Source organism: Solanum lycopersicum, chromosome 12 (assembly GCF_036512215.1).
Source record: "Solanum lycopersicum chromosome 12, SLM_r2.1".
Classification (NCBI taxonomy): Eukaryota; Viridiplantae; Streptophyta; class Magnoliopsida; order Solanales; family Solanaceae; genus Solanum; species Solanum lycopersicum.
In genome coordinates, this window is record NC_090811.1 from 11,749,289 (window position 1) to 11,821,377 (window position 72,089).

Consider the following 72,089-nt stretch of genomic DNA (forward strand, 5'->3'; position numbering starts at 1 on the left):
ATTAAGTTTTGATGTATGATTTTACTTAGATCAACTACAAACAACCATGTGTGTTAGAATACAAAGTGTTATGTGTCCCATAACCTATCACATTAAAGGTATTTGAATTTTCTTTCCGACGCCACCAATTTCACAATAATCTAAGGTTCAAGTAAAAGGTTAAGGTCATTTAAGTAATGTGATACAGTGTTGTTACGAATTAGCCGATGGGAAAAATTAAAAGGGTCGCTTTTATCTTTTTAACTCTAAGTAAACCCTAGACAAATTCCAAAAATAATCATATATTCTCTCTTAATCCATCGTTATGTTCTCTCTAAAACATGATTAGTATGAAAATCGAGTATACCATCAATGTATGAGTAGTATGTTATATAGATTTACCATCAATATTTATGTAGTATGACTTCCTGAGTCATCAGTGATCATATTGAAATATGATTTTTTATATGTTTTTTAGAAAGATATTCAAAGTATGAATTGAGTTAAATTAAAAGGGGCTATGTATTCCCAGAGTTATCAATCTTCACATTGATAAAAAAGAAACTAAGATTTCTAAATGAGTTATGAATTCAAAAGACATTTCAAGAACAGTTACTTCTTTTAAGAGGGTAGTTTAAGCAATTATCGCAAACCATAGAAAGAGTTATGTTTTATAAGCATATCGGAATGAGCATACAGTATTGAGAGTAGTATTGAGAACCGATATAGGGGAGAGTTCAGACAACTCACAACTCCCATAAACCATGAATACTAACATGGGTAAAGCGTCATACTTTTTAGATGATTCCTTATTGTTTTTTAGCATAGTTTAGTGGATCCACTTAGTTGAGGAGTTATATATTCCAGCAAGGAATAAGACATTTTGGACAATCTGGGCGAGACATTGTATAATAACGTAGCTCATAGTAATAGTTGTCGGTTAGAGAATCTCTCTATAAAGTTAAAGTGTGTTGTTATTTATCACTTATTATGTTGAGTTCATAGATAAGAAAGTACTTTGTAAAGCTTCAAATGATTTAACTCTTTTATTTTTTTGCATTCAGTTTGAGTATATTGTTATCTATTTCAGTCCTTTCTTTCAGTTATTTGTTTTTCAACTATATTGCATACTCGTACATCCAATTTACATGTTATTAAGATCTTCAACAAGAGACTGTTGAGATTACTCCATCCACTCGTCTTCTTATGGGTGACACCTTCTTATTTTTGGAGTACTCAAGTTTTATGAGTTGTCAGTTGTAGTTCTTTTGTGTAGTCATGGGTCTTGTCCCACATCTTTGGATAGTAGAGATTCATAGATATAGAGTTTTAGAGAGTCTTTTGGTTTCAGATATATTATTTAAAATTTATGTTTCATACTATGTACATACAACAAAGTTTGAGATTTAATAAACTAATTTTAAACGCTTCTTTCAATTTGATGCATATGTATTCTAAAGTTAGTCTTCAGCTTGTAGTTATCCAGGATGAGGGTTCGATTAGAGACCAATAATGGTTCTCGCGTTTGGGCCACGTCCACGATGTAATCCTAGGTCGTGACACTTTTGCCTAAATCAATGTTGGATTTCTGAGGAATGGGGTACAAATTCATTATCATATATGATTGTGTCCTTGGAAAAGGACGCAATAATTCTGCAAGGACAGAGCTTATGGACTGATTGAAAAGGGCGTGGAGAAGTTGAAAAGGTTCGACAATGATAAAGGCCAACATTTGAGGTTAAAATCTGGATTTGATTATGCCAATATGATACCCTTAAAGAACTCCAACTGTCTCAATTGTTGGCATAAGCAAACGAGTTGAATTTGGCACATTAGTCAAGATTTCATTCCCAATAGATATTTTTATAATGAGAGTTATATTTATAGAAAGATCTAATAGTGCAATCTCTAAAAAAATATATATTATCTACTACTTAACTTCTCACAAAAAAGAAGCTAGAATAGAATACGATGAAATACAAACTAAAGCTTATAATCGTGCATCAATTTTCTCTATCATTTTTAAGTTTTATTTAGTACATATGTATTTAGTGTCTTGTACATATTACAATCAATTTTTTGGGTTTTTAAAAGAATAAGTTTTCTTCTTTATCTTGTTGTCATTTTTGTTGTTGTTCTATTTTTCTTTCATTTTTGTTGGATTTAGGGTGACTTGTATTGGTTTGTAAAGACGAGTGTCATCACCTAGATTTTTTTTATTGTGACATGCCTCCATGATAGTTTTGTGTATTAAACTACATCTATTATTTTTCTATATATAGTAATGAAATTTGTGTTAACACACGAGACCTAGTAAATTTATTTTCATTTAAGTCCAATCTCCAAGATTATTTTAATATAAGAATCTAGTCTTGACTTCACTTATGGTAAATTTGGAGCATGTTAATTATTATTTATACACATTTTTATTAGTCCATTGTATTCTCTACCACAAATAGCAATCACAACATTCAACTCATCTGCTCATGAATTGCACAAAATATTTAATTAAATTTAAACATTTTCATAATAATCATCTTCTATAATAATTATATTTTAACAATCATGTTTAATTATCCTCTACTACATGTCAGATACACCATAACTCAAATTTGTTGATTTTTTTGTCAATATTAAAACTATATTCCTAAATTTGCATAATCTAGATAATTATCGTCTTTGCACCTTCGAGTTTTAGAGGTTCATTCATATAAATGACCTTATTTTGGGATGACATTTTATTTTTCTTCCAATTGATGGTTGTGAATCCCAATGAGTCATCTAGCGAATCGTTGCAATTGATGCTCGATTTTGAAGAGATAATATGTCTTTCTTTACATCAAGTTATATTTTCATATCATAATCTAACATATGTTGTCTTATAATGCATTACAAGTTATGCCACTTGTTTTTATAAAACTTGTGTGTTAGACACATTCGTTCAATTCACAACCCATCTGGTAAAAGTTGTCTAAACTTATGGCAAGTGAATTAAATACTACACATTTATGTCGAACAATTAATTCCTACAAAATATATGATGGAAAAGGAAAAACTGCTCGAACTTAAAATTTTGCATAATTTGGTCATAGATAAAGATACTTTGATCTGTAAGTTTTCATTAAATGAGTGAAGAATAAAAAATTAAAAATTGAAAACTAGTCAAAAATAGTAAGTTCGTGTGCAAGAACTAGCATCCCAAAATTCTTGAGGAAAAAGAATCTTAATCTCTCTCTCTCATTATATATATACAAAATAATATGAATGTTGTTTTGTATTGTAATGGAAAGTAAAAATAATGTTCAAATTCATTGTTAGGTAGAGTGTGGTATATTGATATACGAATTCAAAATAAAAGCAATTATTTAATGATAATAACAAAAATCTAATATAAAGTTAGATTTCATAAGTTCGACCTTATTATCATTATTTTTTTTGTTCAATCATATTTATATCCGTACAATAACAACAATCATGTCATAATTAAAATAGTCAGAATCTGATATAAGAGAAATATTTTGAATCCATATGAATAATTAAATAAAAACTCATTATTTATAGATCTTAGTTATCCCAATCAAATAAAACAAATTTCCTGGTCGAACTGATTGAGCATATCTTCTGTTGAAGACAACTTGTAGACATCTTTACTTAAGTTGCTTATATCTTCAAGGATTTCAAGTTTTGCGGTTGTAATTGCAAGTTCTCTCAACCTCTTAGATTGTTCTTGATTTCAACTATTGACATAAGACACTTTTTCCTTCAATCGTTGATGATTCTTTTGAAATCCATCGCTATCACAAATATTCAATGATGCTTGTTTAGCAGCCACTGCATCTTCAAATCTACTAGTGTCACTTGCTCTTTATTCGATGATAAAACATCAACATAACTGATTTATTGTGAATTAATTTAAAGATGATTGGTCTTAGAAGCGGGATTAGATATTTTGTCGAATAACACCTCACCTGTCTTCTTATCCCTAACAGCTTCTAAAGGGGCCTCCATGACAAGTTTGTGTTACTAACCTAGATCTACTTTGTGTGCCTTTATATACTACAAAAATTTGTATTAAAACAATAAAACTATGAAACTTATTTTTATTCAAGTCAAAGCTCCAAGATTATTGTAATATAAGAATCTAGTTTTGATTTCACTTATGGTAAATTAGGAGCATGTTAATAATTATTTGTTCATTTGATCATCTTATTATCCAATATTATTGTATTTTCAAAATAATTTAATATAAAGTTTAAGTACTTCAATTGGATAAAAGAAAATTAATTTTTACATTATTTATATATATACTAGATTGGCATAAGTCGTGTTCAGCACGACCGCAACATGCATGGTTTCACTATTGCTTTTTCACTTTAAGCATTACAACTTAAATAATTCAATTAAAATTTTTCAAATGTATTTATACTAGCAAGAATGAAACATTTGCATTTTTGGGACAAAGAGAAGCTCTCATGTACTTGTGAAAAAGAGAAGCTTCGATCTTACATCAAATATAGAAAAAATCATACATTCGTTAATGCTAAAGTTTAAATAGACAACTAATAGGCTACGTACAACACGTGCATAATTGGGTAGTACTATTTATTATAAGAAAACCGACGTAAGACCACCCCAAGTCTGAATTAAGTTTTAAAAGAAAGTTAATTTAGGAGCGACGGCACTGTGTTATGAGAAGTTAAGGGGAATGAGGATGTCGGGTGGTTGCGTGGGTGGGGTATTGTGTTAAAATGAAATTGGGGATGGATGATGTTTTTCTTTTCCTTTTTTTTGGGACTAAAATCATAGTCCTTTTTTTTCTTGAATCGTTATTTTATAGGTTTATGCCACATGTCTTTTCTTATTGGGTATATGTCGCATCATCCTATGACACACTCTCTTTATGTTTTGTTGATTGTCATAAAATGTTCAATAAGAATAGTTTTTACTAACAAAGGTGTTCATTGGAATAAGCCTTAGATAAGGTGTCTAAATAAATCATGCGGATAACTTTAAGAGGCTATCGATGACTTAAGCCTTTAAAAACATAACTCTTTATGTGGTTTGAGATTATTACTCAAAATATTTCTCTTAAACGAGATGATACTCAGACTTTCTCATGATAACTCATTTTCAAACCAGTGTTTCCTCTCATCTTAAAAGTGAAAACATTTACTCTTTGGAAATACTTAGTTTCCATTTATATTTTAAGTCAACCTCTGATCTATTATAAGCCAACTCATAAATGGGGATCCAACTACATTCATTCTCACCCCGACTAATTGTCCATCTAAAAAACACATTATATTTATTAATATAAAAGTTTCTGTCTAATAAAAATTCCTTGTTCAATTGCTCTTTTTATTCTTTTTCTTAATTTCTTGTTCTTAATTAGGATATTCGGGACTCAAAATTGAAATGATCTCACATGTTTATATTCTTTTAATTTGTATTATTTTCATGGTGGAATGAGAGTGGGATAGGAGAAAAGATTACTTTTATTCTTTATTTGAATTTTGGGTACAAAAAAAAGAAAAAAATTGTATTAGTACTATTTTACGAAAATATATAAGTGAAGTAAAAAATGACTAAGTTTCGAAATATAGATTAATCTTATAATTTAAAAGAAATCGACTTTCCAAATTAACAGAGTCGCCACTTGATTAATTGTAAAAAACAAGAAAAAATTCAAATTGTTTTTTCAAAAGATTTAAACATATAAAAATCAATTGAAAAAATGGGTTCGAAATTCAATGTACATTCCGAGAAGGTGTTAAGCCCTCGGAATACCCGCTAACTCTCGATTAACCGACAATTTGATTAGAAGACCTTTTGAAAAAATTTGGGTTTTAATTAATTAAAGGAATCTTTTATTATTATTATTTACTTATAATTATCTAATTTGATTTTATCTATTTTTTTCTTTCTATAATCATTTTGCTAAGGTGAAATAACTAGAGGAAATCATTCTTCAGGTAATATATTCAAGTATTAAATAATATAAGACCAATTAAAAGATGATATATATATATATATATATATATATATATATATATATATATATATACACATTAAATTTTGGACATATAAAGTAAATAAAAATAGCTATCACTGGGAATTAATTAAATTAAAACCGAAATTCAATAACGTAAGTCAATCAATATAGCAAAAATATATAGAGAGAAAGTAGTTAAACTTGGACTTTGGCCCATGTTTTCCTTCATTTTTTTTGCTTTTATCTTTTGGGGCTTGGCCCATTTCTCACAAAATTCCGCAGGGAACTCAAATGGGCTTCGGCCCCATTTCTTTTTAAAAATATGGTGTAGACTTAATGTATACCGCTGTATATGACGCGTATCCAGTATATTTTGAACCTTCTGAAACCGGTATTATATCTAATTTTGTATGCTGTATTTTCTGGTCTGCATTTCCACATTTGCACCTGTTTTTGGTATATTCCAGCTGTATGCCAGTGTATATAGCTGGTATATCAACGTGTTTTAGGCTTTTTGTGGGGCTGGAAAATTGATTCACAGCAATATATTGTTGTCTTCAACCTATCCAGCTATATCCTAAAGTTGCCAAGATGGCTGAATCGACGGGAAAATTTGAACTTTCACAGCTCAATTAAAGGATGCAAGAGGAAACGAGGATTCCCGAGGGACTCGTCAATGCCATAAAAGAAAGGCAAAACATTAGCTAGAGAAAAATGACATGGAACAAAATAAACGAATTAACGAGAGAAAATATATAATGATAAGCTAAGAATTATTCAAACACTTGCAAAACCAAAGCAAAGAGGTTCCTGAATAAGGCACATATGTATGTATGGATAACACAGAAGTTATGGCAAAGTTGACTCCAAACATACAATAACTTCTAAAAATCAAAAGCATGATGGACATTTTCCTTAAGAGCAAAAATAAGAATTCCGAATGAAGATATTTAATTAAGATAACAGTGAGCAATCAACTAGATATTCTTATTGAACATTTATCTCAAATGCAGCTATTTGAAATCCTTTTCTAGATAGCAAAAAAAAAGGGTAAAAATTTTCATTTATGAACCCCTTTATACTCAGACCAAAACTATCACAAGACCAAGCATATATTAATGACATGATTAACGGAGAGCAGACAGAGGAAAAAGCCTGCTTCTCGTAACAGCGGACACAAAAACCGGTACATAAACGTGATAGGAGACCCGAAAATAAAACCATAATTAAACCAAACAAGTACTATCAACTCGAGGATGAAAGACGGGACAAACAGAGACACTACCTAAAGCAATTTCATGCTAAACTAATACCTTGTTGAATAGATAGGTATTAGATCATTTCAAATCAAGAAAGCTTGAGACAAACTTAAGCAAACAGAACAATGATCTGTCGTACAAAGACACATTAGTTAACAACAAACTCTTCCAATTCATGGCAAAACATTAAACTATCTAGGATGAAAGGATGAGTTACGAGAATATATAATAACCAAACATTGAACGAGTATAATGATATCATACTACAAAATGACCTGAAGACGAACGAGTCATATGAATGTGAACTAAACTAATATATGCTCAAGATTATGCGACGAAATAACTTCCCTGGCGCTTGAGGACATTATGGAGCGCATAACAGCCATGAACTTGATGAAACCTCAAAAATGTAGGCTCAAACGAACACCAAGTCATCCTCGAAAACAGAAACAAGTAAGAAAAATATAAAAAACGATAGTAATATATTATCAGACCAACCTTTACCCCCTAATTCGCAGGCAGCAACGAGTCAAAAGAAAATTTCATTCTATCATGTAAGCTACTTCACGCTATCATGAACAACACAGTGAAAACAAGGGATGCTTGAAGAGAGACGGACGTTACCTTTAGAGGGGCAGTGGAACTGGGACGTTAGCAATTTACGGAGTACTTCACCACAGACTCCGAACTTTGGGAGTTTTTTATTCTCTAAAAATTCCTCCCCCGGCCATTAACAGAGAAGAAAATCGGTTTATATAGGTGAAATTAGGTAGAATTTTTTGGGTGGGAAGATGAGGAAAATTCCAAAAAATAGTGGGTCCATTCAAAATTTGAACCATTAAAACTTTCACAATTAAGGGGAGACACCCTTTTTCTGAGCCTTCAAACTATTCTGAAAGGGGAAAGGACGAATGGACGCCCTCGATCAATCTTCCGTCCTAGAGACTCTACGTGGATCAATCTTGAGCTGCCAAGGACGGAGACGCAGGTATGCTACAGCAGTAGCTTTGTCGCGTTGGATCAGACTGGATGAGAGAGAGAAGACGACGAAGAACAGCTGTCCTTGGCTGCCATTCCGTGTAGACGGAAAAGGGAATCGCTTGGAGCCCTTGCTGATGCTTTCGTGCACTGTCCTTCGCGTGAGGTTGATTGGAGCGCGTATAGGAGTTCATTGGCTATTCACGCATCGTTGCCATTTGATTTCACTTTTACGCTGTGTAAGCATCGTTGGATTGTGATGCTGGGCCTCTTCGTAAAGGGAAAGGAAGGATTTGGGCCGGGTTTAAGGGGAATTAGGTGGTGGGCCTAGGGGAATTGGGATTAATAATGGAAAAATAATTTAAATACATAACTATAAGTTTTATATTCTCTAATTTTCTCCTCTTTTTTTAAATATTACATAATTTCCTTTTTTTTTTTAATTTTAGTATAAGTTTATAGATACATAATATTCTCTGTCCTATAATACACAATTACCCATTTTAATGCCTATTTTTTTTTTCATTAAAACACTCAACCTTTTAAATCAGTTTTTGGATTTTGAATTTTCTCCATTAAAACACTCAACCTTTTAAATCAGTTTTTGGATTTTGAATTATTAATTTTAATTAATTTTAATTAAAACAACCAATTTTAAAATTTTGAATTTCAAAATTCAAAATATTTGAAATTTCAAAAATTTAGACAATTTCTCTCCTGTTCAGTTCTTACTCCATCACATTTTCAGTTCTTCTTTCTCCATAATCGTCTTTCTTCTTCTTAACCCAACATATTTTATTGGTTTCTTCTTTTTCTTCTTAATCCATCATCGTCTTTTTCTTCTTAATCCATCATCGTTTTAACCCAGCATCTTTTTCTTCTTAATCCATCATCATGTCTTCTTTTCTTCCCTTTTTTGTTTTTGTTAATTGTTCTATTACATCATAGTAATGGATCCGTTAATTAATAGAAGGATATATGATTTTGACGATGAAAATTTGAAAGAAAATAGAAAAAAGTCTTTGCATGATCCTATGAATCCTCAGAAGGATTCAAACAAAGACTCAGGCGAAACATCAAAATCAAAGGTTGTCAAAATACAACAAAAAAAAGAAAAAAAAAGCAGCAAACATTGTTGTTAGGCCTACATTGTCTCGGGTTAGTATTTTGGTACTTAAAACTGTTGTTGAAATTAGTAAAAATTTTAAGGAATCCAATATGTATCAAAAAATCATGAAAATTATTATCATGTATCATGAAGTTCTGAAAATTTGTTACAATGTATCATTCAATAAGTTTAATAACTGAGTCATCAACTGTGCTTGATGATACATATAGAATCAGTGTGTATAGTGTTTAGTGGATGTACTGATACATGTATTAGATATGTACCACATATTATAATGTTTAGTCAATGCACTGATCCATGTAGTATATATGTATCACATGTTTTTTATGTAGTATGAATTTTCTGAAAACTGATATCATGTATCAGTAATGTATTAGTTGTTTAGTTGATGTACTGATACATGTTTTGAAAATTGTTATAATGTATCATTCACTAAGTTTAATAACTGCGTCATCAACTGTGCTTGATGATACATATAGAATCTCCAACAACGATTCCGTCGATTTTGTAACTTTCATACTGCAATTCATTCACCCAAATTCTGGAATATCTCATCAAAATTGAAGTATTCATCTTGAAAAATCCACAGTAACAACAATAAAATTACTATAGTTCGAAATTTAACAGATTGTTCATAAAAAATGTATTCAAACTAGATGATATAATCTTTAATTTTCAAAATTTGAAATTAATATCCAATTACATGTTGAATTTATGCTGATTAATGATCTGTTACCGTAAAATAAGCTGTTTTAGTAACAACATTAAATTTACCATTTTTTCCCCATTTTTTTCTCAACAGTTTAAACTTAACATATATCATTTACCATGTATCACTAGAGTCTAAAGTATCACGGCACAACAAATTTAAGGGATGTAAATACTAAATAATAATGTAAAAATTTAAGGAATCCATAGTGTAATTCAATAATTACACTCTGTCCCGACAAATTTAGTAATTACAAAAAATCCCTTAAATTTGTTGTGTCGTGATACTTTAGACTCTAGTGATACATGGTAAATGATACATGGTAAGATTAAACTGTTGAGAAAAAAATGGGCAAAAAACGCTACATTTAATGTTGTTACTAAAACAGCTTAATTTACGGTAACAAATCATTAATCATCATAAATTAAAGCACGTAATTGGATATTAATTTCAAATTTTGAAAATCAAAGATTATATCATCTATTTTGAATACATTTTTTATGAACAATCTGTTAAATTTCGAACTACAATAATTTTATTGTTGTTACTGTGGATTTTTCAAGATGAATACTTCAATTTTGATGAGACATTCTGGAATTTGGGTGAACGAATTGCATTATAAAAGTTACAAAATCGACGGAATCGTTGTTGGAGATTCAATTTCGTTTTCTTATCTCAAAGCAGCAATTGTAGCCGAGTTGGATATTGATGTATCAAGGAAAGAAATTGAAATTCGAGACATTATAGAAGGTATTAGTTGTTTAGTTGATGTACTGATACATTGTGGTACATATCTAATACATGTATCATCAAACATGTATCAGTACATCAACTAAACAACTAATACCTTACTGATACATGATATCAGTTTTCAGAAAATTCATACTACATGAAAAAACATGTGATATATATCTACTACATGCATCAGTGCATTGACTAAACATTATAACATGTGGTACATATCTAATACATGTATCAGTACATCGACTAAATACTATACACACTGATTCTATATGTATCATCAAGCACAGTTGATAATGCAGTTATTAAACTTAGTGAATGATACATTATAACAATTTTCAAAACTTCATGATACATGATAATAATTTTCATGATTTTTTGATACATATTGGATTCCTTAAAATTTTTACTAATTTCAACAACAGTTTTAAGTACCAAAATACTAACCCGAGACAATGTAGGCCTAACAACAATGTTTGCTGCTTCTTTTTCTTTTTTTGTTGTATTTTGACAACCTTTGATTTTGATGTTTCGCCTGAGTCTTTGTTTGAATCCTTCTGAAGATTCATAGGATCATGCAAAGACTTTTTTCTATTTTCTTTCCAATTTTCATCGTCGGAATCATATATCCTTTTATTAATTAACGGATCCATTACTATGATGTAATAGAACAATTAACAAAAACAAAAAAGGGAAGAAAAGAAAAACTGATGATGGATTAAGAAGAAAAAGATGCTGGGTTAAAACGATGATGGATTAAGAAGAAAAAGAAGAAACTAATAAAATATGTTGGGTTAAGAAGAAGAAAGACGATTATGGAGAAGGAAGAACTGAAAACGTGATGGAGTAAGAACTGAACGGGAGAAAAATTGTCCAAATTTTTGAAATTTCAAATATTTTGAATTTTGAAATTCAAAATTTCAAAATTGGGTGTTTCAATTAAAATTAATAATTCAAAATCCAAAAACTGATTTAAAAGGTTGAGTGTTTCAATGGAGAAAATTCAAAATCCAAAAATCGATTTAAAAGGTTGAGTGTTTTAATGGAGAAAAAATAGGCATTAAAATGGGTAATTGTGTATTATAGGACAGAGAATGTTATGTATCTATAAACTTATACTAAAATTAAAAAAAAAGAATTATGTAATATTTAAAAAAAGAAGGGAAAATTAGAGAATATAAAACTTATAGTTGTGTATTTAAGTTATTTTTCCATTAATTTAGGTAAATTAGGCAAATGACATACTGTAAATGATAACTTACATTTTATCCCTATAATATCAATATTTACCAAAAATCCCTTATAAGAAAATTCGGATACTTTATAAAACAGAAATGATACTTAAATATAAATGAATATAAATGCCTGAATTTTTTTTATGTAACTGTTATAGCTAAAATCAAGGGTTACTAATTTCCCTTCAATTTATTTATGTTAATCTTGTAACTAATTGACCGTGTTAATTGCTTCATAAATTACTACATTAAATAATCATTTAATTTAATGATTTTCCTTCCCTTTATTTATGTTAATTTTGAAACCAAATAACCGTGAAAACTGCTTCCAAATTACTACATTCAATTTTATTCAATTTAAAATTTTTAAAATAGTCTTTCAAAATCTGGAAAAAAATACTATTCTGCCTCAAAAAAACTCTGAAAGGCCAATTCTGATTTTTCAAATATGAATATTTCGATCTTGTTGCGACATTCAGGAATATGGAAAAGTGATGTTATGTACGAGCGATACAAAAGTGATGGAATAGTGGTTGGTGAAATATTTCGTTCATGAATCTTATTTCAACAATCGCGGCTGAGTTGGGTATTGACGATTCGGAAAAAAATATAGATATTAGATATGTTGTTAAATCCCGTTCCACGGCCCCAAGCATACTACAGAGGTTATGATAACACAGCAGACTTGGATGGGCCACTTGTCTTGCCTCCTCTACCCACAGGCCACACCTTTGTGGTAACTAGTAGCCTGATGCAAATGCTCACTGCCAGAGGTTTTTTTTCAGGGCTACCTTCTGAGGATCCACATGCCCATATAGCTAAGGTAAGGGCAGTGTGTAAAAGGTATGTAGGGAGGCCTGATTTGAATTTAGATGTAATAGGTCTCAGAGTGTTTCCTCTCTCACTGACGGGAGAGGCTGCTATATGGTTCACTGAGCTCCCATACAACTCAATCTTCACTTGGAACCAACTAATGGATGTCTTCTTAGCACGCTACTATCCGGTCTCCAAGAAACTAAACCACAAAAACAGAGTGAACAAATTGTGGTACTACCAGGAGAGTCAGTTAGTAGTTCTTGGGATAGATTCACCTCATTATTGAGAAGTGTTCCAAATCACCGTATAGATGATGAGTCACTGAAGGAATACTTCTATCGGGGACAGGATGATAATAATAAAGCGGTATTGGCCACTATATTAGATGGATCTTATGGGAGATGTCCTTATGCTGAAATTGCCAAAAAATTAGAGAAAATCTCCCGGAATAATAAAGCTTGGAGTACTAGGAAGTCTGATACAGGGAGAAACACCTTCGCAGTGCAGTCCACTCACAACCCAGCCACAGATGAGATTCGTGAAGAAATGGCTCAGATGAGAACTGAGCTTGGTGGTACTAAAACATGTCACTGGGGGTGCAGAAAAGATAAATGCAGTCAACTACTTGGCTAAACCACCACCTCCTAATGATGAATGCTATTATGCGGAGTACACTTATGCAATAAATGAGCAGACGAGGGGTTTCCGACCAAGCGCCCAAGGCTCAAATCATGATAATTGGCGCCAAGGTCAAGGGAACCAAGGTCGGAACTATGGTAACTATAACCGTGAGGGTCATTATGTCCGAGATGGAAACTACAACCGCGACAACAACTTCAACAGGGGTAACTACGGTAACAGAAATGATAGGAATGGGCCCTATGTCCCTCCTCAAAATCGTGAAGTTACTCCTAGGGATGGTGGAGATAGTATGGCGCGAGTTGAGGATATGTTGCACAAAATGATGAGGAGGTTCGATGCTAGTGATGAGCACATTAAAGAGTTAAGGTGTGATTTTGCTAGTATTGGACAAAAAGTTGATACATTAGCAATATCGATTAAACAGATCGAGTTGCAAATGGCCCAATTATCTGCGACAGTGAACACACGGCAACCGGACACTCTTCCTAGCAACACTGTCCAAAATCCAAAAAATAATGCGCATTGTATGGCGATCACTACTCGGGGTGGTAAGCAAACCATTGACCCACCTATGCCGTCTGATGAGGAAAATGTGAGAAAGGATGATGATAAGGTGGTAAAGGGTAGTGTTGAGGAAGAAGAGAGCAATGGAAAAGATGCAGAAGTCCATATGAAGGTAATTCCCATGCCTAGAACACCACCACCCTTCCCTCAGAGATCAGTGAAAAAGACCGAGGATGGTAAATATCGGCATTTTATAACAATGCTAAAGCAGCTCTCAATCAATGTCCCTTTAGTATAAGCTCTAGAACAAATGCCCAGTTATGCCAAGTTTATGAAAGATCTGGTCACAAAGAAAAGATCGGTCACTTTTGAGGATGATGACATACTGCAACATTGTAGTGCTATTGCTACAAGATCCCTCGTACAAAAGAAAGAAGATCCGGGTGCGTTCACTATTCCTTGTACAGTTGGGTCAATACATTTTGCAAAAGCATTATGTGATCTGGGGGCAAGCATAAATCTCATGCCCCTCTCAATATACAAAAAGTTGGGCTTGGGTGACCCAAAACCCACTGTGATGCGGCTACTGATGGTTGATCGGACAGTGAAACGGCCTATAGGGATACTCCATGATGTGCTAGTAAAAGTGGAGTCATTCATCTTTTCGGCTGATTTTGTTATTCTTGATTGTGAATTCGATTTTGAAGTGTCCGTTATTCTTGGAAGACCATTCCTTGCTACAGGTAGAGCCTTAGTTGATATGAAAAGGGGCAGATGAAATTTCGGTTGAACAATGAAGAAGCGACCTTCAACGTGTGTAGGACTATGAGGCAGAGTGGTGCGCTCCACTCAGTATCCGCCATATCCCACAAAGAAAAGATGAAGAAGGAGAATGAACAAAAAAGTGCAAAACAAGAGTTTAGGGTTGGGGATTTGGTGCTTGTAGACAGTTCTGGGTCGCCTTGTCTTCCGGGCAAGCTCAAGTCCAAATGGACTGACCCTTACTTAATTACCCAAGTATTCCCTCATGGAGCAGTTGAGTTAAAATCCAAGGAGGGAGTGTTGTTTAAGATGAATAGAGATCGAATAAAACTCTATGTTGGGCATAAAGCATCGGGGAATGAAGTGATAGAGGCATACAATCTTGATGAAGTCTGAGTAATCAAGTGTCCCCAGTGGTGCCGCGACATTAAATCAAGCGCTTGTTGGGAAGCAACCCAATACTTATAGTCTTTTTAGTAATGGTAGCATTTTTCTACTAATGGGTTTTTAAATTTGCAGGCATATCACCAGGAAATTCTGTAGAAAATTACTCTGCAACATTCACTGACGGATACATCGACGGACCGTTGCGCCTGCGACGGACCGTCGTATGCCTCCGTCGTACCACGTACATCTTTCTATTATTTTCAAACTAGGGCACACACGACGAAACCAACAACGGGTCGTCACAACTACGACGGACCGTCGTCGGGGAATCGTCGTGTGATTAATGAGGCGTACCCGACCCGACCCGATTGGAGTTTATTATAAAATTTCACCATTTAAACTCCCCAACCCCTCATTTCACCCCCATTCCTTCATTATTCCTCCAATTACCCTCTCTTTTCAACTTCCACAATCTCTCCCTCTATCAACCGATCATCCCCCCCCCCAATTCTCCAAAGCCCTAAAAGTGATAATCTACTAGTCAGAGTTGCTGCTGTGAGTGTCTTCCTGGTCACCGAGTACTTTTCCTTTTTGTTTTCCCCAATTCTAAGGTATGTGTCTCTAATTTCTACTCATTTATCTTGCATTTTGGTTTATTAATTAGTATTAGCTTAGTTGTTCGTGATATATTCGTTTCTTTTATATAAGATTCTGTCTAACCTAGGTTAAAAATGTTCGAAATTGCCATGTTTAAAACCCTAGACATAGGTGCTTTCGCATTATTAGTTTCGTAGGTAGTTGGGTTAGACAAATGTAGGTCCAAAACACTACAAGTTCGATTTGGATTCATCGGGGATGAATGGGGTACACCAGTTCTGTCACTGATCTACAAAACGAGACCCGATGACGGACCGTCGTGCCCACAACAGACCGTCGTAGGGTCCGATCCAAAAGCTCTAATACCCCACTGCCCATTTTTTTCCAAGTGTCCCCCAACGGACACATGTGACGGACTGTCGTACCCACGATGGTCCGTCCTGCATGACCGTTATGACGGTCAGAGACCCCTCTCCTAAGGGTCTCTCACTTTTTCTATGTGTCCTTCAACGGACACATGTGACGGATAGTCGTACCCACGATGTTCTGTCCTGCATGACTGTTATGACGGTCAGAGACCCCTGTCCTAAGGGTCTCTCATTTTTTTCTAAGTGTCCTCTGACGGACACCTACGACGGACCGTCGTACCTGTGACGATCCATCCTGCACATACCGTCATACTAGTCAGAGACTCTCCTTCAGGGTTCTCCATATATACATAGTCTAAGTAAGACACGACGGACCCCATGATGGTCCGTCATAGTCACGACGAGTCGTCACCAGGCCCGTCGTGTGTCACTGTTACCATAGAAATGACATATTGTTTTAATTTTTTTTTGTGTGGTTTTGCTTGTCTTGTTTGCCACTTCTCGTACTAATATTGATCCTTTAAAGGTACTATCTACTATGGCACCCAAGCAAGATCGAATCTATGCACGCGGGCGATCGAAGTCTGTTGCCCCGTCTGCCCGCATGGTCATTAACTCTGATGATGAGCGTGACCCCGAGTATGTGCCCCCAGGCATTTCCACCCCTTCCCATGCTGCATGTGCTCCCACAGCCACACCCAAAAAGGTGGCGTTCGGCGTAGTCACTGCCTCCCAGTCTGATGAGGAGCGCACACTGACCGGCACACCCTCTGGGTCAGCCACAAATGAAGAAGGAGCGTTTGTCTCCTTAGGAGTATCCTGGTCAGAGGAAGCCTCCGGCTCTGCTGAGGTTCCCGCACCCGCCACCGCTACAGCGTCGGCATCGTCTGATGAGGCTGACAATTTAGAATCCACATCAGATTCACCAGCTCAGGCCCCCACCCCAGCCACTGACCAGCTCAACCGGTGGTGTGTCGACGGGCAATTTCAAGTCTACTCCGACGCCAAGTTCCTGACTGATAAAGGAGTGATGACTCAAACACTCACCTTGGAGTGGCGGGTCCTTACAGGGAGTCTTCCGACGATGCCTGAGATCCACAATCTCTTCACGAGGCATCGCCTGGACTAGACAGCACGTCCGTTGGGACGTTATAGTGAAGAAATGGTCTGAGAGTTCTATGCATCCTACGTAGCGACTCTCCGATCACAGATAGATAGGCGGGCTGCCCCTGCCAAACAGGTCCCACTCGAGCAGGTCCGAGTACGGGGCGTGCAGGTCGACATTTCCCTGCCTGCCATCTGCCAGTTTCTATACGGCGAGGGTGTTGATGCTACTCGGACCCCTCTCACTGCCGAGTTTGACTATCGCTGGCAGATTGTTAAAGATGTCCAGTTCCTGCGCGAGCCATCGCTGAGAAAGACCACCAAGAGGTGGATGGCCCTGCACCTGTCAGTTGGTGGAGAGGGTGCCGACTGGGTGACTGAGCCAAAGGGGGCCATCAAGAAGGCCAACCTCACTTTCACGGCGAAGCTCTTGTGGCTGATTGTTCGCCACTGCCTTTCCCCAATAGTCGCTGATAATATCGTTACATGGGATCGAGCAGTGTTGATGGCGGCAATGATAGCCGGGTTCGAGGTGGATTTTGCGTGGCTTCTACAGGCAGTCATGCACGAGAGGGCTTTCATGGTCACTACTACTTACCCTTTCCCGTGCATGATCTTTTCTCTCTGCCGGTCCGTAGGTGTGCCTTTATGGCACGTAGATCAGCTCAATACCCCGCAGGGCACTGTTGACGTTGGCCTCATTAGAGATGAGGCTAATGAGTTGGCTCCACATAGAGGGCCCCGTCCATAGCTGCCCTCACTTGCTGATGATCTTGCTGATACGGTAGCCTAGGCCCACACGGCTACACAGGCGACATCCACTGACACTACCCCGGTCGAGTCTATCCCGGGTAGTAGCACTGCCCCAAGCTCCTCTCGCACAGCCCCTCTACCGGCGCTGGTCCCGCTTTCTAGGGTACAGAAATTAGAGGCGCAAATGGCTACACTTCTGCATCATATCCAGCCGTGGATGCAGAAGTCTATTACTGAGCCAGAAGAGCGTCTAGAGCATAAAATTGTCAAGTATACAGAGTGGAAGATCGCTGAGGTTCACCAGCGCTTGGACGCCTTTGAGTTGAGGGTGCTGGCCCGACCAGCCCCTCCAGTGGACGTGTTGACTCTTCAGGATGTGGTCGATAGCCTTCGCGCAGATATTGAAACGATCTTAGAGGCTAGGGTGCCTGAGTCTGAGGCCCCTTCTGTCGAGCCTGCTGAAGACACAGTGTTGGCGGCCCTATTTGTCACTTCAGAGATTCCACCACCTCCCCCTCGAGAGCATGCCAAGAGGCGTAGGGGTCGAGCAGAGGACGAGGCGTGAGCACGGAAGAAGGAGCACCGACAGATGGAGGCTGTGAGGAGAGCCTCACTTGCTGAGGAGGAGGCGCACCAGATGAGAGCATCACAGTTAGCGGTTGGGGCGTCTAGCTCCCGAACTGTGGAGATAGCAGGAGACACTATTGATGGTGCGGTTGTTGCTGAGGACACCACTGAGGGTGTCCAGATTGCAGAGGACGTGGGTTCCAAGGAACCGAACCCACCAGCTTGCTGATCCACGGCGCTTTGCGCCACAGGTTTGCTTCACCTACCACTCTAGTATTTAATTTTTTTTATGCATTGGGGACAATTGCATGTTTTTTTTGTTGGGGGTGGGGTAAATGGAAAGTGAGTGTTAGGGTGAAGTCTGAGTAGCCTAATTCACTATCCTCTTTTGGGGTTTTCTTGCCTGTGTTCTTTTTCCCCAAAAGACTGATTACTTTTTCTGTTGAACCGACATGTCTATATCTTTTGTACATAGTCTAATTCTTGAGCATGATGGCTAAAATGATATCCTGACAAATTGGAAAATGATGCATGACTAGGCATAGTAACTGATAAATGTGTGGCTCTAAGCATGACATAGAGGTACACCATTGCATTACCCTAAGTCTGAAATTCGAACTGGGTGTCTGATAATCTGGGAGAGTGATGAGATGTCAAGTGAGTGTGAGGAAAATTTGAATAGTCCACTATTTGTACTGAGCTAGAACTTGCCAGGTTAGTCCCGCTAAAAAAGTAAGCTATAATAGACAATTAGGAAAGGATCATAGGCCATTATTCAATATAGACCATTTTTAGCCTAAATAAAATAAAACCAAATGAAATCTATCCTTCTTTGATCCAAATGATCTGAGCTTAAATTAGACCTTTGGTTTTCACCCCAACTGATCTTTTCTGGGAATAATGTGTTGGCCTGGTCCCTCCTTGGACATGTGCACCTCAGCTTATGCCAAAAGCATAAGTTGAGGGTGGCTAATGCAGTAAACAACCTTCGTTAAGGCCCTGACCCAACTTTGGTACACGAATGAAGAAAGAAGAGAAAATAGCAAGGTGAAAGAATATGAGAAACTGAGCAAGATAAAATGATAGAAAGTGGAACGTTTAGCCGATATGTCATGGAGGGCAAAAAGTCACTATATTATACCTAAATATACCCTACCTGACCCTGAGCCTATGTTACAAGCTAAGAAAGTCCTATCGTGATCCTAAGGGTTGTATAGCAAACTTAAGGCAGTGAAAATAGGGGCAAGTTTATGGCAATAGGTATGAATGAGTGTGACTTTGTTCTTAGAGTGAGTGTTGAAAAGTAATCCTTATACTCAAACTGAAATCATTGTGTGAAAAATGAGGATTTTGTTTTAAAGTGAGGACACTAGTTGCAATACCGGAATTGTTAGCACCTCGGTGAGAAATTGAAGAAGATAGGTGTTAGTGCATGGTGAGTCTGTGTCATGTTCTGATCCCACATAATTCAAGCCTAATAGAGATAGTATGCATAGATTTGATGAGATTAATCGGGATTGATAGCCAAATGGTTGCAAAGGATAAAACATGGATACTATTGTACAAAGATTTTCTATTAAGTCATAGTGTGTCGAGGACAAACAACGAATTTAAGTTGAGGGTGTTGATATACCGTGGTTTCACGGTATTACTAATACTTTTTCCTTAAGTTTAGTGTGTCCAAAAGCCTTTTTGTGCTAATGTTTATATAAGCTTCTCTTTATTTTGCAGAAATCTGTCCAAAGATGAATGCGGAGATTTTTTAGCAAAGAAATGCAGAAGAGACCACCTACGGAGCTTGTGACGGTCCGTAGGTGGCAGCGTAGTGCAGCTGCTAAAGGAAGATGGGAAAGTCTGACCAAGTGTGGGGTTACGAAGCTTGTGACGGTCCGTCGTGTCTATGATGGTCCGTCCTGCAGGTACATCATGAAGTTCAGAGAAGTAATCCCAGTACCCATATTCCAAGAGTTGAAGTGTTTTGGAACGGAGACCCTCGACGGACCGTTGTGCCTATGACGGTCCGTCATACTTGCCGTCGAGGGTAATGAAGAGAGCAGCAAAAGAAATTGCATAAGTATGGGACGACGGAGTGCATGAAGGTCCGTCGTGACCACGACGATCCGTCGCGAGGTCCGTCGACCCAGCCGCGTTTTGGCAGATTTCCAGCAAATAGAGTCCTTGTTTAATTAGGTTTTTATTTTTTATAAATAGTTCGAAAAACCTCATTTGTGAGGTTAGACTCTTAGATTGTTAGACACCGTATTAGTAAACATTGTATTGTTGGACTTTTTATTATCATTAGAGTTTTTGTGAGATTATTGATTACGTTGAGATTCTTGCAAGTGATTTTTGGTGATTAATCAAGCAAACTTTTGGATTTTACTCTTTCTCATTGAAGTAAGTACATGAATTCTTATTTAATATATTTGAATATTGTGATTATGACTATGAGTAACTAAACTCCATAACTAGGGTTGTGAGAACCATAGACAAATAATGAGATAAAACCTAACTAAAATAACAATTCTAGAATGGTGTCTTGCATGTATTAATAATTCTTTCGCTTAGAAGTCTTTTTAACGGATGGCCAACGTTAGAACTCGTCTTAATGCTACTTGACGGACCAAGGAGGTAGATAATAGGAAAATAATTATCAACATAGATTTAGTGTATACTATATAATAGGCTAGTATTGATTGGTACGAGGTAATAACTTAGTCAAATATCGAATACGATGCTTAATATGAGGTAAAGATAAGGGTTAGAATAACAACACACGTAGCCGGACCAAGGTGCGGGGTGAGATTTTCTAGATGCCGGACCAAGGATTTAGAAATACATAACTTATCACTTTGCATGCAAGATACTAGAAAAGAATTGTTATAGTTAGAATTATCAAGTTATGAACCTGTGAGGAACACGTAAACCCTAGTTACTTTGATTAATTGATTAAAATCCAACATTCAAAGCTGTTAAGTCTCTCTTTCAATTGCGTTAGTTATTTTCATTCATTTATAAATAGAAACCCCCCTTTTATTGTTTTTACTTTCCAAGGAAGTCATTGACCAAACAATAGTAATAACAGGTTGAAGTTAAGTCTAGCCTATTTTCCTCGTGGGAACGATTCCAACCTCACTAGTTGGGTTATTTACTTGACACGACCGCTTTACTTCTTATTTGAGAGTAAGTTTGAGTGTATCATTGACATTACGCACGACTACTTGAAGAGAGACCACCTCTTGGTCGATCATATCTTGAATCTTATGCTTGAGGTTGATGCAGTCTTCAGTATCATGTCCAACACTGTTGGAGTGAGTACGTACACCTTTGATATGGCATGTAGAACTTTGAATTAGTATTCACTGGTTTGGGACCCACGGGCTATCTTCCCTGATTTTAAACCGTCCTCGATAGTCTCACCAATCTTGACTATCTCGTCAAACTTTGCTCCAACGAGCAACATAATTCTATAATAATATTCGTTCTCTTGCACTCGCACAAACACTTCAACGATTTCTTATTTCAGACATGGGCGGTCTCACCCTCGCGACTTATTTTCTCCACCTATAGATAAACTCCCTATAACTCTCGGTTGATTTTTGTTTTATCTTCTCCAAAGAGTATCGATCTGGAACAATTTCTACGTTGTAAGAAAATTGATTGATAAAATCTATGGCCAATGCATTCCAGTCGTTACATTGCCTGGTTTCATGCGAGGTGAACCATTCAAGAACTTCTCTGTACAGGCTTCGGCTGAAGAGTCGCATCAATAGAGCTTCATCACTACCAACTCTAACAAGCTGGTCGCAGTAGGCTCTCAAATGAGCCATAGGGTTCCCCACTCCTCCAAAAGTATCAAATTTCAGGATTTTGAACCCTTATGGAAGGTCCGAATTTGGATGAATACATAATCTTCATAACTAAGCCCGACGATATAAGGGACGCATTGGAGCTCTTTCATGGATTTCTTGATCTCTTCTTTTGTGTCCACCTTTGCCTCTTCCTTTACCCTCCACTCCCTTTCCTGTTCCTCATAGTGGTCCAGCTCAGAACTGTTCACATCGTGCTCGGCAGGGATGGGAATTTGGAAAGTGGTTCTTTTAGGTAAGAGTGGAGCTAAAGAGGGACAATGGGTATTTTAAGTGGTTTGATAATTCTGTGGGTAAGTCTGAGGATTGGTATTCTGATTTAAGTGGTGATGAGGTGCTTGGGGATTGAAAGTATTGTGAATTTGATTTTGCGATGGTGGAGCGGTTTGATGGTGGGTATTTTGAGGATGGGTGGCATTTGGGGGTGGTTGTTTTGAGGAGGAGGTGGATTTTGGTAGGATGCAAAAGCATATTGGGGATTTTGGGTAGTCAGATCTATAATCGACGGATTCTAAGCAGGTGTAGATGGATGGTTATGAGGTGGATCCATATTTGATGTAGGGAAGTAGATTGGAGGTCTCCCATCAGCAGCGCTAGCAGCAAACCGTAGTGGAGGCAGATCCTGTCTCCTTTGCATTTCAACTCTCATTTCTGCTATTTGCTGCATCAATTGCAGAACCAATTCATTCTGGTCCGCTATGGTGGGTTGAGCCACCACAACGTCGGTGAGACTTACTTCTTCGTTACGGTCTCCCATGACTGTCTTTCCTTTGTTTGACCTTTGTCTAAGAAAAGAATCTACGGGACCTTTCGATCTGGTTAAATAGGGATGATTTGCTAGCTTTTGATCGACACAGATCAGTTTCAAAGTACCTGAGAAGGAAAACAACTCAAAGGCAGATTTGTTAATGTAGATTCAGAATACAAAATGCATAATTTCACATAGAGAGCAGATAAACATACAAGTTTCTTTGTTTGAGGATATCTTCAACTTACGAGTAACGACGGAAACATATATTTTTAACAAACAGGAGTTTGCTTGTTTTAGTTTTGACACTGTCTCAGAAAAGCTAAATTACGTTGAGCTAAGGTCTTCATGCAGCTGCTCTTTGACATCCGTTAATCTAGCCTTTGTACGTTCTCGTAACATGAAGGGGGAGAATAAATTTTTTAAAGATAGGGTCCAAGCCCGGGAAGGCTGCCTACGTATCTCACAAGGAGAATTTAGGCCCAATGTAGTTCGAGTACAAAAGGAAATATTTCCATTCATCCGTTTATTACGATTACAAGGAAACTTAAAAACAACAAAACTTTAGATATAAAATGATGACTAAATCTTAGTCAATCTTCCTCTCGTTGCAACATCAATCACGAAGAATAAACTCGACTTGAATCTTTCCCATGTTGATGAGGGATTCGAGGTCATAGCTATTATGTATGGCATCATGGTAAGCACAAGGTCTGAAGATTTCTCCCCCAACGGGATCGAGGCCTCTGTCATCATCATGGAGGGAGGCTAAGACCCCATTTTTGAACAAATCCATGTAGATATGCTCGGGATATAAACCCACAAACAAACTGAGTGCGCTCAATCGGCTCCGACGGATCATAAGCGATAACATATTATAACCCCACATGCGCGAGATATTCCCAATGTCGATCTGGTGGCAGACTCTCATCTTAAGTTGCACGCATTCCTTTATGGTCTGTCCTTGCTGGTTTGGGTGGAAGGCACATACTTTTGAATAGTTTTCTTGCTGAAAAATTGAAAATAATCCTTCCTGAGGTGCCCATCCGAGATGTTCGTACAAAAGGGTGCAAGACATAACCCTCGCCTACACACTATGCGTCGGCTCGTAGGCCGGAAGAGTGATCCACTTTTATCCTCATCTCCCCAGAAATGGAGGTTTTTAGATGATTTCCTCGTCGGCGTCTTCCCTAGTTGCTCTAGGGTAAGTGTCGTCTGGACCACCACTAGCCTCTTGTTCACGGATAGAGTATTTCCCGCGCATTTTATGAAGTTTGGTGATCATGTTATGGTGGAACGCCTTGTTCTTTTCCCTCAATTCGGCGATTCGTTCCCTCATGGTGATGAATTCTGCCATCTCCGCTGTCAGTTCCTCATCAATTATCGCATTTCTAGCCAGCATATTTGCGGTTTCTGAATCTATCTCCGCTTCTCTTGCCTCCCTTTCCTGAATCCTTAGTCGAAGCATATCCAACTTCTTGCTTAAGTCCTCTCTCTCTCTCTCTCTCTCTCTCTGCCTCAATCCTTTTCTTCTTCCTCTTTTTTGACATCAAATCCTCATCCAGTGCCGCAGCCGCAGCTTTGTAGATCAATGTGGAAACTTTGACCCTGAGTCCTTCTTCTCTAACCTCTTGAATTTCTCAAGTGATTTGTTCGATCTTTATTTGTAACTCTTATCCAGTGAGTTCCATCTGGATATTCTTACCATTATCCATAGCAGTGATTGGCTTTTCCTGAGACAGTAGAGCAATATTTTAGGATTTGGGATATAAGAGGCGTCTTTGAGTGAGAAACTGAAAAACAGAATATTCTGGTCGAACATTTTTGTGATGATGACTTGTATGTTTTTGAGCATTTTCTGGTAGGAGTGGGTTTACGATATTCTTATTCATAGAAACATATCATATAAACAGTTAAAACACATATATCACGTCCTAAACATGCTTGTAACCCTTTTATGCAAAGGATAGGCCTAACAAACTGAAGGATGTATATGCTTTTTAAACCTGATTTATTATCCTCAAAATACTTCATTAATAGCATCCAAAATGTCTGATAAACATAAAACAAGAAATAGTTCTAAAAAATAAGTTACAAAACAAAGTACAAATAAAGCAGTCCCACGCAGGGGATGGTAAATAAAATTCAAGCCTTCTCTGATCCTTCTTCAAGTCTGGTCCTCTTGGTGATGTCGACCTCTTCCCACATAGTATATCTATTCGCCCATAGGTGATATCTCATCAATAGAGCTCCTTCTTGATGTCTGAACCCCTCCATTGACTGAATTTGTTGTTCCATGCTATCATCTAACTCTATTATACACTGTCTGGCTTTTCATAGTTCTTGTTTCAATTGATCTATGACTTTGACGTCTTCTGAATGACAAGTTGATTTCTAATTCATTCTTATCAAACTTCACTTGAAGTCGGTGAAGTCAGACTTGATTTTGGCTCCAACATCTGCAATAATGTGAGAAAGGTTTGGACCAGGCTCAATAGTTCTAGCGAGACTCTTTTTCAACCATTCTTTGTACTCCCTAGAATATTTTGGACGAAACCTGTTTGGTACAGGTTCACCCAACACTCTTCGACATCTCCACATCCTACGCATGTCTTCAGCAAATGCAACTCGTCCATTCTCATGGTCAGTTGCAAATTTCCTCATATCTGCGATCTGGGGCAACTCTTGTTTTCCTCCTAGTAGCCTTAGGACTTGACCGGGAGCATATGGTCTAGTCCCTCTTAACCCAACAAATACCAAGTAAGAGACTTTTTCTGTTCGAACCACCATATTCTTAGTTACCACCAAATTGTCTATTGACCACTGTACGTCTTCTTCCCTCATCCCTCGAAACCTCTGATACCAAAAACATTCTCCTCCGTTCTTATTGCAACGATTGTGGTACAACCACCAATCATGACCGTGTAGCTTGTTTGACTGCTTTAGGGGATCTGGTTCTTTTGGATTATAAGTCTTGATCAAATGTCAAATCATCCACCACTGTAGTATCAGATTACACCCTTGAAAGAAGCGTTCTTCGCTTTGACATTTGTCTGAACCCTTATAGATGTCGGCAAAAATCATAGTAGCTAAAGTGTAGTACTTTGTTGATGATTTATGGTCCATTCCGTAGAAGATGGCATGAGTGACCATAAACACGCTAGGATGAATAGTTTATTTTGGCCCTTGAGGGAAAACCATTATTTCGAGTAAACATATTGTAAATGTGAGGGGATGCGTCTCTTTTAATTTTTCTTTTGAAACAAACTCTTCTTTATATTTCTCATAAGCCCCTGCACGGCCGAACCGATAATACAGTTTATTGAAAGGTATATTTGAGTCAGGGAGCTTGTCCATCCACTTGATTTTAACCAATGCTAGTTTTTCTCTAATTTTGGTGAAATCCCATATTATAAGATTTAGGAGATCAGTATCTGGATGTCGTTTCCTTTTGTTGCACATGGAGACGCTTTCGTAACTCGTGAGGACTTCTTCTATTGTAGGCGTCAACTTCACTTCCCCAAATCGAAAAATCATATGCTCGCTATCCCAGAATTTCACCATTGTTCGAATTAGGCCATACCGGGCATTCATCTCGAGCAGTGACGGGAGGTAACCTATGTGTTTCTGAATAATCATTTTGTCTTCGTTATTCATGAACTTCCACCATACTTTGAGGAAGGGATTGAGGATGGTAACCACTCTTGTTTTCAAAGGCTCGTGTGTCGGATTCATCCTGGAAAAATACCAGATAAATATTAGTTAACCGCCACCCCCGTAGACAACAAATCGTTTTAAAAACACATACGTCCTTCAATTATCACATAAGCATGGTTGTCTATTTTTTGCAATTTTGGGCCAATTAGACAAAAGGTAGACTTTTATGGGCGCCACACGCCTTGGGTGTTGTGTCGTCCTAGTTCAAATGCTCCTAAATTTGAGATTTTGGCTCAGTTCTACGCTAGTTGACTATGAATGGCTTTTGAAAAGACTGAAAACACAAACGGACAATTTGGGTTGGAACTCGAGATAACCATTGGACGCATAATAAACCAATAAATTGCCGCTAACTCCGAAAGAAGGTGAGTATAAATAAGTCCGACTGTGGTTCCGCAACCGTCCTTGAATATACTATATAATATATATCAGAAATATGTCATGATATAAAATGCCAGTTTATAATTTAAGCAATTTAATCACATATAAACAATTCAATAATAACACTTATTACAAATAGTCAAATTATTTTAGTTAGAACTTAATTATTCCCCAGTAGAGTCGCCATTTCTATTTTACGGAAATATATAAGTGAAGTAAAAAATGACTAAGTTTCAAAAAATTGATTAATCTCATGATTTAACAGAAATCGACTTTCCAAATTAACAGAGTCGCCACTTGATTTTTTGTAAAAATCAAGAAAAACTTAAAATTGTTTTTTCAATAGATTTAAACAGATAAAAATCAATTGAAAAAAGGGTTCAAAATTTAATGTACAGTCTGAGAAGGTGTTAGGCCCTCAGAATACCTGATAATTTGCAATTGACTAAAAGACATTTTGAAAAGTTTCAAATTTTGATTAATTACAGGAAATTTATTTTTATTATTATTTACATACTATTATCTAATTTGATTTTATCTGTTTTAATTATTTTTTCTCTAATCATTTTGCTAAGGTGAAATAACTAGAGGAAATCATTCTTAAGGTAATGAATTCAAGTATTAAATAATATAAGACCAATTAAAAGATTATATATATATATATATACACACACGTTAAATTTTGGACATATAAAGTAAAGAAAAATAGCTATCACCGGGAATTATTAAATTAAAACCGAAATTCAATAACGCTAGTCAATTAATATACTAAAAATATATAGAGAGAAAGTAGTTAAACTTGGACTTTGGCCCATGTTTTCCTTCATTTTTTTTTGCTGTTCTCTTTTGGGTCTTGGCCCATTTCTCACAAAATTCTGCAGGGAAATCAAATGGGCTTTGGCCCCATTTCTTTTTTAAAAATATGGTATAGACTTAATGTAAACCGCTGTATATGACGCGTATCCAGTATATTTTGAACCTTCTGAAACCTGGATTGTATCTAATTTTGTATGCTGTATTTTCTGATCTGCATTTCCACATTTGCACCTGTTTTGGTAATTCCAGCTGTATGCCAGTGTATATAGCTGGTATATCAACGTGTTTTAGGCTTTTTTGGGGGCTGGAAAATTGATTTCCAGCAATATATTGCTGTCTTCAGCCTTTCCAGCTACCTCCTAAAGTTGCCAAGATAGCTGAATCGATGGGAAAAATTGAGCTTTCCCAGCTCAATTAACGGATGCAAGAGGAAACAAGGATTCCCGAGGGACTTTGTCAATGCCATAAAAGAAAGGCAAAACATTAACTAGAGGAAAATGACATGGAACAAAATAAACGAATTAACGAAAGAAAACATACAAGGATAAGGTAAGAATTATTCAAACACTCGCAAAACCAAACAAGGAGTTTCCCGAATAAGTCACATATGTATTTATGGATAACACAGTAGTCATGGCAAAGTCTACTCCAAACATACAATAACTTCTAAAAATCAAAAGCATGATAAACATTTTCCTTAAGAGCAAAAATAAGAATTCTGAATGAAGATATTTAATCAAGATAACAGTGAGCAATCAACTAGATAATTTCTTTTGAACATTTATCTCAAATGCACCTATTTGAAATCCTTTCCTAGATAGAAAAAAACAATTTTCATTTATGAACCCCTTTATACTCGGACCAAAACTAGGCAGCAAAAGGTATCACAAGACCAAGCATATATTAATGACATGATTAACAGAGAGCAGACGGAGGAAAAAGCCTGCTTCTCATAATAGCAGACGCAAAAACCGGTACGTAAACGCGATAGGAGACCCGAAAATAAAACCATAGTGAAACCAAAAAAGTACTATCAACTCAGGGATGGAAGACGGGACAAAAAGAGACACTACCTAAAGAACTTTCATGCTAAACTAATACCTTGTTGGATAGAAAGGTATTATATCATTTCAAATCAAGAGAGCTTGAGACAAACTTAAGCAAACAAAACAATGATCAGTCGTACAAAGATACATTAATTAACAACAAACTCTTCGAATTCATGGCAAAACATTAAACTATCTAGGATGAATGGATGAGTTACGAGAAGTCTAATCACCAAACACTGAACGAGTGCTATGATATCATACTACAAAATGACCTGAAGACGAACGAGTCATATGAATGTGAACTAAACTAATATATGCTTAAGATTATACGACGGAATAACTTTCTTGGCGCTTAAGGACCTTATGGAGAGTACAACAACCATGGACTTGCTGAAACCTCAAAAATGTAGGCTCAGACGAACACCAAGCCATCCTCGAAAACAGAAAAAAACAAGAAAAAGAAAAAAAACGATAGTAATAGATTATCAGACCAAACTTTACCCCCTAATTCGCAAGCAGCAACGAGTCAAACAAAAATTTCATTCAGTCATGTAAGATACTTCACGCTATCATGAACAACACAGTGAAAACAAGGGATGCTTGAAAAGAGACGGACGTTACCTTTATAGGGGCAGCCCAACTGGGACGGCAACGATTTACGGAGTACTTCACCACAAACTCCGAACCCTGGGAGTTTCTACGAGTCCTAGCAATCTTCAGACAACGAAACAAGAACAATTCCAAGGAGTATTTTAATGCGGCTTACGTAGTTCTTCGCCAAAAATTTCCCAACTCACAAAAACCTCTCTGGTATTTTCTTCTCAAAATATCCCCCCACCCCCATTAATAGAGAAGAAAGTCAGTTTTATATAGGTCGAAATTTGGGGGGAGATGAGGAAAAATCCAAAGAACAATGGGTCCATTCAAAATTTGAACCCCAAAAACTTTCACAATTAAGGGGAGACACTCTTTTTCTGAGCCTTCAAACTATTTCGAAAGGGCAAAGGACGAATGGACGCCCTCGATCAATCTTCTGTCCTAGAGACGCTACGTGGATCAATCTTGAGCTGCCAAGGACGGAGACGCAGGTCTGCTACAGCAGTAGCTTTGTCGCGCTGCATCAGACTGCTGGAGAGGTAGAAGACGACGAAGAACAACTGTCCTTAGCTTGCCTTTCCATGTATTTCGACGGAAAAGGGAATCGCTTAGAGCCGTTGCTGATTCTTCCGTGAACTTCCCTTCGCGTGAGGTGGATTGGAGCGCGTACAGGAGTTCGGTGGCTACTCACGCGTCCTTGTCTTTTAATTTCACTTTAACAGTGTAAGCATCGTTGGATTGTGATGTTGGGCCTCTTCGTAAGGGAAAGGAAAGATTTGGGCCGGGTTTAAGGGGAATTAGGTGGTGGGCCTGGTGGGATCGGGAATTAAATTAGGAAAATTATATAAATCACAGTGTAAAACATAAATTACCTCCTATCCCTACTCTTTTTAAATTTACAAAAAATCCCTTATTTTCAATAAGTTTCTGATACATAATAAAACACTTAGATACATTATATTGTATTCCATTTTATCAGTTTGTTGAGTAATTTTAGGGATACGTTTGTTGAGTAATTAGTGGGGTTAAAAACAGAAATTTGAATTAATGCCTATTTTTTATGTGCCACGGTTATTATCCTTAAATAAAGGCATTAACTTGTGACTTTTAATAGCAGTTATATTCCCTTAAAATTTGCCATTAGTCATCTTCTCTTCTATTATGCAGTAACGAAATTTTTTATTTTCATTAGTGACTATCTTCCATTTTTTTTGGCAGAAAGCATATTCAAATTTTCGTTGAATGTAATTTTGTATCCGGTTTCGTAATGATTATTACGATATTGCTAAGGCATTCAGGAATATGGGAGAGTGAGGTTAAATACAATCAATACAAAAGTGATGGGATAGTGGTTGGAGAAAATATTTCATATATGAATTTAATCTCAGCAATTGCTACTGAATTAAATATTGATGAATTGAAAAAAAATATTATTATCCGATATATTGTAGTGGGTAATTCTTCTCCGATGATAATTAGGAATGATATGGGTGTGAAGCTGTTTATAGAAATAAAGAAGCAAGAGGTTGGATTCAGTATGTATCCGCTTTGCATTGATACAAATGAAAAAAGTACAGAGGAGTTACAAGGTTTTGATTCAAGTAGTGGTGCAATTATGTGTATTGAAGGTGGACAAAGAGACGCTAATGCTCTAAACGTTGTTGAATCAAACATTGGTGATTCTTGTTACATATCCGAGATGGAGAAAGAAAATTATATATCGGATACAAATATATCAAATGTGGAGACGAAACAATTGTACAAGGATAAAGCAACTCTTGTGGCTGTAATGATGAAATACAAAATTAAAACTAGCTTCAATTTTAGAGTCAAACGGTCAGATACAAAAAGTTATATAAGTATTTCATATTTGATTTTTCTTTACACACTTTAGATAATGATATTTTTGGATAAATTTGGATTATTTACATGGTTAGTATATCACTTGGTGTTGGATAATTAAAAATTTATTTTGTATAAGTCAAAGATGGAATTATAATTGTGAATATTTAATTTATTTTGTATTCGTTTCACCGGAAGATAACGAAACTTGAATACATGGGATCAGAAAAGGTGTACACATATCAATGTTATGGACGTGTCTGTGAACGTGTGTAAATATCAAAAATTTTGTATCAAATATTAAAGTTTGAAGTATGCATTTTTTCTACTAACTAACAAATTTATATTGGTATAATTGCAGCTATGTTTTAGAGTGTTATTCGGAGAATTGTTGTTGGAAATTAAAGGCGTCTGTTAGGAAAAACACTGATATATTCAAAGTAAGATACTTCAACAGTGAGCATACATGTCCATTAAGGGATAGGGTATTAAGTAAAGTACAAGCTACTGTTGGATTTATTGGTGCTTTTACAGCTCCAAAATTGGTAAATGATAAACGAAAACATACTCCAAATGATATAATTGATGATGTTAGGGAAATGTATGGTGTTGAGATTTCTTACCAGCAAGCATGGCGTGCTAAAGAACGTGCACTAGAGTTGATAAGGGGCAATCCTGCAGATGCATATAAAAATATGCCAAGATACATACATATGTTGGAAACGGTGTATCCAAATTCTTATATACGGATGCACAAATCAGAAAAAATGAATTTATGTATCTATTCATTGCTTTAAGGCCTTTGATGAGAGGGTTTGAGTTCTGTAGGCCTGTTGTTGTTGTTGATGGTTCACATCTTAGTGGAGCTTACAAAGGGACGTTTGTATCCGCAAGTACTCTTGATGGGGCAGGTATGTCATGTTGCTGCATAATTATAATTTTTTTTAAAATGATAATAATAACATTGTTTCAACATTATGTATCAAGTACATTAATATTGTGTGTTGACTATGTTAAGGTTGCATATTACCATTAGCTTACGGGATCGTCGATACGGAAAATGATTGTTCATGGACATGGTTCTTCACACAGTTCAAAAATGCATTTGGTGAGAGAGAAAAAATGTGTGTTGTTTCTGATAGAAACGAAAGCATAATTAAGAGTGTTAGTATAGTTTATCCAAATGTTCCACATTTTGCATGCATATGGCACTTGTGGAAAAATGTTTGTACATACTACAAGAGAAGTAAAAACACTCTAAGTAATCTGTTTTATTCGATGGCTAAGGCTTATCGGAAAAAGGATTTTGAAAAATTGATGGCTAAAGTGGAAAAAGTAGATGGCAGAGTTAAAAAGTATCTTGAAGAGGCTGGCTATGAAAGGTGGTCTAGATCTCATGCAACCGTGAATAGGGGTAGAATGATGACATCTAACATTGCGGAATGTATCAATGGTTGTCTTGTTGATGCACGACAATTACCTGTTTTGGACTTTTTGGAAGAAGCCAGAATTCTATTTGGTTCTTGGAACTGCAAAAATAGAGAAATAGCATCTTATACAAAGGAAACATTAGGGAGGAAATTTGAAGAGATATTGATTATAAATGCGTCCAAATGTTCGAAAATGAAGGTATTTATTCATATATCAAATATTATATATCTTGCTTCAATATTTTAAGATTTTTTTTGTATCAAAAAATCCAACAGTAACTTTTTAAAAACTATTGCAGGTTGTTGCATCTTCAGAATTCATTTTTTCAGTTTATGAAGGTGGTATAAGATACATCGTTTGCCTTGAGAGAAAGAAATGTTCTTGTGGTAGATTTCAGCATGATGAAATACCTTGTGCGCATGCAATGGCTGTTTTGAAGAAGAAGAATATCAAAGATGTACACCCATACTGTTCTGATTACTATAAACCTGATGCATTAGCAAACACCTATGCAGTTCCAATGGAACCAATGCCGGACAAAAGTGATTGGATAGTTCCGGAAAGTGTTTTGGAAGAAGTTGTATTGCCACCAAGATACAAAAAAATGTCTGGTAGACCAAGAAAAAAAAGAAAGAAAAATGCAGATGAAAAGCTAAGCGGAAACACAAATTGTTGTGGACGATGTGGACAAGAAGGTTACAATAGAAGAACATGTACTTTCTTTCCAAAAGATTCATAATGATTATGTTTCAGGAGTTCCTTAAATAAATGTAATGGTGTAGCATTTGGTTCCACTGTTACAAAGAGATTCTGATTCAATAAATTTCTTTGATCATTTCGCAATGTGTTCTCTAATTTAATTTAGTAATATAGTATCATGTGTGTAGATACTTAAAAAAATTTCATATTTTGAAGGCAAATAATTGTTCGTAATATATATAAATCATAGTACTGAATATATCTTATGTGTACAAAAGATATTAATTTTTTTTTTAAAAAAAATAGTGTGTATCAAGTTTAATAACTAGTATCACTGTTTGTGATATTATATATTTTGATTTTTCATGTATCATATACATAATTTAATTACGTATCTGAATTTTCTTTTTTTGTATCATACAATTCTTTATTTTTTGTTAAACTCTATTTAAATTTGACATTATATTTAATGTATCAAATACTTTATTTTATAATCCTTATTCAAACTTACTTTAATCAATATTAATTGCGGAAATTTCAACCAAATTATTTTTAGTTCTAATTTAATTTAATTTAGTAATATAGTATCATGTGTGTAGATACTTAAAAAAAAATATTTTGAAGGGAAATTAATTGTTCGTAATATATATAAATCATAGTACTGAATATATCTTATTTGTACAAAAGATATTATTTAAAAAAAAAAAACTGGCGTGTATCAAGTGTAATAACTAGTATCACTGTTTGTGATATTATATATTTTGATAAATCATGTATCATATACATAATTTAATTACGTACATAATTTTTTTTTGTATCATACAATATATTTACGTATATATAATAAGTGTTTTTTTATGACAATAATTACATTAGTGTAATTATTATTATAGTTTTGATACAATAATGACATTAATGTCTAACTAACAGTATACATAATTCCTGAATTCATAACGGTGATAAAAAAAATTAAAGTAATAGAATAAACCAATTTAAAAATCAAAACACTTTCATAATTTAACAATATGTGTTGTTATGTTAATAAATACTTCAAACATCTTGTTTAACTCCAAAAAAAAATATTAAAAATTCAAACATTGAAAACTAACTAGCCTACATTAACAATTTCATCTTCAGATGATGGGTTTAATACATTGTTCATTCTTGGAGGGTCATCACTGTTGCTAACATATCCAGCATTCATCTTGTCGAGACCATACTTCAATAAAAGTATCGCATATCTTTTGCGAAGATAGCTACTCTCAAAACTATTACATGACATATTGATTTTGTCACTCAAAAATTCTACATATACAGCTACAAACAGTCCGCAATCACTACAAAAACAGTAAGATTAATTATAAGGATGAATTAGATACAAAAAATAAAATAAAACAATAAACAATACTCACAGGCTATCACTTTTTTGTTGCATGTTGTCTTGAGCAAACTCCACATTAAACGAATGTTGTGGACCCAAAAGTTCTCCAGTTTTCATGTCTTTATATGCATCCAATGCTGCCCAATCTGTTCGCTCCTTTTTTTCAAAGAAGCCACTATCATGAAGGTAGTTTGGAAGGATTTGAGACAACTTCTTGATGTCTGTAAAATGAACTCTCTTCCTTGATCCCGAAGTTGAGTCATACACCCTTATAAGCCTTTCTTTTAGAACCACAACAGCCAACACCCAATGGAAATTTTCATCACAGTTTACAGGAATGTAAACCTCATCTACTAAATGCCATGGTAAAGCAGCAGGAATAGAAAAACCATTAATGATGTTAATGATAGACCTTTCATGAACTGATACGGCAGCAGCACGATTCATGTGTTCTTGTGTGCTAATTGTATCATCTGCATGACTGTTATAATACCTTGAATATGCTTTGTTTATATGAGACTTAAACAAGCAATTGACTGTAGTATATCTATACTGATCCATGCTTCTTTGTTTGGACTTCTTGCGGAGATAGTAAAAGATTACATCTATATGCTGCAAAATAAGAGAAAACATAATACATGGTAAAATGTATTTGATTAGTGAAAAACATATGCAGGAACTAATTTGATACCCTAACTGATAAATATATTTTAAATAATCAAATTAATACTTAATATTAATAACAATCATATTAATAACAACATGATACAAAAAAGTGTAATAGTATTTGATACTTATTATTAACTAGATATAATATAGTAAGTTTTGAAGTGATACCTAAAAATCAAAATTCGACAAAATAATGTATATGATACCTCATCAGTCCAACATCTATTCGGCTGTGACATAGTATAAAACCAGTTCTTGTCCATAGGGAATGCGACAACAAAATCAATATAATCAACACCAAATGAAGCAGACTTTGCTCTGTATTTGTCCTCGGATTGTTTCCTACACACATATATAATTTTTAGAAACAAATTAAAATAATGTTATACGACACATAATTAGCAAGACATATTATAATAACTTACTTGTTCGCATGTGATTTTAAGAGACCTTTTTCAATCCATTGCGAGAACTCGTCCATCATACCTAATGGCAATTGTTCAAGAATACCACAACCTTCAAATGGATAGAGTGGGAGAACATCATCATCTATTTTTGCCTTGCCTTTATCGTTGGATCCAAAATCTGTCAAATATGGAGACCGTAAAATTCTTGCAGGCATCCTGTGTCGTGGTGCTGGAGTTTCAGTATCAGGAGGAAGTGAAGATTTCTTTACGGGTAGTTGGGTGGGTAGTTGGCTATCAGATAACCAAAAAGCACTCTCATTTTGTTCCACATGACTAATCAAACATAGTGGTTGGACATTGTTTTCCACTTCTGTAGATGTATCAACAGAAAACATACTTGTAGTGTGCTCTATGTTGTGCTGAAGTGTATCAACATCATGTTCATCCGCATTTAAAATCTTTGTGTCTGAGTGAGAGGCTTCACCAGTTGTATAATCCTAATAAATATTTTGTTAGACTAAATTCGAACACAAACAAAAAAATTAATGTATACTGATTCATAATATTTGTACTTATATTTTCATTATTAAGAGAAACTTTTTCAATCAAAAGATGACTAAGCTGTGGTGAGTGTATAACCTCTACGACATCCTCCATCTGTTATTCCTTTGAACAATCCATGTGATTAGGTGAAACAGATTGTTGGTCCACTTTATCTGTCTGTACAATACCAAAACATAATACATAATTCTATTAAATTAAAAGGCAGAAAATAAAAAGATGAATAAAAGAAATTGTTTTTAAGTGTCATATACAAACTTTTCCGATATTGATATCATTAACCTGTTCATCAGCATCAACAGCAGATCCACCAATATCTTGATCAACATTATGTTTTTGTTCAAAAAAATAAAATCGATAAGTGCCAATGAAAATGAAACAAAAAAAAAGAAAAAGAATACCTTTTCAGTTTCATTAACCTGTTCATCAGCATCAGCAGCAGATCCACCAATATCTTGATCAACATTATTTTTCTGTTCAAAAAAATAAAATCGATAAGTGCCAATGAAAATGAAACAAAAAAAAAAAAGAAAAATAATACCTTTTCAGTTTTGTTGTCTTTCTCGCCAACAACTTTCATCAACTCAGAATGATTTTTTTTAATCAACTCCACAAGACAACCAACTTGTTGGTCAACCTATATGCAAATTACACAATTTATAAAGAATTCGTAAACAATAACAATAATTATAAAACATATAAGATAATCACAAAAAAATATATGATTGTAATACTAACATAACTCTTCAAGTATTGCTTCAGTCCCTCTAATTGTGAATTTTCAAAAATTACTTTTCGAAAATCTGAATTTACGGGAACATTAGATACATGTCAGCTTGAGAAGGTGGTAAATCTGGAGTGTAAACATTCTGAGTTGGTTGCTTTTCTGCTGTTGTTGATTTGGAAACCTTTGTTTTATGTGGATGTACAACTTTTCTTCTCTTCGGTGGTGGGGTAGATCCTGTGCCAGAGACTCGTGTTGATCTCCTTAACAATTGATCCGGTGGTTCAGATGAAAAGTCTTCAAATCCAGGAACCTCTTGTGGCTTCCCAACATCAATATTAACATTTGATGTACCAGGTTCATCATGAGTTACCTGACTGGGTTGAGGTAATTGCAGTGCTGTACATTCCTCTCCAGTTGGCTGAATATTTGTACAGTTATGCTGAAAAATAACAAAATATTGAATCATTGTTAGAACGAACAAAAAATGTATCGATAAGTACCAAAAAAATACTAAACAATTATATATTAATTACCTCAGTGAAAACGTTTTCCATAAACATCTCAAATTTGGGCTTCTCAGCCACAACTTTCCAATTGCAAATTCTTGGAATAAGATTTTGTTCTTTGACTGCAATCTCATTATCCAAGTGAGAAGCACATTCATATATCCATACATTAAGTGCATATGGCATACCATTTAATCGATACATTTTTTTCTCTGATTTAAACTCTTGTCTAAGTGAATTCATTAAACTTCTGAAAGCACGTTGACCCCACGGGTACTGCCGATAAGTGCCATCTTCAACCATTAAAAGATCTTCAATTGGAATTGAAGCAGTTCCAAGTTGAGATAATACAAAAGAGTGGATGAAAAACATGATAGCCATCTGAAGTTGATCATCAATATCATCCCAACCACCCAACATAAATCGATCTACCAGACGTTGTTTATTTACACTGTTATTAGGCCCCGGAAAATACCTCTGAACTAGCCTACTTCTTTTCGAATCTGGATATGTAAAATTCTTAATATTTCCAATGCATTTCAATCCAGTAATAACTGCAAATTCTTTCATGGTAAAGGTTAAGATATTTCCTTTAGCATGACGAATGTGAAGCTCCTCAGCTAGATTATCTTGCTCCACCTCTAAAAGGAGTAAACACTTTGTGATCTGACCTTGGTAATTACATTTAGGAATATTCAAATATGAACCAAAAATACTATTCCTAAATAATTCTATACCCTCAACCCCCATTGATTCCTCTAAGTCTCTTAATATGTTTGAATTGTAAGTACAACCAAACTTAAGAGAGTGTTTGGGAATTTGTTTTACCACATAATTCATATTCTGCGATTGAAAAAAGTGATATTGAAATTTAATATAACATACAAGCTTAATATGATACATAAAATGCAAAAATAAAATTGATACATAATTCTAAAAACGTATCGTAAGTCAGCCAAAATGATACCTAACAGACACTTTATAGCCTAACATGATACAAAAAATTCAAATTCGTATTTGATACATAAGTGTAACTACAATTATAAGGCTGTCTACTTGATACTAACATGATATAAGTTTGTCTACTTGATACTAACATGATACAAAAAAGGCAAATTAGTATTTGATACATAAGTGTAACTAAAATTATAAGTCTGTCTACTTGATACTAACATGATATAATTCTGTCTACTTGATATTAACACGATACAAAAAAGGCAAATTCGTATTTGATACATAAGTGTAACTACAATTATAAGTCTATATACTTGATACTAACATGATACAAAAATTGCAAAGTCATACTTGATAAATAAGTTTAGCTACAATTATAAGTTTGTCTAATTGATACTAACATGATACAAAAAATGCAAAGTTATATTTGATACAAAAAAAAAAGAAGCAAATTCGTACTTGATACATAATTGTAACTACAATTATAATTCTGTCTACTTGATACTAAATGATACAAAAAATTCAAAGTTATACTTGATACATAAATATAACTACAATTATGTATCTGTTTGTATTTTCTGAATCAGATAAATAATCTAAAAAATATAATAGATTCAGGAAATTAAAATTATATTCTTATGAAATATCTATTAAGCATAAACCCCAAAAGGAGGTGACAACCAAGATGATGGGCAACTGGGTATGATTTACATAATTTTTTTTTGAATTTCAACTTATTTATAAAAACTACAAATATGAGTCTGTTAACATTTTCTGAATCAGATAACTACTGTAAAAAATAAAATTGATACAGGAAATTAAAATTATATTCTTATTAAAGATCTATTAAGCATAAACCCCAAAAGGAGGTGACAACCAAGAGGATGGGCAACTGGGTTTTGATTTACATAATTTTTTTTTGAATTTCAACTTATTTATACATTAGTAATACTTAATAAACAACATGTACAAAAAAAAAGTATTTTCTGAATCAGATAAATAATCTAAAAATAATTTTTTCTAATAACACAAAAATACATTGCATGTGACAAAAAAAAATTAAAAAAAAAATCGAAATACGTACCGGTGGCAATGGAGGTCTGGATATGGCCATTGCAAGCTTTCTACCCCTCTTCTTGGGTGTCTTTGCATGTGCCTCTTTTTGTGTTTTATGATTCTCCGAACTTTGGTTATCCATTGTTAGAAAAAAAATGGCGGACAGAGATGGCGGACAGATTAGACGCCGGCGTACGGACGGGGGCGGACAGATTAGACGACGGCGTACGGACAGTGTCGGACAGATTAGACGACGGCGTACGGACGAAGATCACAACTTTGATTTTCAAAGGAGGAACATGGCTGACAGCTTATAGGAAGGCGGACAGACGGAATCAAAGGCGGACGGACGGAGAAAATGGCGGACAACTTAGATGAAGGCGGACGGACGGAAGGAATCAAAGGGAGACTGCCGACGGACGGAGAAAATGGCGGACAACTTAGATGAAGGCGGACGGACGGAAGGAATGGCTGAGAAAAATGGCTGACAACTAAGAGGAAGATGAACAGTTTAGTAATTAATTAGTGGGAGTGGTGAAAAGGTTTCTTTATTTTGGGAAAATAAAGAGTAAAATGAGGGATATAATTTAATTGGTTAGGATTAATTATGGGAGTCGTGTATGGGTATTTTATTTGGGAAAAATAAAGAGTATAATTAGGGGTAAGATTTAATTGGTTTGTATTAATTAGGATTCTAATTTATTTATGTATCTGTTAGATTAAATTTATTAAAAAATAGGGATTTTAGTAATTTTTTAAAAAAGAAGGGAAATATGGAGAATATGTAAACTTAAGTTGTATATTCATGTAATTATTCCTTAAATTAGTGGGGGCTGCTGACTTAGGCAGACGTGGGCCTGGAAATAGATTATAAAATAGGCCCAATTTAGAATCCTAGATGGGTTTAAAGTGAGGTAAGGATAGAGTTTAGAGTTTAAGCATAATGAGTTGAGTTAACAAATTCGATTAAACTCAATAAGACGAATTAATATTAATTAGTTTACAAACTTCTTAATCTTAAAGAAATAAAATAATCAAATCAGAAGTTCAAAATTATAACCATAATTTAAACAAAGCTAATTTAATAAAGTAATCACTAAAATTAAAAATTTTGAGATGATTTTCGAAATGTTCATAAAATATATACCAATTATATAAAACATATATATAAAAGCTATAAAAACGGTAAAATTAATCAAGAATAACTTTAAAACTATTTTTAACTTTATAAAAACTAGTTATTTCAAATCATTTAGAATTAAAAAACTCGTCGATTAATTATTATCGGGGAGGGTCAAAATTGGGTGTCAACAAGTACTTTTTTTTGAGTAATTCATCTTATATTGAACTATTTATTTCTATATGAATGGAATTGTTATTTTCCACCTTTTTATCTCTTGTTTGTCATTAATTGAAAACATAAATAGAATAAAAATGGTGGACAAGATTGAAATAGAAAAAAAATAGAAGAGATAGGAGGCAAGGAGTGGGGGTGGGAGGAGAAGAGTGTAGAGAGTAGACACCTAACCTTTTTTATTTTTTATTTACTCTAAAATTCAAAACCAAGTCAATCACGTGAGCTTATATATTAAGTAATTTTAAATTATTTAACGGAAAAGAGCTTAAATGCCCTTATACTATGAGATTTGGTAAAATATTGTCCTCCATCCACTTTATGAGTATGTTTAGTTAGACATTAAGATATTTTTGAGACAATTGACGACAGTGGTATTTGGGGTCCAAAGGTGAATGAAGGATAGTTTTGTACCAATTCAAATAGTTGAGGAGCATTTTAGACCCTTATAAGTTGCACTACATATAAAGTTTGTACCGATATGAGCCCAATTGGTACTTTTTTTGTTTCAATTTATATAACATAAATGTAATTTTGAGTTGATCAATTTTTTTTGTTTGTTTATAAATATTCGAAAATTTGGAGCATGCTAATACTTTTTATGTCATTTTCGAATATATAACAAACTAAAAAAGTAAGACAAATAAATTAAAATAACTAGATTATGTGCGGAATCAGTTTTCTAAAAAAAGCAAGACAAATTTATTCTCCTAACATTACATTATCACTTTGGTATCAGTTTTCTAATAAAGGAAGAATTGAATATTCATATAAAATTTTCAATGATATAGAGGATTCATCTTCCTTTATTATACAAGGAAGCAAATATATATTCTGTGAGTTTAAGTGAACTCATTGTTTTCAGCTCGAAATATTTATTCGTATGCATAAATTGTAAAAATTGAACACATATAACAATATCACACTCTGCATATGATTAGTTTCAAGAACCAACATAGGATCCTAGTTTGTATGTTTAAGTATTACACTTGCGAAAGATTAAGTAGTTGGCAGGCATCTCTTTGATATTTATTACCATATATGTAAGTCTAATTTTTCAGCACAACATTGAAACAACTCCTTCATGATGTCTTTCCCTAACTGTTGCTAAAATAATTGGAATCAAATTAAGTCATTATATAAAATAATTTACCAAAGTAATACATTTTTCTAAAATTTTACAAAACTAGTATAAACGTATTTCACGGTAACGTTTTAGGATATATTTTATTTTTTAAAAACTAACGGCATTAGGTTGATATACGTTACTATAAGTAACATTTTACTTTCAAAACGTTACTGTCAGTAACATATATCAATCTGACGCCATCAACTTTTTTTAAAAAAAATCTATCCTAAAACGTTATTGTGGAATACGTTTATACTAGTTTTGTAAAATTTAAAAAAACATATTATTTTGGTGAATGACTTTATATAATGGCTTAGTTTGGTTAAAACCTCAAAATAATTGCTATGTTACGACTCATATAGATAAGATTTATACTTTGCTTATTTGATTTATACTTTGTTTCCACTGGTTGAATGATATTTTGAACTTCAAGACATATGTTTTCCCCCATAGAGCACCAAAAATTTGCTATACGAAATGGACTACTATCAAGGTTTATTATCCCCATATCGTGATCCTTCTCAATCAACTTGGTATTTATATGTTTGGAAATACATTCAAAAGGATTACCTTTTTGAATACCACAACGCCATCCATTTGACCATAGGATAACAACACCATATGTTATGGATCATAAGAACTGTTGTAACACCTCAAAAATCAGACTTAGAAAATGTAGCAGAAAAACTCTAGAACCAGTGAACTACGACGGGGTTTACAAACCATGAGAGAGACAACGATCCATTTACCTACCCGTGGACACAGCACCCTTCCAGCAAAGGTGGAAAACGGATCCCTTCATTGGTCGTGGACCACCTCACGGGTTGTACCGGTGCTAGTGGGAGCCAGACAAAGTCCACTAAGCCCATACGTCAAACCATAGGACCTTTCACGGGTCGTGGACCTGATGATGGACCGTGGTGACGCCCGTGAAAGCTCTCCTTAGGACCAATAGCTACTGTACCATGACCAGCTTGACGGTTCGGGATCCCTTTGATGGTCTATCAGAGGGGCCATGGTCAGTTGCGTCTTTCCCTTATGCGTTGGACCCTAAACTACGTCGATTTACCCCTAAACTACGTGGTTTTGGTCAGTTTTATCCCAATGACTTAATTAGAACTTACTCTAATAAATTATTCACCTAAATTCATCGATCTTAGAGCAAAATAGAGGGAAATAGTCAAGCATCACTTCATGAACATGCAACAAGGTTTTCCTCAGTTCCAGCCCAAAATCAAAAGATTTCTCTGTGATTTCTTCACAAGATATGTGAGATTTTGCTACTCGCTTTCTTTTATCCGTTGGGTCCCTAAAGTTCAGTCAAATTCTTGATTCCCTAAATTATTTTTAGACCTATGATTTCTAGAACTTCAGATTATCGTTATGTTTTAGCTATTAGATTAATCCTAATCACAATAATACGTTTTGTAACAATGTTGCTAAATCCTTGCATGAAATTCAGAATCCTAATTGTGTAGATTCGTTTAGTTCATGAATTACACTTTCTAGGTCAATTTGTACAGCTGTAGATGCATCAATTTACAAATGTTTCATTATCAGTACTTAATGTTTCATTTTCATTTAGCATGTTAGAATCTTGAGCTATCTTGTTATTTTAGTTATTTTGTGTTTTATACATTCTATTGGGAGTAGGCTTAATGAGTTGGACTAGGGTTAGTCACCCTCATAATCCCACAACTACTTAGTGATCGTGCTAGTCATGCCTCTATACCCTTGGCAAGGCATATTGGATCCTCATGATGGGAAGTATATATCAGACTCCACATTTATCTCATGTGGTTTAGTGGCTTCCATATTCAAACACTAGAGTATTAACCAAGTAATTAGTTACATTTCAATATTCAGTTTTAGTAAGTTATAAACATGGTCATTAAATATACTCAGTTCATATTCAACATGTTTAGCATATTTATCATGTTCAGATTATATCATTACTTTAACGCTTTGTTTAGTTATATGTTTTATTCAGCATTATTCTATCATGCATTCTCAGGCACTGATGCATACTCTATGATACATCTTTTTGTAATATCAGTTAAGGTCCTCAACATTCAAATCACCCATAGATCGGTTCCTGGTCTTCAGTTTAGTAGCTTCACTTTAGAGTCCTCATATTTTGAGGACAATACACATGTTTCTATATGTAGTGTTTTAATTTTAATTTTCAGTTTTTGCTAGAGTTAGCTAGGGCATGTCCAAGCCTCTCTAGTCGGTCAGAGACTTAGTTCAGTCAAAGACAGATTCAGCTTTAGTACTATTTGAATTTTATTTCACTATCTTAAACTCTTCTCAGTTATATATACAAATAGTATTAGGTATTCCCCATCATTTAAGTTTATCGCATGTCTTAAGCTTCTGCACAAAATTATCTTATTTCAGTTATCTTAGTATATGCTTATGATATGCCAGCAGGGTTAGCTTGGCGTCACTCATGATCCTAGATCCCGTGTCCACGTCTTGAGGGTAGCCTTGGGGTGTGAAAACCGTAGTAATAATTTACTATTTGAATCTAAAAACTGGTTGTATAAACACAAATAGGTCGTGTGAGTGTATAACATTCAACATTTTGCTTAACCCACATAAAAATGATTTCTGATTCAGTTGGTAAGTTGTATACTCTTAGGTATAAACTAGCGTCTACAAATCCATTATCATAGATGATTGTGTCCTTGACAAAAACTGCAATAATTTTGAAAGAATAAAGCTAATGGGCTGATTGGGAAAGTTGAGGAAAAGTGGAAAAGCGTCAGCAGATAAAGGGAACATTTGGAATGAAATCTTGATTTGAGTTTGCAAATTTGCACCGCTAAAGCACTGCTGACTGTCTCAATTGTTGGCATAGCAAAACAAGTTGAACTTGGCACATTAATCAAGATTTCATTCCTAATTTCTACTATTATGATGAAAGTTATCATTGTAGAAACATATAATAGTACGACCTCTAAAAAAATATACTATGTACTACTTACTTTCTCGCAAAAAAAAAGAAAGCTAGAACATAATAAAATGAAATACCAACTGAAAGTTTATAATTTTTGCAATATTTTTCTCTAACTTTATTGAGTTTTATCACTATCTCGAAGTGTTACTACGAATATGTTTTACTATATGCATTGAATAAGCAATAAAGAAATTAAATATGACCCTCAACTAAAGTAGCACTAGTTTTTCTGGTAATAAATGTCTGTTGTTTATGATGACTTGGGTTATCGCGGAATTAGATAAAAAAAGACTTGTCACTTGTAACGTGACATAAGTAAGTGTTCGAAAGAACGTAGTAAGAAAAAGTAACAACAAATACCATATGATAAGGAAGCAAATAAAGAACCGTTATTAATAAAAAAAAATCATGTGCATAATCTTTATAATATTGGAGTAAACAAAGTAACTTTCAAATTATAGAAGTCAGGAACAATATTTTTTATTTGAACTATCTTATAGTAATTTACAACTCCCCAGACACAATGACTTTCATTAATATAGCAATATATCCATGAAAAGATTATTTAAAAAAATGAAATAGATTTTATCATCTAAACGGGAACAAAAGCTTTTTCACCTGTCATATATCTTTATTTTACAAAAATCATGAGATTCAAACAATTACTGATAGCGAAACAACACATTGGATCAAACAACCTAAGCTCTTGAACTTGATAAGTGAATTCCTATTGTAAAAGAGGGAAAGATTTTATTATAATTCTTTGAACTTCCTCTGTTCATATATGGGTTTTCCATCAGAATCAATTTTCTGAATTTCTTCATTTAATTCTTATATTGTTGTACGTTTAGCTTGAAGTTTCTTCAAGTCATTGTATTGACATTTTGAAATTATTTTCACTTGTATTGTGAAGTTAAATGTCTGCAACTAATTATGGCATGTCCTAAGCATACACCTTGGACGTGACCGATACTCGAGAACCATTCTCTAACGAATTCTTGACTTGACTAACTACTAAATGGAATACTTAACTCAAGAAATAAGGAGGTTTACATGAAAATTTTAACTCATAAATCTCAACTACACTCATCTCAAATGTCTGAAAGTACTCAATATTATAAATATAATAGTTTGTAAAATATCTCATAAAAAAGGAAATATTGAGATACTCCTCAACTCTAAATATCTATGACGACTCTAATACTAGGATAGATGTCAGGACAAGATCCACGACAACTCAACAATAACTAGAAAATAAATATGAAATCCTCCAGAATTCAAGGAGGCTCACCAAAGCTATGTGAAGCCCAAAGTGATCTCAATAAAGTGTGAGTTGATAATCTCAGACACCTAAATATGCATCATAAAAAGATGCAGGTCGAATAACATCAGTACATTGAATGTACAACTATGTAATAGATTCGAAGCGAATCAACCGAACGAAAGGACTACAATAGATAAATATATAGTAAAGTTGAATGTAAAGAAATAAAAGAGTTAAATCATTTAAAATATTACAAAACTTACTCATCTCTAAACTCAATATAATAGGTGATAAATTAAGATACACTGTAACCCTATTGAAAAATTCTCTAACCGAAGACCATCACTATGATCTACATGATGATATAACGTCTTGTCCACACTGTCAGATCTTTCTTATACCATGTCGGGTATAGAACCTCTTTACTAGGTGAATAGACTATGTATAAGGATTCATCTAAAGTTTATGATCCTAAATCCATATAGGGAAAACATGGTTTAAGAGGATTTTGAGTTGTTAGAACTCATCTCCATATCGGCGCTCAATACATCTCCCGATAATATATATTTATGATCAAATGTATAAACATACTATTTCTCTAGTTGGAAATAATATCTATAAGCTCATAGACTCATTTAGAAATTAAAGTTTGTCTTTACTCATTTTAAAAATGATATCTTTGGGAAATACTTAGTTTCTTATACTTTCTCTCAGACATCCCTTCAGAGTCTAATCAAAATGCTTCTTTATATTTCTTATAAATCAATTTAAGACAATGATTGATTAAAATAATTTCTTATAAATTACTTAATAATAAGGTTCATGCTAGAAAATAGATATGAACAATAATTTAAAAATATTAATACTTGATATACAACAACTTAACAATTGGGAATATAAATTAGATTCAACGATGCTACTCATCTAAAAAATACATGAAATCAAGGATAAAAGCCTAGATTACTCTTTTATTGGTTTGAAATAAAATGTAAAGTGTTAGGACGAACTAGTCCAACAATATGATAGCGTTACTTACCTAGAAAAAACAATGTTCTTGGCAAAATTAATGGAAACTTGAACTACGCTTGAACCCCTAGATTGTTTTCCTCGTGGAACCATACTCTAATGTATTGAAGTGTCCAATAGTGTAAAAGGATGTTTAACACTTAACTAGGTGTAATAATGTTACATTTAAGATTTGGATGGATGGGAAAGGTCCGAAATTATATTAATTAATAGAAAATGAAAAACCCAATAGCGTTTGACAGAGGTCCTGACAGTTTGTCACCAAGATGATTGCCCATACATGTCATCATAAAAAAATTTGTGACACTGAAAATTCTCGAAGTTGACAGGAAGTTGACGGACCGTCATGTAGCTGACTGCCCATAAGGTCTGTTGTCAACTTTTTCCTAATATGACAGACCTTATTAAAATGGTCATAACTATTTACTCCAATCTTCAAATGAGGAAAACTTCGTGGTTTTGGAAAGAGGAACCGAAGACCTTCAATTTGATATTCATGGGCTACCTAACTAATTATGAGATAGGAGATATGATTGTTTGAAGTTTACATGAGTAGAATCTTGTGTCAAAATTTAATCGATAAGAAAGATTTCAACTCAACTTGTGTTAGCGGGTTATTGCGACCTTAATGTCATATACTATATCATTCCAACACCAAAGTATTGTACTTTATACATATGAGAAATTTAAGAATCACCCACTACGATTTTACATGCAATTAAATAATGGTTAGGGGATTAGCTTAAAAATTTTCAAGGTGTTACAATATATCCTTGGAATTATTCGTCCTTAAATGATGGATCAACTGTGCAAGAAAAGGGTAGGGGAGCTTTTAACATCCCAATTTAGTGCAAAATACACATAATACTCATGTATTCAAAACATTGAAGGAGGGATTAATTTGAATGAGTACTTTAGGAAGTGTTAATAACTTTGACTAGAACTAAGAAGAAAAACATATGAGGGTATCTGGTCTTTATATCCTCCTCGGTCTCCTAAGTTTCCTTCTAAAAAAACTCATTTCTCCATAAGATTTCTCAACTTTTGAATCTGACAATCAAAAATTTGAATGGGAATCTTATCATAAGATAGGATGTCCTCAATACCAATATTCTCGGTAGGCACAATAATTGAAGCATCACTCAAACACTTCTTTTGCATAGAGATGTGAAATATGGGACGCACTGTTGCTAACTCTAACAGTAGCTCTGGATCATAAGCTACATTACCAACTCTCTTGAATATCCTATAAGAACCAATGTATCAAGGGCTGATTTTTTTTTGGTATCAGATTTCATAACATTCTTCACAGGTGATACCTCCAGATACACCTAATAATCAACATAAACTCTAAATCTCTTCGTCTAACATCTCTATAGGATTTCTGGCGGCTCTGTGCTATTTTGAATCACTCTTGTATTATTTTCACCTTCTTCATGGATTGATGAACTATGTCTGCTACTATCAACTCACCTTTACCAACCATAAACAAACCAATAGGATATTAACACACTTCACCCATAACGAGCCTCATATAGAGTCATTCTAATATTAGAGTGATACTTGTTATTGTGTGCAAACTCAATAAGAGGCAAGTGGTAATAAAAGTACCCTTGTAAGTCCAACACACATGCTCTCAACATGTCCTTTAAGATATGAATAGTGTATTCAACTTGACCATCTGTCTGATAATGAAAAGCAGTATTAAGGTTTGCTCCCGAACCTATACCTTTCTAAAACAAATTCCAAAATTGAGAAGTAAAATAATCACCTCTATCCAAGATGATGGACAAGGGAACACCACGAAGTGGAACTATCTCATGAATGAACAAACTAGCATACTCATATGTTGAATTGATTGCCCTTACCAGCAAAAAATTGGTTGGTTTAGTCATCCGATCTACATTCACCCAAATCAAATAATCTTTCTTGGGAGATCAAGGTGAGCAATAATTAAGTCCATGTTATTCATCTCCCACTTCCATTCTGGAAGAGCTATGTTCTGAACCACACCACATGGCCTTTGGTGTTCCACCTTGACTTGTTGGTAATTTAGGCACTTAGCAACAAACTAAGTTATTCCGTCAATAAACTTCTCTCAAGTTATGGTCTGTAAATAGGAGTTTCTTCCATGATCCTATCATTGAGATCATCCACCTTTGGAACACACAATCTACCTTCAAATCTCAATGCACCATCTTTCCCTTTTTCAAAAGTCATTATCTTCTGCTTATGAACATTTGTCTTTATTTCTATTAAGATGGGGCATTTGGTCTTTATTTTCCTTCACTTGTAACACTAATGAAGATTCAACCCCATTCATAAAATGTGATGTAAGTGTATAACATTCAGCATCTTGTTTTACCCACATTCCATCGACTTCTGCTATTGGTAAGTTGTACATTCTTTTTGTAACAGACCAAAATTTATAGGTTAAGACCTAAACCATTTCATTTACTTGAAGGGTCATAATGGGTTATTATAAAATTTCTCTTATGTGTAAGGTAAATTCTTTAGTGTGGGGAAATGATTTTGGATGTTAATTAAGGTAACTAGAATCTCCGAGCACAATGTTGAGTTGAAAGTTTTCTTATCGATTGAGTTTTGATGTAAGATTCTACTTAGATCAACTTCAAAGGATAATATCTCTTCGAATATAAAGATTTATCTTTCTCATAACCTATCCAATTAAAGGTTTTTTTAAATCCTCGTTCCAAAGCCACTGATTTCACAACAATCTAAGGTTCAAGCAAAAAGTTATGGTCATTTTAGTTATCTGATACAGTGTTGTTACAAACTAGTCACGAGAATACATTAAAAGGGTCTCTTTTGTCTTTTTACCTTCCCAAATAATCATATCTTCTTAATCCATCATTATCTTCTCTCTAAAACATGATTAGTATGACAATCTAGTATGTCATCAATCTATAAGCAGTATGGTATCTAGATATACCATCAATGTTTATCAGCTTTCATGTTAAAATATGATTTTATATGTTTTTGAGAAAGATTTTTCAAGTATGAATTGAGTAGGACTATAAAGGGATTATGTATTTCCAGAAGTATCAATTTCACATTGATTAAAAAAAAAGAAACTAAGATTTCTAAATGATTTATGAGTTCAAAAGATATTTGTAGAACAATTACCTCTTTTAAGAAGGTAGTTTAAGCAATTATCTCAAACCAGTGAAAGAGTTATGTTATTTAAATATATCAACATCTGGTTGAGTTCAGACAACTCACATCTCCCATAAACCATGTATGCAAACATGGGTAATGGGTCACACTTTTTAGATGAATCCTTATTATTTTTTAGCATGGCTTAGTGAATCTACTTAGTTGAGGAGGTATATATTCCAGCAAGGTATAAGACAGTTCTGACAATGTGGACGAGACATTATATCATCACGTATTTCATAGTGATGGTTGTCGGTTAGATAATCTCCCAATAAAGTTAAAGTGTACTTTTATATATTATTATTATGTTGAGTTCATAGATGAGAAAGTAATTTGTAAAGCGTCGAATGATTTAACTTTTTTATTTCTTTACATTCAGTTTGAGTACATTGTTATCTATTCCAGTCCTTTCTTTTACTTATTTGTTTTTCAACTATATTGCATACTCGTACATCCAATTACATATTACTAAGATTCTCAACAAGAGCCTGTTGAGATTACTCCATCCGCTTGTCTACTTATGGGTGAGTCCTCCTTGTTTTTGGTGTACCCTAGTTTTATGAGTTGTCATTTGTTGTTGTTTTGAGGATTCATGGGTCTTATCCCGACACTCATCTTTAAATAGTAAAGGCTTCATAGATATAGAGTTTAGGAGAGTCTTTCTATTTTATATATATTATTTAATATTTATGTTTCACACTAAGTATATTCACCAAAGTTTTGAGATTTAATAAACTAATTTTAGACGTTTCTTTCAATTTGATACTTATGTATGCTCAAATTAGTCTTCCACTTGTAGTTATCTAGGATGAAGGTTGACTTGGGGACCAATAATTGTTCTCGAGTGCCGACCACACTAGGATATAGGCTCAGGTCGTGACACTTTTGTCTAAATCAATATCTTATTTCTGAGCAATGGGGTACAAATTCATTATCATATATTAGTGTGTCCTAGGAAAAGGCCACAATAATTTTGAAAGGACAAAGCTTATGGAATGATTGAAAAGGCGTGGAGAAGTTGAAAAGGGTCGGCAATGATAAAGGCAACATTTGCGGTTTAAATCTGGATTTGAGTTCGCCAATATGCTACCCCTAAAGCACTGCAAACTGTCTAAATTGCTGGCATAAGAAAATGAGAATATGGCACATTAGTCAATATTTCATTCCCAATTGATATTGTTATGTTGAGAGTTATCTTTATAGAAAAATCTAATAGTGCAATATTTAAAAAATATATATATTATGTTCTACTGACCTTCTCACAAGAAAAAAGAAGCTAGAATAGAATACAATGAAATACCAATTAAAGCTTATAATCGTGCATCAATTTTCTCAATCTTTATTAAGTTCTATTTCGTACTTATGTATTTAGTGACTTGTATAAGTGACAATCAGATTTTAGGGTTTTAAAAGAAGAATAAGTTTTCTTCTTTATCTTGTTCTGTTTTTATTTCATTTTCGTTAGTTTCGATTGACTTGTCTTGGTTGGAAAAGACATGTGTCATCACCTCATTTTTTTTAATCATAACATGCCATGTTAGTTTTGTGTATTAAACTACATTCATATTTTTCTATGTATACTACTGAAATTTTTGTCCAATCTCCAAGTTTATTTAAATATAAGAATCTAGTTTTGACTTCACTTATGGTAAATTTTAAGCATGTTAATTATTATTTGTACATTTTGTCGTCTCTATCACAAATAGCAATCACAACATTCAACTCATCTGTTCATGAATTGCTCAATATTTTTAATTAAATTTAAACATTTTCATAATAATCATCTATAATAATTATATTTTATTATAACAATCATGTTTTTAACAATGGTAGAAGTCGTGTTTTTTAGAACATGGTGAAAGAAAGAAGAAAGAGATGAAAGTTGGCGAATCATGATAAATTGTAATTGATGAGACTTTTAAATGTTTATTCCTTTTTTAAAAAAATTCTCTCCCCTATTCCCAATCCATTGTATAAAATTATATTTTTTACATAAAAATAAATAATAAAAACATAACTAAAATACATAACAAACTAAAAAATTAATATTTTTAATTAATATTGAAAGTGTCATTAATTAGTCCTCTTAAATGTTAAAATATTGATATTTTGAAAAATTTCTCGAAATATTTTTGATTCTTTGTCCAATTTAACCTTTTGCTCTTACATTGACAACTTCATGTCATTATGATTTTCGTGGGCCCCAGTGGATTTTTTCATTTCGCTTGCCAACTCTCTCAATTCTCATATTGAGATTGATGATATAACCACAATTACTTCTCTTCTTGGTACTTTATGACAAATAATAAAATTCTAATCTTAATACTCACATAATGAGCATCTTTACTTGTATCTTCATCATCTTAATCTGTTTATTTGATTTTGCCTTTGTACAAAATTTGAGAAGATACAAAAAACCTTTTAAATTTAATAGTAAATAAAGAATATATAGAAATGTCTTTTGAATTTTGTGATTTAAAGGTAGAAAAATAAAATTAAAGATTTAATAATTTTATTTTATTTCATTTTATTTTAAAAAATAAAACAGATGAATTAAAACGGAGAGAATAATGATTTTTATAAATTTTGTGTATCAAGTATTTTATTTTCGCAAAGTAGTTCAATCTCTTTTTCTAAATTTATCCCAAAAATGCAAATTTAGAAATGTTGGAATCCGTTAGTTACTTTGTAGGTTCAATATCCATTGTAAAATTGTATATGCCTTGAAAAGTGAAAAAAATCAGTATATAAATTTAAAAAAAATTATATAACTAAAAATATATTTTTTGGAACACTAATTTTTGTACTCATTGAACATGAATTGGATTTGATGGTTTTAAGAAATTTAATTTTAATTATATATTATAAAATAGTCAAAAAAAATTGAGTTGCTATAATTTTTTTAAAATCACCAATAGAACTATCTCATTGTTGTTGCTTCTAATCTATTGTTTTTACTTACATCTAGAAAGATATGTTTCCTTTCTTCTCTCAATTTGTACATTTATTTGATATTAAAATTATATTTGAAATTGAAATTAAAAATTAAATAAAAAATAAGTTTATATATTAAATCACTTATTAAGGAATTCGTACAACATTACGGAATTCAATTTGGATAAATAGACCTCTGAGAATCAATCCTAGCGTTCTTAGCGTATTGGATTGAGGGTGTATTGTAAAATAGGGGAATTGAGTTCCCCTAGAAAGCTCTTTATCCCGAAAATGGCTGGTGAAGCAGCATGATGTCGCTGTAGCGGACAAGACGGGTGTTAAAGTCGTAAAATCTTGATTTGTGTTTGGGAGCTCACTGATACACGTTATGCCGCTATCGCGGGATTTTTGTCGTTGCAGTGATGCCGCTACATTGGGATGGGTGATATTGTAGCGAGACAATGGGAAATTAAGACGTAAATAAAACTCATATTTGGGACTTTTCGACTTTTAGAGCTAGAGAACGACCCTTGGACGATTTCAACTTGTTTTCCATCATTATTAAAGCTAAAGTTAAGCTTTTTACTCCCCGGATTAACTTTTTAATAGTAAAACATATTAGATTGGGTTCATGTTAATGGGGAAGGGTTTCTTGATTGATTATATGGTATAGTTAACCCGAAATTGACTAGTTAGGGTCATGGGTTTGTCCTAGGGTCATGAAATTGTTAGAATTCCAGAAAATTAGTGATTAAGTATTGATTACTTATATTGTTGATTGTTTGTAGACCACAGACAAGTAGAACGAATTCAAAAAGGGAAGGATCAAGTTTCTAGATGTTTCAAGGTAGGTGATGGTTATTGTTTTATGATTGTGTGTTATATATTTGTTCTCTCTTCATTGTGATACTTGTATATATATGTATGCTACAATATTGATCATAGATGTTGAAAGTGAAATCATGACTTATTGTGTGATCTTGATGTGTTCTTTGTGATGTGTGTTTGGGATTAGATTGCCACGTTTCGACATGCTAATAGTTTGGATCGAATTATCACGTTCTTGCATGCTAATAGTTGGATCAAATTTCCACATTTCAGCATGCTAATAGTTTGGGTTTGGGTTCCATGAGAGGACCAACTACGTGATGAAGTATGTGATCTGTGATGATAATTTTTATGATGATATTAAATATGTTGGTGTGTGTGTGTGTGTGTGTGTGTATGTGTGTATATATATATATATATATATATATATATATATATATGCATAATATTATAATGTTGTTTGACTTGTATATATTAAAATAGTGGAATAGTCATGTGATCTTACCAGTATATTGTGGTTGTGTACTTATTCTGCACTTGAACCTATTTTTTTTTGTTGAGTGTTGGGCATCTTCACGCCACTGTTGACAGACCTTGCTTAGGAGACCAGTGATCGTTGACAAATTCAAGGTTGAGTCATTTCGTTCGGGCTACCATGGGGTTCACTTTAGTCTACGTCCACCAATTTTGGACCTAGAGCTTGTTTTAGATAGTTGATAGTTCGTTGGTAATCTCTTGTTAGACATGCATATCGTTATAGCTTTGGTACATTGACTTTCAGATTCTAGGTGTATCTTCTGTATTATTAGTTAGTTGTTAGATATTTATCTAGTAATGAAACTTAGCTTAGTTATTTATCTTGCTTCTGTAATTTAAGTGTCTCAATTTTGGTTTACTTTCTTTAGTTGGATAGTAGCAATGGTTCTCCCACCGACTCGTAATTATGGGTGTCAATCATGATGATTTGTGATCGTGACGTAGTTGGTATCACAACCTGGATTTGTTTATCTCGATGTACCAAAATGATTCTAATATCTTAAAACGGTACAGGGATGCCTTTAATTTTTTTTCGAGAGGCCATAAGACTTAAGGAAATATTCATTTTCTCTTGTCTCCTGGTATCAGTAGATTCAAATTGGTATCTAACTTATTTCACTCTTCTGTATATGTATGATTAATACTAGGTATAACAGTTTTAGGCCCGTAGCTTATGTTAATGCTCCAGTTGGGAAACCCATAGTGAGAGGTCGTGGTTGAGGCAGAAATAGATGAAGGGCTAGGTGTCATGCCCCGAGCTACCCTCGAGACACTAACACTAGACCTAGGACCACAAGTGATGGTAAGCTAACCCTACTGGCATGGTAATGAGAATACAGAAGATAATAAACTGATGTGTAAGATAAATCATAATTAAAATGAAAAGATAAAGAATACCTATATAATATAATTGAGATAAATTAAATAATGGTGAGTTTAATACAAAGAAGATATTAACTCAACACCAAGTTGAATCTAACTATGTCTGAAAATACCTCTAACAGACTAGAACTGTTGGGTCAGGCCCCAGCTAAGTCTAGCAAAACTGAAACTAGAGGACTAAAATTACTGAAAGTAAACTCATGGCTATTATCTTGGGAAGAATCACCATTGATTCTGTTGAATTGGAGACCAGAAACCGATCTAAGCGTGATTAGAATTATAAGAACCTAAACCTACACCATGAGAAGATATAGCGCACGTATGTGTCAGTACTTAAAATGTAATGAGCATGTGTGATAGCGTATAGCTGAAATAAAATATAACTAAACAAAGCAATAAATCAATGATATAATCTGAACATGATATACTCAATATTGAGATAACTGAATGTAGTGGCCAATTTATAATATGCTGAAATTAAATAATCGATATACTGATAAATGGTCAATGCAATGGAATCTGACTGAATTGTGGGAGCTACTAATAATCGATAATTAAACCGCATCATCTAAATGTGGAGTTCTATGTATACTCCCCATCAAGAGGACGTAATATACCCTACCATAGGTATAAAGGCATGTTGGTGTGATCACTATGCTGATGCTAACAGAGGTGAGTTACAACCTACTTGGCTAGTACTTCTGGGACTATTTGGGTATGCTGAACCCTAGTCCAACTCAGTATTATGCTACTCCCAATGAATTAGGTGGTTAACTGAATGACTGAGTTTTTGTAAATACTAAATAGCTCAAAACTGAACATGCAAACTAAGAATGCAACGATTAATATGATAATAATGCATTAATAACTGAGGCATGTATAACTGAATAACTGAAATATCTGACCTAGCATGTATAATTAAGGAACTAAAAAAATACATAATTAGGGTTCTGGTATTAATGCATTTATATGAATATTAACGTAATAATATGATTTAGATATTTCTAACAACTAAGAAACCAACAATTCTAACATTCAAGAAACCATAAGTCTAGTCATGATAGGGACCTAATGGGTGAAAGGAACCCACTAGTGAAATCCCACGTTCCTGCTTAATGAATTCCACGAACAAATCTTTCAGTTTTGGGGATAGAACTGATGGAACATTGCTGCATTCTTGAATTAGAGTTATTAACCTTTTTCTTCTTTCTTACTTCTAATTTTCTAAGTTTTCATTAATGAGTTGACTTAGGTAAGTTTTATTTATATTTTTAGGCTTAAAATGACTAAAACCTCATGATTTAGGGTCTAAACAACATATATTAGGGGTCCCGAAAAATAGGAAATGATCAAAAGACCCACGACTTAACTGCTTTTGGAGTGATCGACGGATTAGACTTACGGGTTGTAGTTCAATCTGTGGTCCATAAGTTGGGTTCATCAATCAAGTCTGCTCAATAGTCCTTCACTAATATGAGCATAAGTTTTTACTAGGAGGTTGGATTTTAGCAAACTCGTTGGCGTTGGAAAGAGAATTCAATAATATATCATATCATAAGTCATAGAACACCTAATTCCTTTTGTTCTAAGATTTATGATCATTTAAGGTTGACTTAATCAGCAATTTCTCCCTAACTTACTATTAACCTTCACCCATGGTCTGTAGGTCTATCTACAGATCGTACTAGTTGATCATGGTTTATGTCAGAGCTTGGGTATGGGGAGTGGTTGTAGTGGTGAACTATGGACCTATAGCACGGGTTGTAGATAAGACTACGACCTTTTTTTGGATATGGGTGTCACGACCAAAATCTAGAACCTAGATGAGACCGGCGTCGTTGACCTCTCAGAGGTCTCAGACAAGCCTACATACGTCATTCTTACTTTATCTAGGTTAGTTTTAGCAGAAAATTTGAAACTTTTTATTTCTTAATATGCTTACTAAACATTCTAATACATACATAATTGTTCATCATCAACCATCTAACATTTAGATCATCAAATGAAAGGAATAGTTTATTATAACAATAAAGATGTACTTCCCAAAATGGCACCAATATAATGTCTGAACAAAATAGGAAAGAAAACGCTATTAGAACATACTCCACTAGCTCAATCCTAAAACTATAGAATGTAAATGGGCAAGCGTCCTCGAAAGCATGAGGGCCTACCAAGTACGGATGAATGCACGATGTCCAGATAGCTTCAGTGTCGATCCTGTATCTCTAGCTTCCACCTGTGCCTGCACCTATAGTTGTAGAGTTGTATAGGGTTAGTACACACTTGTACTAAGTATGGGTATATGCAATCACACACCAAGGACATGCATAAGTAAGAATAGATCTTTCCTAACAACATTGTAGAAGGTCAAGTCAGTGGACTTGCCAAATTGAGATTCGGAAAGTGAGTGAGCTTTCAAAATTTGGATTAGGAAAGTTAGTGAGCTTTCCAAATTTGGAACAGGAAAGTAATGCCATGAGAGTAACATGCATCATCATACTTATCATATTGCACACAACATATAACATCTTACACATAACACATATCATAATTCATATAACACACAACGTTGTTCATATAATTCATTCGTATGCCATGAGACCTTGGAATCATGGACTTGACATTAAGACTTTACAAAAATGAGGGCTCAACATATGGGATCTCAACTTTGGAGTCTATTTTAGAAAACACAGAGTCTGTTTCATTCATTTATACGTACTTCATTTCACTTCATTCATGGGCCACTCTAAACACCAACTATTCCTAGGATGTAGTTTAAGACTTGCATCGAGTTCGTTGTGCAATGACCAAGAATGACCTAATGTCATTACTTGAATCTAACTCACCTCTTGATTATCCTATCCTAACACCTTTGGTATCATTCGTTTCATTATGTGCATCATTTGAGGCTGGCCTCATTAATTCATTGGGAACTCCAACTTTAACCGACATAGATTATGTGAGCATCATGAAATTGAGTGTCATAAAACCCCACACCGAAAAGAGGTGGAATCACTGGCCAAAGTGACCCAAAACATGCTAGCGTACATGGGAATTGAACCCCGCCAGATCCCTATATTGGCAGTATAGGTTTGAAGACTAGGAGATATAAGGAGAACCATACCCGGCATGCCGGACAGTCTTATCTCATGAGAGTTGCGTGAACCTCCGCCCTTCCCGAAAGAAGTCATCACCGCTCATATCTAGTTTATCGGTACTGAGTATAAAGTTCCATTACATTCAACTCATATGTCATGAAAGCTAGCTTCTAGTATGAGGACATCATAGCTCAATAAATGATTTCTCATCTCATCATTAGTATTAAGTGTGTTAATCTCAATACTTTCATTAGAGTGTTCATAGAGATTGGTCTCTTCATTAACTTTACACTCTCATAGGTGAGTACGTTTTGGTAACATTTTCTTACTTAGGCTCATTTGAGATTGCTCTCATATTTTACATTAGTCTCATGTCATGTTGTCACCACATTCATCAACATTAGCACATTTGCTCTTCATAATTACTCACCCCTTTTTACGTGAATGTTCATTTCATCATATGCCAATGCACTTGGCCATTTGTGTGTTTCACACTCTTACTTAACCCTTATTGTATAATAATCATTTCATTGTATGCCAATGCACTTGGCCATTTAGTGTGTTTTACACTCGTATTTAACCCTTCTAGGGTTACATCATTTCATTACATACATCTTAGGTTCACTTATTTTTAAACGTATGCTAGACTTATGGGTCTATACATACAAGCCATGAGGCTTCCTTCATAGTTCATTTAGGTGATTCATATCTTCCAAAGATTATGTAGTATTAGACTTGTGCATCTTGTATGTATGCCAAGATCTCGATTTCGATCTAATAAGGCAGCATTATTCTTGAAGATTTAATTCACGTATAGCTTACACATCTATACAGAATTCGGGCAAGGGAACCCAATTTCAAATACCTTAGACAACACTTACATTTTTTTTCTTTTATGGTATTTTGGTTCACATGACATTAAGACCCCAGATCGAGCCCCAACATCAATGTTTCCTCTTTATTTTTCTTCTTTGAATTACCTCTTACTTGGCTAAGGGGTTTTGAAATCAAACCCCCACAACCCCTTTTTTTTTATCTATTTCTCCTTGTCTATTTCGAGTTGACTATGAGGTTGTGGGATCAAACCCCGACAGCCTCTCTTTATTTTCTTTTATTCTCCTCCTTAAATCTTCCTAAGAGGGCGTGGGTTCGATTCCCACATGCCTCCCCCTTTATTTTCTTTTATTCTCCTCCTTAAATATGCCTAAGAGGTCGTGGGTTCGATTCCCACATGCCTCCCCCTTTATTTTTCTTTTATTCTCCTCCTTAAATCTATCTAAGAGGTCATGGGTTCGATTCCCACACGCCTCCCACTTTATTTTTCTTTTATTCACCTCATTAATCAGCCTAAGAGGTCGTGGGGTTCGATTCCCACATGCCTCTCCCTTTAGTTTTATTTTATTCTCCTCCTTAATTTGCCTAAGAGGTCTTGGGTTCGATTCATACACGCCTCCCCCTTTATTTTTCTTTTATTCTCCTCCTTAAATATAATTGAGAAGTGGTGGGTTCGAATCTCACTCCTCTCATTTCTTTTTTTTCTTTTAAGTTACATTTTCCAGCCAATACCATGGTTAGAATCCCCTTCACCACAGTTATTTTTACTTCTTTATTTTCATGGTTTTTGACACTGTGAGGTCACGGGTTCAATCCTCCATGACCTCACTTGTTTTAATTCAGTTTTTTAGAAATTTTGAACCCTCTTTGTTTACCGAAATTCATCAATAGAAGCTGGAAATTTTGTTTTAATTTTTCAGCATCCTTTCATCAAGTTACACCATAGTTATTTGGGGAATTTCGTAGTGCATTTAGAACATTTTAGGTGCGTCTTCATGTATTCGTTTGGCCAAGACATTATCCCTCAAATCAGAAAAATTTCAAATTATATGAACATCGCATTTACATCAACATGTGTACATAAAATATAAAGAACTATCATGCCATTTCAAGTCCTAAACCATGAACAACAGCCACGACAACACACACATACAAACGTGTTACATTTTGGAAACATCAACATAAGTCACATAATTCCAAACATACATATAAACACATAATCATCACGAAAACACGATTGATCCCTAGTTTTCTACCAGCAAACATAACCAACCTATGATTCAATGGGAGCTAGTGACAGGGACATGCAACGGGGAAACATGCTAGTTTTCGGAATGAATATTTTGAACCTTAATGGGTCTCTTGGGAAAGGGACCAAGATAGAAGAGAACCCATACCTTTTTGACGTTAAAATCTTTACTTGCTGCCCAAAAAATTCACCGAAGAGCAGGTCTAATCCCCCTCAATATCAACTCCACTTGAATGACAACCTCCCTTAGCCTAGTGTACGATTAACTTTTGTTTTCTTGTGATTTCGTGTGAGTTCTTCAAGGGTGAAGAACTAGGTTTATTTTTATGCTTTTGTATCTTATTTTTTCAGAGAAAAAATGTGAGAAAGAATATGAGAGATTGAGCGTGAGAGTGGAGAGATAAACGTGAGAGAGTGGGAGTTGTAAGAGACTTAGGAGTCTAGTTTTAGGACTTAGTCAATAAGGTTTTCTTTATTTAATAAAAATCTGATTTTATTTTATTTTAAATCAGATAATGAATAATAATTATTAATTAATTACATTAATTCAATAGCTTAAATAAAAAATCACTTTAATTCATTGCTTTCACTTAGGTACAAACCCGGGTGGAGGAAGACTTCACTTCAAGAGCCCAATTTCGGCCCTCTCTCCCCAAAATAAGTCTCCACCTTATTAATTAAATAATTAATTTTATATTTAGGATAATTACGATACTACCCATAGTCTAGAAAAAGTCCATTTTACCCCTAGACCCTCCAAACCTAAGATTTTCCCTTTTTAAGTCCGGTAAAGACTCCTTCAAGTAAATCATCATATTCGAGATCCCTACATGGTTGGAACCAACCTTTCCAAGCTCAAATAACTCCCCAAGTTAGTTGGCTTGGTTGTACCAAGGGTTCCGAGGTCTGGTTCTACGCGCATCAATCCCTGTGAACCCTGGTCTAATCATAGGAATTCTTGACACATTAAGCATTTCTTATCTTATCCATTTTTAGGGTTGTTACAATGGGGTGTTATACTAAGGTTAGAGGTCATGGGTACGTGGCACTTGCAGCGAATGAGGTATCGATTGACACTATTCCGGTGAATGATAACCCTCTGGCAAATAATAAAGAGATAGAAGAGGAAGTTAAGGTTGAGGATGTTGAGTAGGTAGAACAAGAGGAAGGAATGTAGGCTAAAGAGACAAGGATTCCTCCCGTTGATCCGGTGTTAGCTTAACAGATCATGTCATTCTTGAAGAGCTTGGCTAGTCTGGAGATGATTCCATCTACTCAAGCCCATACTAACCCTCCGGCAGCTAGGTCTTCACGAAAGATGGGTGAAGTGGAAGGTAATGATGCCTTATTTCGTCCTTTGTAGGGTTCATTAATAATCGATAATGAGCATGATATGTTGACTAAGTTTCTGAAGCTTAAGCCTCTAGTGTTCATTAGTTCTGAGACTGAAGATGCTTCTGAGGTTATATTGGATTTTAATAGGTTATATTGGATTGTAATGAGAGGCTGCATAAATTGGGTACTATTCACCAACATGGGTTGAGTTTGTATCCTTTAAACTTCAAGGTGAGGCCAAGATATAGTGGAGAGCTTATATGGAGTACAGAATTTCTACCCGACCTTCACTTACTTGGACCCATTTTATGCCTTGTTTTTAGAGACGTGCCTAGGACTTTGAGAGATCGCAAGAAAGACGAGTTCATGGCATTAAAGCAGGGTAGTATGTATGTGACTACTTATGAGGCCACCTTTAATGCTTTATCTAGATACGATACGCTGTTGATTACCAATGATGATGAGAGGATCCAGATATTTATTAGAGGTTTGGATTCTGAGCTGCAAGTATTGTCTGTCCATATGAATTCTGCAAGGAATATTTTTAATAAGGTGACTGATTTTGTCAAGAAAATAGAAGGGTTGAAGCGAGACGGTCAAGTTAAGGTATTGTCTAAGAGAGCGAAGAACACTGAAAATTTCCAAGGCTCCTATACTGGAGGGTTTTCCCGACCTACACTCACGGCAAAGCCAATTATGTCTTCCATGCCCGCCTCTATAGCTAACTATTCGGGAACTCCATCTAATAATTTTCCAGCTTGTCAGAGTATAATGAATGTGGGGGGCAGCAACCATCAGGAAGCCGCACTTGCTTCAAATATGGGGAACTCGGGCCCATGATCAGGGACTGACCACAACCACATTTGTTTAAGTCTGAAAAGCAGCATTCTCGAGAAATTGTACCCATATGGAGTGGTAATAATTGTAGAGGGCATCCACAAATTGGGAGAGGAGGAAATCAGCAAGGTCGTAGAGGTATAGAAAATGCTAATGGAGGTAGAGGTAACGCACAACTAGGTAGGGAAGAGGCTCGTTAGGATGATAGAGTTCAATGTCATGCTTTTCGAGAGAAGAATAAGGCGGAGGCATTCAATGCGGTGATCACAAGTATTATTCTTGTATGTGACCGGATGGCTAATGTGTTATTATATCCGAGTTCCACTTATTCTTATATGTCTATGAGATTTCCTCTATATATGAGAGGATGTGTGATGTATGTGATGCCCCTATTCATGTATTTACCCCTGTCGAAGAGTCGATTATAGTCATCTATGTTTGTCGTGCTTGTCCCATTTTGTTTATGGGATTTCAAACGGGTTAATTTGGTAAATTTAGATATGGATTACTTTCGTATTATCTGATTCTGACTTGGTTGTCTCCCTATTATGTTGTGCATAATTGTAATACTAAGTCTGTGACTCTAGAAATTCCGGTAAGGAAAATATTAGAGTGGGAAGAGGTGTGCAAACCTAAGCAAGACAAGATTACATCTTCCATCCGGGCGAGTAAACTAGTAGAGCAATATTGTTTAGCTTGTTTGGCTCATGTTAGAGATGTAAATATTGAAGCTCTATCCATTGGGTCTATTCCAGTAGTGTCTGAATTTAATGAAGTTTCTCCCAATGACTTTCTTGGCATGTCTCAGGATAGGTGTGTATATATATATATATATATATATATATATATATATATATTGATTTAGAGCATGTTACTCTCCCCATTTCTATCCCTCTGTATCCCATAGCTCCGGCAGAGTTGAGAGAGCTTAAGGATCAAATCCAAGAGATTTTTGATAAGGGATTCATTCGTCCTAATGCTTCCCCATAGGGTGCTCACGTTTTATTGATTAAGAAAAAAGATGGTAGCATGAGGATGTCTATAGATTACTGCCAACTAAATAAGGTCACCATACAGAATAGATACCCCTTGCCTAGAATAGATGACCTTTTTGATCAATTGTAAGGTGAAACGGTCTTCTATAAGATTGATTCAAAATTTGAGTATCATCAATTAAAAATTAGGCTAGAAGATGTACCCAAGAAGACATTTAGGACTCTTTATGGGCACTATGAATTTTTAATTATGTCGTTTGGGTTGACTAATGTGCATGCAACCTTTATAAGCTTGATGAATGATATATTATAACAAATTTCTTTATTCCTTTGTGATAGTCTTTTTTGATGATATTTTTGTTTATAGGGAATTAAAGAAGAGCATTCTAACCATCTTCGTACTCTTTTGGGTGTTCTTAGAAAGCAAATGTTATATGCCAAATTTTTGAATTGTGAATTTTGGTTGAAATTAGTTGCATTTTGGGGATGTAGTGTCAAAAGAAGGGGTAAGGGTACATCCCTAGAAGATTGAGGTGGTTAAGAATTGGGTACGACCTGGTTCGGTTATGGAAATTAGGATTTTCGTGGGACTTGATAATTATTATTGACTGTTTGATAAGAATTTTTCTTCAAATTCTACTCACTTGACTAGTCTGACCAAAAAGGAGGTATGTTTCAGTGGACTGAGAAATGTGAGGAGAGCTTTAGAAAGCTTAAGAATCTTTTGACAACCACACCCATCTTAGCATTACCGGTTGAGGGTAAGAATTTTATTGTTTATTGTGATACTTTCTTCACTGGTTTGAGTGTTGTGTTGCTGCGGGATAAGAATTTCATAGCTTATTCCTCGCGTCAATTAAAGGTGTATGAGAGGAATTATCCCACCCACGATTTGGAGTTGGTGACAGTGGTGTTTGCTCTTAAGATTTGGTGACATTATCTTTATGGAATTAAGTTTGAGGTATTTACTGATCATCGTAGTTTACAACATTTTTTCACTGAAACAATTTGAATTTGAGATAGCAAAAATGGATGGAGGTACTCAAGGATTATGATGTGACCATCCAATACCATCTGGGTAAGGCCAATGTGGCGGCAAACGCTTTTAGTAGAAAAGTGGTAAGTATGCATAGTTAACTTACCTGAGTGGAGCCAAGGAAACTCTGGCCAAGGAAATTCAGGCCTTAGAATATAAGTCCATGAAATTGGGTATCTCGAAAAGAGGTGGGGTGTTAGCTAGTATTGGAGCTAAGTCCATGTTCATGGAGGAGATCAAAGCCAAACACTTTGAGGATGGAGATTTAGAGAAGCTTAGACCGAAGATTGCAATGGGTAAGTCAAAGGGACTTCTCCTTATGAGAATGGGGTACTCAACCATAAGGTTAGGATTTGTGTTCCTAGATATGACGACTTGATTAGGAAATTATTGGCGGAGTCTCATGGTTCACGGTATTCCATTTATCCAGGTGCGACCAAGATGTATAGAGATATAAAACAAGTTTGTTGATGGTCGTGTATGAGGCAAGACATCGCAAATTTCTTAGTGAACTGCCTTAATTGTCAACAAGTGAAGTATGAACTTCAAAGGCCTGCGGGTTTACTCCAAAGAATGTCAATTCCGGACTGGAAGTGGGAAATAATAGCAATGGATTTTGTGGTTGGTCTCCCCAAGACCTTAGGGAAGATTGATTCAATTTAGGTGGTGGTTGATAATGACTAAGTCAGCCCATTTTGTTCTTGTAAGGGTAGAATACAAAGCTGAACAACTAGCTAAATCTATGTGAAAGAGATCGTAAGGTTGTATGGGATGCCCCATCCTATCATTTCAGATCATGGTTACCCTTTTAACCTCCAAGGTTTGCGAGAGGTTGTATGATGAATTTGGTGTGAAACTCACTTTTAGTACATCCTTTCATCCTCAGACGGATGGATAATCGAAAAGGACTATTCAAGTGTTGGAAGAAATGTTGAGAGCTTGTGTGATTGACTTTGGAGGGCATTGGGATAAGTTCCTACCATATGTGAGTTCTCTTATGATAACAACTATCACTCAAGCATTGATATGACACCATTTGAGGCATTATATGAAGAGGATGTAGATCAGACATAGGTTGGTTCTAGTCCAGAGATGTGAAACCTTTGGGGATGGACTTAGTGAAGGATGCTCAAGATAAGGTGAGGATCATTCAAGCTAAACTCCTAGGCGCAAAGCATAGACAAAAAAAGTATGTAGACCACAATGTGCAAGACATGGAATTTTAGATGGGTGAGAATGTTCACCTCAAGGTATCTGTTGCTCCCAAAATACACGCAAGTATACGTGGTCGTTCAAGTAGTATAGATTCTTTTAGAAATGAGTTATCGTTCCCAAGGGAGTTATAATCAACCTATATTCACTTAATTCTACAACTAAAAGTAAATTGTGACCTTTATATAGTTGATAGTTTATTGAAAACTACTACTAACTACAAAATAAAAGAAAACAATTTCAAACGACTTTGATATAAGTTTAAAGCATGTTTAAAAGCAAGTCCACAACTGCATCATATAATCAATATCATATATCATATTATTTGCTTAGAACTACTTTCCATTGTCAAGTTACTAGTTTAAAGGGTTGATGGTATTATTCGGAGAATATGTGTCTCGTCACCTATCCCAATTATCTAATTACATCGTTGAGTGGGGATAAATAGACTTACTGGTGAGAATTTATATTTCATCCTTTTTTATAACCAAGCAAGGTGTTCATCTGGGCATCACTCTTGAACACCAATCACCTCAATCTAATGGGTAGACCGAGCTCTATATATTCCCTGGTCTATCTAACCTCTACTTTCTCGATTTTAAGATTAGACACTAGATTTATCTTATGGTGCGCAAGCATAAAATAGTAAATCAAGAATATATAAATAACTTTGTGTTGACAACCGAAAAGTAATTCAAAAAACTTTGAATATTCAACATTCCATTCATATCTACAGCCCCAGAACTAGGGCGTTTAGCCACTCATGCTCTTTGAAAACCACAAAATATGTTATATTATGTGATTTATGGAAAATAGAAGAGTTAAAGGATAAAAACCTATTACGAACTTAAATTCTTGCTCTTGCACACTAAACAAAACGTCAAACCCTAAAAATGGAGGCCTAAGGATATATTTATAATAGTAAGGAAATTTGGGAACAAATCCTACTCAAATTAGAGCTCCTATTCAATGTCTAAAACTTGGAAAAGTCCGAACTTTAATGGAGCAGTGCGCCTCCCATCGCACCTAACATGTGCTTTAGTCATCTCAGCATCGGCGCACCGTGCCCAGCTGAGCGCTTGGGAAACCCCTGGAAGTTGCATGCCTTGGGGAATCACGCCTAAGAAGCGCCTCTGTGCTTCATGCCTTGGCGCGGCGAGCCTACCAATACGCGACAACCTTGTGCTTCCATACATAGCCATTTTTTATGCACGTCTTTGCTCGTCCTTTCTTTGTTACGATTCCTATCTTCTTAAGAGCTCCTGAAAACTTCTAATGATATGTTTTAGTGCAAATCATCGCAAGCATCACAAAATCAAGATAATAAACTAAAGATTGTCCTTTAACATCATCAAATCATGGGCAAATATTGACTACTTAGGCATATAAATATTCCTCAGATCACCAACCACACTTAGACTTTCGTTTGTCCTCAAACAATCTTTAAACTTCAACTCTTTTTCATAAAAATCTTTAAACTTCAACTCTTTTTCATAACAATCTTTAAACTTCAACTCTTTTTCATAACCCTTGGACTTATCAACCCACCTTAAAATCAACAGAACATTATTAAGCATGATCTTGTAGTTCACATAGGATGCAATAATCCACAACATAACACTAGGTACATCACATGCTCAAAAATTGACTCCTTTGTTATTTTTCCGGGCTTATGCAAACTCATACCCTACATAATTTAGATAATCCTGCACATGCTATGAATACTCTCGCTTGTTTATGTTTATTAAATCCCTTCACTCGAACATTTAGAAAATCAACAAGATGTATTTTTCAAACAAACAACTCACTTTCACAAACGAAGTTTTTTCTTTCCTCAACATACCATAAGCTTGCCCATAGTGTATTCTTAGTTTCGCATTATATTTCTCAAGGAATCAAGAGGACTTTCATTTGGTTGTAATTTCGGCTTAAGGTAAAGTAGGGAATATTTGGAAATCATTTTAGTGACTACGCCTCCATAATGCACATGTTATCATTTAGCCAACAACCTCCTTCCTTGATTATCTTTTCTCTTAGTACACACTTCATGACTCTTTACCTTCCTTTGTTACTCCATATTTTCCCTTTTTTTCTTTTTCATCATTTTTTTAAAATGCTTTTGCATTAGCCACCAAAACTCTAGATTTTACATCCGAGTAAGGTGCACATTATCCTTGATAGGATTAAGGCCAATGTTTCGAGCATAGTTCTAAATTAGCTACCCTCTATTTTATTCAAGGTGAACTTTATCACTAAGGACCAGGGCCAAAATAGATTTTATTTTTCCCACATAATGTAGCAACTCACACTTAGATATATCAATCAACATTTTCCAACCCTTTTTCTTAACATAGTGCATTAAGGATTTTCATAGGATCAAAAGATTTGGTATCAAATAATGGATTTTGGCTAATCATGTTGTTTATCAACAAACAAAGCTTAAGGCTCAATGGGGCTCACTAGGGAAAAAATTCAATGGTAGGCATACAAGTAGAGTCAAGAATTTTCTATTTCAAAGAAATGCCTCAATCACATTGCCTAAGTTATACAAGCTATTCATTCAACACACATAAGTCAAGTTCTAGACATCAAGTTAAGAAAGACCCAAACAATTCTCACCGCACATAGCACTATGACACATATAAGGATATATCAACTAACATGATCATATCAGTTGCATTACGATATTACTGCACAACTAAGCCCATTTTTATTTTATTTTGAGTCAAACATAAAAACACATGCTAATTACAAGGTCACCAAGCTATTGCATTTTTTCAAGTACAACTACCAATGGCATTTGGCTAACTTAATAGGACATAGATTCAAAAGACTAAAGTTAGTTTTTCAAGCCAGCTCTTCTATGCGACTAATTTGCCCTTTAAGAAAGTCGTCATCCATCTATCATTGGGAACTGTCACTCCTAAGATGACTCTAAGACTCGATAAAGTAATAAACTAATCCTATTCAGTTCAAAGGAACAATCCTCAATGAAAGTACCGAAAACAAACTCTGAGGAACCCATAACAAAAAAATTTAAACTAGAAATTAACAACTAGACTCGATAAAGAAGAAAAAAGTTATATACACATAGAACACTCCACCCCACACCTTAAAGATAAGCATTGTCCTCTATGCATAAGTAAAAGAAAGTATAACGTAAGAATACTCCCTAGGGCCTCTACGACTCATATTCACCTCGGTCAAACACCATTAAGGAATCCGCCTCATCCACAGCGGTATCCTCCTCCTCATCATCCATCGCCTCATCAGTGATAGCCTCGTCATCATCCAAAGGCTACAAATAGGTGGGCCCAATTTTGTACATGAAGGTTGCCCTATTGGTGAAAGGATAACAATTTTCCAAGGTCTCCTTTACATCGTCGGTGACTGGACGGTCTCCAATTCACGATTGCAACTTAGTCATACCAAACATACGTGCCATGACATTGTGATCACGGGCTTGCCTATTAGGGGCCGACAAGACAGGTCCATGAGACGTGTCTAGTAACTTTGTTTGAGTCACATCTGCCAACTGACGCGTCAAATGTGGGTGTCGAGCAATAGTCATGTCTACTTCCTCCTCCTCAATATCGTTACCCCTCATAAAACGGGTAGTCAGTCCACTATAACAGAACCTCCACCTCAGATTATTCTTAAATTTCATCATATTCTGTCTCAAAATAGCCCCCGTATTAATGGGCCTCCCTTTCATCAACATATAAATTAAAACACCCTGTCCCTAGTCAGATCAATTAGATGTTTGGTAGGAAGCAACACACTACACACAATTTTTAGTCAAACTCTAGCCACCAGATTAAAGTTAGCATAATAGAGGGTATTATGCCTCCTAGTGTCCTTACTCCTCTCCCACCTAGCTTTCGATTTAAACCCACCCAAAGTATGTCGGATATCCCTATAAAGAGGTTTATCATTTAATTAAGTAAACACATCAGGATCACAATTAAGGGTTCCCAACATCTCATTTAGAATTTTGGCTGAAAACTTGACATTTATCTCCTAGAAGGCACAGTATTATATATTGTTTCACTTAGCCAATTACCATATAATTCTTTCACTAAAGTCAAATTGCAATCTTCTGTATTTTAAAACATAAATCGCAATCCTAACTTATTTACAATTTTATATATAGGAGGAAACTGCGACTGTAACAGTACCTCATTCACAAATTCATCACCCATGTATTTCGCCTCTCTTTGACCTTCAAACCATTCCCGGCTATACTTTCCCACTGCCTTCATACTAAATTTTTTCATCAGTTCCCGGCCACTAGAGGACCCTGAAGTTTCATCTTATCGACTCCGCTTTGAACTTACCACATTTTTTACCTTTGGAACCATCTCCACCTAATAAGAGTACACAATGAAGAAACTTGGAATAAACAAAAAAGAAAGGCTAGAAAAATTGGGGGGGGGGGTCGTTTGGGCAGTGGGTGAATAGAGGAAGAGAAAGAAGAAAAAAGAAATTTGAGAATATATATATAAAATAGGAGAGTTGGGGAAGGAATGGAGAAAGAAGGTAGAACTTGGGGATGGTGAAGGGTTTTGTGGGAGCCGAATGGAGGAAGAAGAAAATTTATGAGAGAAGAATGTGGGAGGAAGAAGAAGTATTTTTGGGAGAATTAAAGATTGGATCAGTTGAAGTTGAGAAGAATGAGGAGAAGAATGGAATATTAAGCGATTTAAGCGGTGGATCGTGTAAAATCCGGGTTGGAATCCAAAAAAAAATCTGGGTGTTGGGGAGATAGTGGGGCGAGACACCTGAAAGTCGTCTATGAGGTATTCGCTTTGGAGCGGCGATGCGTCTGTGTCGCGCCTGTGAACTCTCTATGAGGTTTTCATCCTGCTAGTGCGCTTGGCTTTCAAATTTCTTTTATTACAATCTAAGTTATGCATAAAATACCTGTCTAACTCAATTTATTTATTGATAGTACGTTCTAAATTCGAAGAATTGAAACCATAATAAAACAAAAATTCAAACTAATACATAACTACCAATCTATTACATATTGTTCATGCGTTGCCTCCCATGTAGCGTTTGATTTAACGCCGCACCATGACACGCTTAGAGCATTCATAATTTAGCTCAATAGCCTCCCGATCATGATCCAAATCTTCACTGAAATAATGCTTAACCCTTTGCCCACTGACCAAGAATGTAAGCCCAGTCTTCTCTTTTAGTTCTACAACCCCATGTTACGTCATTCTAACCACCACGAAAAGGACCACTCTACTTCAACCTTAGTTTTCCAGGGAATAACTGTAGTCTAGAATTAAAAAGTAATATTTTATGTCTTGTATTGAAGGTACAAGCTAGTATGTGTCTGTCATGCCACCTCTTCGTCTTTTCTTTATATAACTTGGCAAGCTCATAAATGTGGAGCCTAAATCCTAAAGTTCATCCAGCTGAGTCAATCTCTTTTTACCGGCTAGCTTGGGGTCCAAGTT

The 72,089-nt window shown here is 34.9% G+C and overlaps 2 protein-coding genes and 2 long non-coding RNA genes across 4 annotated transcripts; 1 reads left to right on the forward strand and 3 right to left on the reverse strand.

The window, feature by feature from the left end:
- Nucleotides 1-6,068: 6,068 nt before the first annotated feature.
- LOC101244260 (uncharacterized) lies at nucleotides 6,069-8,484 on the reverse strand. Its single transcript, XR_183316.5, has 2 exons — nucleotides 7,855-8,484; nucleotides 6,069-7,666 (listed from the first exon to the last, which is right to left on the reverse strand). It is a non-coding gene; the product is annotated as an uncharacterized lncRNA (long non-coding RNA).
- A 19,374-nt stretch (nucleotides 8,485-27,858) lies between these two features.
- LOC101244459 (uncharacterized) lies at nucleotides 27,859-30,599 on the reverse strand. The gene is made up of 2 exons (XR_183317.5): nucleotides 29,724-30,599; nucleotides 27,859-28,504 (listed from the first exon to the last, which is right to left on the reverse strand). It is a non-coding gene; the product is annotated as an uncharacterized lncRNA (long non-coding RNA).
- LOC101267491 (uncharacterized) lies at nucleotides 30,599-33,773 on the forward strand. The gene is made up of 4 exons (XM_019211470.3): nucleotides 30,599-31,535; nucleotides 31,903-32,452; nucleotides 32,560-33,170; nucleotides 33,271-33,773. The coding sequence occupies exons 2-4, from the start codon at nucleotides 32,317-32,319 to the stop codon at nucleotides 33,709-33,711; spliced, it is 1,188 nt and encodes a 395-aa protein (XP_019067015.2). The 5' UTR covers nucleotides 30,599-31,535; nucleotides 31,903-32,316; the 3' UTR covers nucleotides 33,712-33,773.
- Nucleotides 33,774-34,779: 1,006 nt separating this feature from the next.
- On the reverse strand, nucleotides 34,780-38,672 carry LOC138340212 (uncharacterized). The gene is made up of 9 exons (XM_069291910.1): nucleotides 37,950-38,672; nucleotides 37,556-37,855; nucleotides 37,231-37,326; nucleotides 37,091-37,162; nucleotides 36,948-36,971; nucleotides 36,147-36,625; nucleotides 35,928-36,063; nucleotides 35,084-35,664; nucleotides 34,780-35,008 (listed from the first exon to the last, which is right to left on the reverse strand). The coding sequence occupies exons 1-9, from the start codon at nucleotides 38,670-38,672 to the stop codon at nucleotides 34,780-34,782; spliced, it is 2,640 nt and encodes an 879-aa protein (XP_069148011.1).
- Nucleotides 38,673-72,089: the final 33,417 nt, after the last annotated feature.

Bases quoted from the DNA above. Each gene is read 5' to 3' on its own strand.
- LOC101267491 (XM_019211470.3), top strand. From the start codon at position 32,317: ATGTATCTATTCATTGCTTTAAGGCCTTTGATGAGAGGGTTTGAGTTC. The intron at 32,453-32,559 runs GTATGTCATGTT...GACTATGTTAAG, and splicing joins AAGTACTCTTGATGGGGCAG to GTTGCATATTACCATTAGCT. The intron at 33,171-33,270 runs GTATTTATTCAT...AAACTATTGCAG, and splicing joins CCAAATGTTCGAAAATGAAG to GTTGTTGCATCTTCAGAATT.
- LOC138340212 (XM_069291910.1), bottom strand. From the start codon at position 38,672: ATGGGGGTTGAGGGTATAGAATTATTTAGGAATAGTATTTTTGGTTCA. The intron at 36,626-36,947 runs GTTTGTATATGA...AATATTTATTAG, and splicing joins ATGATATCAATATCGGAAAA to GATTATACAACTGGTGAAGC. The intron at 35,009-35,083 runs GTGAGTATTGTT...CTGTTTTTGTAG, and splicing joins CAACAAAAAAGTGATAGCCT to TGATTGCGGACTGTTTGTAG.